The 54231-nt window shown below is 34.2% G+C and overlaps 4 protein-coding genes across 8 annotated transcripts; 2 read left to right on the plus strand and 2 right to left on the minus strand.

Moving 5' to 3' along the window:
- Nucleotides 1-8085: 8085 nt before the first annotated feature.
- LOC114717715 (uncharacterized) lies at nucleotides 8086-8601 on the plus strand. Its single transcript, XM_028902912.1, has one exon. The coding sequence runs from the start codon at nucleotides 8086-8088 to the stop codon at nucleotides 8599-8601; it is 516 nt and encodes a 171-aa protein (XP_028758745.1).
- Nucleotides 8602-25088: 16487 nt separating this feature from the next.
- Nucleotides 25089-26195, minus strand: LOC114717713 (50S ribosomal protein L10, chloroplastic). 3 transcript variants are annotated; one of them, XM_028902910.1, is made up of 2 exons: nucleotides 25429-26195; nucleotides 25089-25341 (listed from the first exon to the last, which is right to left on the minus strand). In XM_028902910.1, the coding sequence occupies exon 1, from the start codon at nucleotides 26118-26120 to the stop codon at nucleotides 25440-25442; it is 681 nt and encodes a 226-aa protein (XP_028758743.1). In that variant the 5' UTR covers nucleotides 26121-26195; the 3' UTR covers nucleotides 25089-25341; nucleotides 25429-25439. The 3 variants fall into 3 exon arrangements, with proteins under 3 accessions (XP_028758743.1, XP_028758742.1, XP_028758741.1); XM_028902909.1 differs by having other exon boundaries at nucleotides 25089-25332; nucleotides 25423-26195; XM_028902908.1 differs by having other exon boundaries at nucleotides 25089-26195.
- A 2294-nt stretch (nucleotides 26196-28489) lies between these two features.
- On the plus strand, nucleotides 28490-33048 carry LOC114717712 (50S ribosomal protein L13-like). 3 transcript variants are annotated; one of them, XM_028902907.1, is made up of 7 exons: nucleotides 28495-28621; nucleotides 29247-29380; nucleotides 29698-29765; nucleotides 30310-30381; nucleotides 31317-31483; nucleotides 31697-31808; nucleotides 32478-33048. In XM_028902907.1, exons 3-7 carry the CDS (start codon nucleotides 29724-29726, stop codon nucleotides 32697-32699), a joined length of 615 nt encoding a protein of 204 aa, XP_028758740.1. In that variant the 5' UTR covers nucleotides 28495-28621; nucleotides 29247-29380; nucleotides 29698-29723; the 3' UTR covers nucleotides 32700-33048. The 3 variants fall into 3 exon arrangements, with proteins under 3 accessions (XP_028758739.1, XP_028758740.1, XP_028758738.1); XM_028902906.1 differs by lacking the exon at nucleotides 29247-29380 and having other exon boundaries at nucleotides 28490-28584; XM_028902905.1 differs by lacking the exon at nucleotides 29247-29380.
- A 965-nt stretch (nucleotides 33049-34013) lies between these two features.
- Nucleotides 34014-37816, minus strand: LOC114717709 (chaperonin-like RbcX protein 2, chloroplastic). The gene is made up of 5 exons (XM_028902903.1): nucleotides 37278-37816; nucleotides 36288-36379; nucleotides 35958-36015; nucleotides 34921-34986; nucleotides 34014-34453 (listed from the first exon to the last, which is right to left on the minus strand). The coding sequence occupies exons 1-5, from the start codon at nucleotides 37578-37580 to the stop codon at nucleotides 34331-34333; spliced, it is 642 nt and encodes a 213-aa protein (XP_028758736.1). The 5' UTR covers nucleotides 37581-37816; the 3' UTR covers nucleotides 34014-34330.
- Between the last annotated feature and the right edge of the window lie 16415 nt (nucleotides 37817-54231).

Below are 54231 nucleotides of genomic sequence, written 5' to 3' on the forward strand. Positions count from 1 at the left end.
ACAAGAACGAGTGATAGAAGATTGAAAGAGTTGTGAAGTGGATGTAGTATGGAGGAAGAATTCTATGTTCCTCCCAATGGTAGTGGTGGGGGTTTAGCTCTCTGGTGGACCAAAGAGGTGATAGTGAATATTTGATTGCATTTAGAGAATATAATCCATACCCAAATATGTTACTTTTATCTATGGGGCGCCTACAAAAAAAAAGAAAGAAAGAAAGAAAGACGAGTGTGTGGAAACTTAGACATGTTGCAACTGGTATTGATGATGCTTGGTTATGTTGTGGTGACTTCAATGATGTTCTAGCTAGTGATGAGAAGATTGGTAAGCTGCTTGTTGATATTAGAAGGGTACTTAATTTCCAAAATGCTTTAAGTGATTGCCAACTTATGGATCTTGGCTTTCAATGTCCAAAGTTCACTTGGAGTAACAAGAGATTTGAGGAAGAGCATGTGAAAGAGAGGCTAGATAGAATGGTAGCTAATGTTGATTTCAGAGATAATTTTCATAATTTTCTAGTGAGTCACATTACGCCTACAGGATCTGATCATCACTTGGTGCTGATTGATTGTGACTTCAAATATGGGAAATTTGTGAGGGATTTCTGTTTTGAGGAAGTTTGGATTGAGCATGAAGAGTTTCTTCATATTGTAAAGAAGGGTTGATACCTGGATGATTTTGAGGAAGGTACAAGAGTTGAAGAACTAATAGCAAGGCTTAATAACTATAGAAAAAGTTTATGTGATTGGGCGAGGAAAAATTTTCCAAATGCTAGAAGATTAGTAGAAAGGCTTACTGCACAATTAGAAAAGTGCAATGAAGGCCCTGCAATAGTCGAAAAAAAGAGTAGCAGTTGATAAACTTTTAAAAGAAATTGAAGAAGCTTGGGAAAGGGAGGAGAAGTATTGGTGGCAACGCTCTAGAATGAATTGGCTTAGGTATGGGGATCAAAATACAAAGTTTTTTTTTTCACTCAAGTGCCATTCAAAGAAGGACTAGAAATAAGGTGGTGAGATTGAAAGGGGAGAATGATATTTGGTCAGAAGACAAGGAGGAAATTAATGAGGCTTTCTGCAATTTTTATAATGAATTGTTTGCTTCAACTGGAAATAGAGATATGTCGGAGGCCCTAGGCTTTGTAAAGAAGGTTATCACAATAGATGATAATTTGTTGCTAGAAAGAACCATTATCATGGAGGAAGCGAAGCAAGCTGTGTTTGAATTGAATGGGGCTAAGGCTCCTAGGCCTAATTGGTATTCGGGTATGTTTTATCATGTAGCTTGGGGGGAGGGAAGGGGGGGAGTTTTGGAGATGGAAATGGATTTTTTTTAAAGAATAATGCTGATATGAATCCTTTAAACTGTACAAATGTGGTTCTACTTCCCAAGGTTGAGCAAGCTAAAAAAGTGGGACAATTCAAACCAATAGGTTTTTGTAACTTCGCCTACAAGATTATTGCAAAAATTTTGGCAAATAGCTTGAAGATGTTGTTGAAAAGAGTAATTACTGAGAATCAGCATGCGTTTGTAGCAGAAAGATTGATTCAAGACAATATTCTCATTGCTCATGAGGCCTTTCATTACTTAAAAAATGTGAAGATTGGTAAAGATTGAGATGGCTGTGAAGATTGACATGAATAAGGCCTAAGATAGGCTAGAGTGGAATTTTATTAAAGAAGTAATGAGAAGGATGGGTTTTGGTGAACGATAGATTGCTTGGATAATGGATTGTGTAACCTCAGCAAGTCTGAATTTAATGGTTGGTGGTAAGAAGATTGTTGGTTTGAAGATGGAAAGAGCCATAAGATAGGGACATCCCCTTTCTTCTTATCTTTTTATCATAGCTGTTGATGTCTTGTCCTTAATGATTCAATGGCATGTGACAAATAAGAAGCTGAAGGGTATCAAACTAGCAAGTGTCCTATCCTTTCCCATTGTTTTTTTGCTAATGATGCGTTGTTCTTTATTAATGCAAATAAGAACAATTATCGTGTTTTAAAGAGAATTGTTGATGTGTATTGTATGGCTTCGGGTTAGGCTATGAATTATGAGAAGTCTTGTATTTTTTTCCTCAAAAAATACTAATGATGTACAGAAGAATGAGATTTGTGATATTCTGGGAATTAAAGCAAATGAGAGCTTGGGAAAATACTTAGGGTTACCTTTGCCATGGGGAAAGTCTAAGATGGAGGCTCTAAATTTTGTCAAAGGGAAATTGAGTCTAAAATTGCAGGGATGGAAACAAAAACTTTTGACCTTTGCTGGAAAAGAAATGTTGATTAATGCTGTGGCTAATGCAATACCTATCTTCCCCATGTCTTGTTTCAAGTTTCCAAGGAAAATTTGTACTGATCTAGATAGTATGGTTTCTAATTTCTAGTGGGGTCAAAGGAGAGGAAGGAAGAATAAATTGGAAGTCATGGCAAGCTTTAAGTAAGGCAAAAAGCGAAGAGGGTATGGCTTTAGAGATTTAGAGGCTTTTAACAAGGCTTTGCTTGCTAAGACAGCTCGGAGGCTAATTCAAAATCCTGATGACTTATGGTGAAGGATTTTGAAGGGTGTTTATTTCGCTAAGTCTAATTTTCTGAAGGCTAGGAAGGGAAGTAAAGCATCATGGGCTTGGACTAGTATTTTAGAAGGTAGAGAAGTGTTGAAAGAAGATTTGTGCCAGAAAATAGGCAATGGTGACAAAGTAAGGGTGTTCTGTGATAATTGGTTGATAGAGAGACCTGTATACTCTTTAAGATCAAGGGTATTGACTGATGAAATGAAGAATTTAATGGTTAGTGACCTTATCACACTACTAGAAAAAACACTTTTAACGTCGCAAAATAACGGCGGTTAAGCAGAAAAATGACGTGAAAAAAAAGGCGGTGGCATTTTTGTAAATAAGACGAAGAGGCTCTCACTTTCCACGGCGATTATTAAGAAAACCGCCGTGGAAAGTGAGTCACTTTACCTTCTCCTTCGACACTTTCCGTCTCTTTCGTTTTCATTTCTTCAGTGCGCCGTGGTCCCCCTCTGTCCCACCACCGAGAAACTGCCATTACCAGCCATTCCCGCCACTACCCCATCGTTTAAACTTCTCCATTGTGCTTGTGGTGCCTTGCCGCCGTCCGCCATGGTTCGAACGCCCCTCATTACGCATCATTCTTGCACGGCTGTGGTCCCCTCTGTCCCACCACCGAAAACTGGCCATACCCCCACTATCCCACCGATTAAACTCCTCCATTGAGGTTGTGGTGCGTGCCCGCTGTCCGCCGCCATCCGTCGCCGCCGAACGCCCTCATTTCGCGTTTGAATCTTCTCTGCTCTGTGAGTATCCTCTTCTTTCATTCTTTTCAATTTTTCTTGGTTTGTTGAATGTTTTGACCATGAAAATCTGTTATATATGAAATGGGTTTGTTAGTTTTACATTATGGTTGGCTTATATTGTTCATTTTATATTTTTTATGTGGTTGAACCGTTGATTGGTGTTGATTGGTGGGCATTGGATGTGAGAAAACCTTAATTCCTTCTTATATACTGTATTAGAAACATGTTTAAATGTTTGGAGTTAATTAATTGTGAAGTTTTTAAATTTTTTTATAATTTTTTGATATTTATTTCGAATTTTTGGTAATTTTTTTGTAATAAATATAAGAATTTAGTAATAAATAATTTGTTTGTTATTTGGTGTTTTTTTTCTTTGATATGAATTTTGATTGATAGTAAAATGTTGTTTAAATAATCTGTAGAACAATGGATCGTAATTGGATGAAAGCTAAGAGAATTAGCAAGGAATATGAGGATGGGGTTGAAAATTTTCTTGAGTTTGCTCAGAGAAATGCCCCTAGTAAAAGAGATGGATTATACTATTGTCCTTGTGTTAAATGTTTAAACAATAGTCGACGGAGTATTTCTGAGATAAAAGAGCATCTTATCTGTGATGGGATAAATTTGAGGTATACAAATTGGATATGGCATGGAGAAATTAGAAAGACTACACTGTCTGCAAATGAGAAGGTTGTGAATGAAGACTTTGGTGATAGAATTCGGATATGTTTCGTGATATAAGGTCTGAATCATCTACACAGTTCTCTTCCACCTTTGAAACTTTGTGTAGTGATGCAGAGACACCTTTATACCCGGGGTGTAATATCCTAACTTTTTTTTAAAAAAAAAATAGAGTCAACTTTCCACCAACTTTTGGTGGAAAGTTGAATGTTACGGTGGAAAAGTTTGGATGTGGAAAAATTGGGAGAGGCTTGTGGAAATTTTGGCATCAGGAAGACTTTGGGGGAGAGAAGGAAGACTTTGGAAAGGAGAGTTAATGCACGAGGAAAAATGCTAAAGGGTGGTTAGAATTTACAGCATAAAAGGGAGAGGGGACGCAGAAGTTGGGAGAGAACGCGTGAGAGAAAGAGGGGAGGAGAGAAAGAGAGCGAGAAAGAAATAGAAAGAGCGTAGCAGCAGTCCTCGTGAAGGAGAAGGCTAGGCTTTGAAGATATTTTAGGTACACAAAATTACTTCTTTTTATCAAACTTTCTTTATAAATTTCCTGTATATTTTAAGCTTCCTATTTACGTTATTACTATAGTGATTGGAGAAAATTTTGAGACTTATATATGATCTAAGTATTGAGTTTTGACAAAAGTTGACTATAGAAATTTAGAAGTAAATCAGTTGTTAATTTTAATCGGTTTAGATTTCTCTATTTGTTAGTTTTAGTATTTAAATTAATTTATTTAGTGGAAAATATGTTATGTATGAGATATACCATGTTTTTTACCGATTAAATTCAAGTTAAGTAATTTATTTGGATTGTTGATATATTATTAAGATTTTAATCGTTTAGTTTTATTTATTGGGTGACTGGAGGTTTTAAAATAATTATTGTAGCTAAAAAGTTTATTATTTGTGGAAATATATATGTGTGGTAGTTATACCATTAAAGTTTTTGATTAGATTATTTATTTATAAATACTTGAAGTATTATTGAATTTTTGATAGTTTGATTTTGAGGTTTAAACTTAAAATGAGATTTTTTTTAGAATTTAGAACATAATATTTTACATTTAGAATTGTGGAAAATCCTTTTTATTAAGGTCAATAATTTGGAGGTGGTAAATAAATAATTTGGGTTGTTAGAAATTTTAGGTTGTTTCCAAAATACTTAATAATTTTTGGGTTATGAGAGTTGCGGGAATTTAGAATAAAAATTTAATTAAATTAGAATTAATAATATAGAGAAGTTTAATTAATTAGTTTATATTAATATGTGGTTATATTAATTGTGTAGATTAATTATTGGTTGAGCAAAGGATTGACCTTGTGGTAATCCTTAGTATTGCTTTGGTGAGAGGTAACCACTTTCCACTTGTTATATGTGCTAATATGTTGTTTGTGAGCATTTTGCTATTTGGTATAATGATTTGTTATTTGAAACTCGAATAGATAAATTATATCTTTTGAGCTATGAAAATTGTCTTGTGGGATTTTTGGAATTGTGATTGAGAAGTTTGGAAAGATATATGATTTATATCTTATGGATTATACTGGGAAAAGATTGAGACATTTTTGTTATATTTTGAATGGTTGGTGGTTATTTGGATTTTGGATTGAGCGCTATCCTACCACGTGGTAAGGCCGCCATTGGTGCACATTGGTTGGCTTCTTCCTTCGTCCCTAGAGTAAGGGATAGACCCTTGTGGCTTTTTATTCGTCCCCCAAAGTGTGGGATAGGCCTATAATAAGGGATGAATCTTTGTGAATACTTAATCGTCCCCCAAGGTATGGGATAGGCCTATAGGTCGGTTTGATCCCTTATAGTGAGGGATAGACTTATGTGGCTTGTGTGTTAGCCCCCGTAATGAGGGTTTGGATGATTGAGATTATTTGAGTATACATATTTGTATTTCATTGGTATATAGATATTGAGGTTTAATAATTATCCCACTTGACACCTCACGAGCACATGTTAGTATGTATGATGGGTTGGAAAGTTGGTTACTGAGGCGTTTGTCTCACCCCGTGGTTTAACATTTTCAGGCGATAGTTCAGGTGGTGGCCCATCAGGGAAGGCTCCGGAGGCATAGTGTGCTGTTATAGCTTGTATAGCCTCCATGCTTTTGTTCTATGTGCTGACTTGTTATATATTGCCACATAGGGCCCATATACTTTAATGCTGTAAACTAATACTTTTAACTACTACTATCTGATATGGGAGGTCATTGGAAGACCAGAGATATTTAAGACTTTGCATATTACACTCAGTTGATAGTGTTGACTTTTGACTAATGGGCTCTATGATTTCTATTAAAATGTTTTATCAGTTCCTGTGTTTGAAAGTGTAAGTTTGGTTTGGGCTAACGGTTGAATGATATTTCTGGACTTTGAAAGTCCAAGGCCCAAGTGAATGATTGATGTGGCTCGTAATATAAGTTTATTTCTTTTAACCATGATAGCGATTTTAAAATTTTAAGGTCTCTTCTTTTCTATCATGGTTAATCGTTCGAATAGATTGAAAATTTTGATCTAAATGGGTTTTAAAGGAACGGTTGTCACAATTTGGTATCAGAGCTAAAGATTCTGTGAAGTGGGTTGCATTACATTGCATTTAGTGGCAATATATAATAATCTCACATAACCTTCCCTGTTACTTTGTGTCTGTGTTTGTCCTTACTTTGTGTTTCTTTTGGTGGGTTCCATCCTTAGGTGGGGAGGATGGTATGGACGCGATCCCGACAAACTGATCAGGGTGGAGATGAATCCACAAACCCACCTAATCAACCACCGAATCCTTTGCAGTTTAACCAGGAGACTTTACTGCAACAGTTAAGGGAAGTGGTAGTTACGGTGGTAGATGAGAGAGTAAGAAAGATGGAGGAAGATTTAAGAGTCAAGAAAGCTGTGGAAGAGTTTGAAGGGAATGGGCTTCCTGGACCGTTGGTGGGAAATTCTATCACCCACAGGGGTTCTATTGAAGGAACCAGAGAAGAGAGTAGTTCATAAAGGCGACCAGGAAAAGAAGAAGCGGTGAACCTTAAAAGCATATGGAAGGACATAGAGCGGCATCACCCAAAGACGTTTGATGGGGGTATGGATCCTGACAAAGTTGAGGCTTGGATAGATGACATGGAGACAATATTTAAAGCTTGTGGCTGTAATACCTACCAAAAGGTACAAGCAGCGGTAGTTTTACTGAGGGACCGAGCTAAGAGGTGGTGGAGGAGCGTAAGCGGCATAGATGACTAGGGGATTACTTGGAACGAATTCAAACAGATGTTCTTTGATCACTACTTTCCCCCAGCCATGAGACAAGAAAAAGAAACAGCTTTTTATGCTCTTCGACAGGAGAACATGCATGAGGATGAGTTTATTGCCAAGTATATTGACCTCTCCAAGCATGTTACCTATCTGCAGCAGAATGATAACCCAAAGTGGATGGCCCAACAATTAATAGAACGGGCGAGGCCAGAGTTGAAACAACAAATGGCTTTATATGAGTTTAAGAGTTTCGAGGATGCCTGCACGAAACTCAGGATGACAGCTCGCAGAACCCGAGAGGTAGAGGAGAGCCGACGTCGGGATAATCAGGGCAGATTCTCTGGTTTTATGAGGCCAACGGGAGGAGTCAATAAGAAGGGTAGCTATAGTTATGGGAGCTCAGGGAGCTTCAGCAGAGGCAAGAACCAGAATCAGAAGGATTCAGCCCGTAGAGGCTATATGCAGAGGAGACAGGCTCAGGGGAGCCGTATGGGAGGAAATCAGAGCTTTTACCGTGAGCCTACCAAATCTACACCAAGTATTGGCGGTCCTTGCTCGAGATGTGGGAAGAATCATCCAGGACAATGTTTGGAATGCTACAGATGCCATAAGTTTGGACATATAGCTCGCAATTGTCCAGAAACGCAGCAGTAAACTCCTAGTTTCAGATCCACAGTGCCCGGGAGAGTTTTTGCTTTGACTAGAGAGGAAGTTGGTACGTCTCCTAATCTGATTAGAGGTACTGTCTCTCTTCAAGGACATGTTATACCTGTGTTGTTTGATTCTGGCGCCACTCATTCTTTTATTGCTGCGGAATGTGCTCAAAAGTTTAAATTTCCAATGCATGATTTGTCTTGCATGTTGAAAGTGTCAACTCCAGCGGGAGCCACTGTGTTAACCACACAGGCGTGGTTAAGTCTTGTACTTAAATTTGAGAATCGTGAGTCTGTGATTGATTTGATTTGTCTACCCTTCAAGGGTATTGACGTGATTATTGGCATGGATTGGCTATCAGCAAATAATGCCATTCTGGATTGCAAAAGGAAGATAGTAACTCTTCCTTTGTGTACTATGATAGTTGAGGCTATTAATGGTCGTTTGTGGTTGTCTGCTACTCAAGCAACTAAGTGTATTCAGAAGGGTTGTCAGGCGTATGCTGTTTTCTTTTCTGTTAGTACGGATAAAGAAGTTGGTATAGAGCAAATCGAGGTAGTAAAGGAGTTTCCTGAGGTATTTCCTCAGGGAGTGTCCAGTTTACCTCCTGAAAGGGAAGTTGAATTCTCCATTGAGCTAGTACCAGGGACAGCTCCAATTTCTAAAGCACCGTACAGAATGTCACCTTCTGAATTGGCATAGCTGAAAAAGCAAATCGAAGAGTTACTTGAAAAAGGATTTATTAGACCAAGTGTCTCACCATGGGGATCACTAGTACTGTTTGTGAGAAAGAAGGATGGGAGCTTGAGATTGTGTATAGATTACAGGCAGTTGAATAAAGTAACTATCAAGAACAAATATCCTTTGCCTAGGATTGATGACTTGCTAGATTAATTAATGGGGTCAGCAGTGTTTTCTAAGATTGACTTAAGGTCTGGATATCATCAATTAAGAGTTAGAGCAAAGGACATCCCAAAGACGGCTTTTCGTACCAGATACGGACATTACGAGTTTCTAGTAATGCCTTTTGGTTTGACGAATGCTCCGGCGGTGTTTATGGACTATATGAATTGGATCTTTAGGCCGTATTTGGACAAGTTTATTGTGGTGTTTATAGATGATATTCTGATATACTCTAAGAATGAGGAAGAACACCGAGAGCATCTTTACATTGCATTGCGAATATTGAGGGATCATCAGTTATATACTAAGTTGAGCAAGTGCGAGTTCTGGCTTAAAGAAGTGAAGTTCTTGGGCCATGTAGTATCCGCCGAGGGAGTAGCTGTTGATCCTAGCAAGGTCGATGCCGTGTTGAAATGGGAAACACCAAAATCTGTGACGGAGGTAAGAAGTTTCATGGGCTTAGCTGGGTATTACCGAAGATTCATCAAAGGATTTTCTCAAATCGCCATGCCTCTAACTAAGTTGACCAAGAAAGACCAACCGTTTATTTGGAGTGAAAAGTGTGAGGCGGCTTTCGAAGAACTGAAAGCTAAGTTGACCACGGCTCTAGTGTTGACTATTCCAGATCCTAGTAAACCGTACACCCTTTATACTGATGCTTCACTTAAGGGTTTAGGGTGTGTCCTAATGCAGGAAGGAAAGGCGGTTGCCTATGCATCTAGGCAATTAAGGCCACATGAGGAAAATTATCCTACGCATGACTTGGAATTAGCGGTGGTGGTTTTTGCATTAAAGATCTGGAGGCACTACTTATATGGATCACAGTTTGAAGTTTTCAGCGATCACAAGAGCCTGAAGTATTTAATAGATAAGAAGGAATTGAATAATAGACAACACCGGTGGATGGAATTCATCAAGGACTATGACTTTGAGTTTAAGTATCATCCGGGTAAAGCCAATGTGGTTGTAGATGCTTTGAGTAGGAAAACGGTGCATGTGTTTCACATGAGTTTGGAGGAATACTACTGCTTAGAGAGATTGAGAGATCTCCAAGTGATGCATGAGGCTCCAGCCACTCTACAATCAATTTTGGGTGATTATGAGTTCTTTCGAGATTTGAAGGCTGCACAGATGGAGGATGACCAGTTACTGAGCATTCGAGAGGAAGTGGAGACCCGTGGTGTGCTTGATTATGAAATTGGTGAAGAAGGAATCCTGAGGTACAAGAAGAGGATTTGTGTCCCTAATAATGAGGAAATCAAAAGGACTATTCTAGAAGAGGCGCATCGAAGTAATTACACGATACACCCAGGGATAACCAAGATGTACCAAGACCTGAAAAGGAACTATTGGTGGCCAAAAATGAAGAGGGATGTCACGGACTTTGTAATGAAATGTCTGACATGTCAAAAGGTCAAGATAGAACATCAGAGACCTCCAGGACTATTAAAGAATCTTGATATTCTCCAATGGAAATGGGATAGTATTTCCATGGATTTCATTACTGGTATGCCAAGAACCCCGGCTGGCTATGATGCGATATGGGTAATTGTAGATAGATTGACTAAGTCAGCGCACTTCCTGCCTATCAAGAGCACTTACTCGTTAGAACGATTGACAAAGTTGTATATAGATGAGATTGTTAGACTTCATGGAGTGCCAGAGTCTATCATTTCAGATAGGGACCCGAGATTTACATCGAACTTCTGGCAGTCATTACATGAAGCCATAGGCACCAAGCTCAAGTTTAGTACTGCTTATCATCCTCAGACTGATGGACAGACTAAGAGGACGATTCAGACTCTCGAGGACATGTTGAGGGCTTGCGCTATAGAGCTAAAGGGTAGTTGGGACACTCACTTGTCATTAGCTGAGTTTGCCTATAACAACAGCTATCACTCTAGCATTCAGATGGCACCATATGAGGCTTTATATGGGAGGAAATGTAGATCTCCACTTTGTTGGACTGAATTAAGTGAAAGAACAATTATTGGCCCAGATTTAGTGGACATCACAACTAGAAAGATTGAGCTGATCAAGCAGAAGTTGTTGATGGCCCAAAGTCGATAGAAGAGTTATGCAGATCGTCGAAGGAGACCTTTAGAATTTGAAGTGGGTGATCATGTATTTCTGAAGGTTTCACCTGTCACTGGTGTTGGTAGATCCATCAAAGCCAAGAAGCTTACACCCCGATTTATGGGTCCTTATGAGATTTTGGAGCGGATTGGACCTGTTGCATATCGAATTGCGCTGCCGCCACATCTTTCCAGTTTACACGACGTGTTCCACGTGTCACAGTTGAAAAAGTATCATCCCGATCCATCTCATATTATTGAACCCGAAGAGGTCGAGTTGCGAGATAATTTGACCCATCCAACAGAACCAGAGTGAATTTTGGACGTTAAGGACAAGCAATTGAGGAACAAAACTATCCGTCTTGTTAAGGTCTTCTGGAAGGGCATGAGTCCCGGTGATGCTACTTGGGAGACAGAGGAACGAATGCGTTACGATTACCCTTACCTGTTTTTTTAGTAAGCACTTTGAGTTACTTTTGTTTTTAATTTCTTGTGTGTGGTTGTTTGAATTTTGGGGACAAAATTCTAATTAGGTGGAGAGAATTGTAATATCCTAACTTTTTTTTAAAAAAAAAATAGAGTCAACTTTCCACCAACTTTTGGTGGAAAGTTGAAATGTTACGGTGGAAAAGTTTGGATGTGGAAAAATTGGGAGAGGCTTGTGGAAATTTTGGCATCAGGAAGACTTTGGGGGAGAGAAGGAAGACTTTGGAAAGGAGAGTTAATGCACGAAGGAAAAATGCTAAAGGGTGGTTAGAATTTGCAGCATAAAAGGGAGAGGGGACGCAGAAGTTGGGAGAGAACGCGTGAGAGAAAGAGGGGAGGAGAGAAAGAGAGCGAGAAAGAAATAGAAAGAGCGTAGCAGCAGTCCTCGTGAAGGAGAAGGCTAGGCTTTGAAGATATTTTAGGTACACAAAATTACTTCTTTTTATCAAACTTTCTTTATAAATATTTCCTGTATATTTTAAGCTTCCTATTTACGTTATTACTATAGTGATTGGAGAAAATTTTGAGACTTATATATGATCTAAGTATTGAGTTTTGACAAAAGTTGACTATAGAAATTTAGAAGTAAATCAGTTGTTAATTTTAATCGGTTTAGATTTCTCTATTTGTTAGTTTTAGTATTTAAATTAATTTATTTAGTGGAAAATATGTTATGTATGAGATATACCATGTTTTTACCGATTAAATTCAAGTTAAGTAATTTATTTGGATTGTTTGATATATTATTAAGATTTTAATCGGTTTAGTTTTATTTATTGGGTGACTGGAGGTTTTAAAATAATTATTGTAGCTAAAAAGTTTATTATTTGTGGAAATATATATGTGTGGTAGTTATACCATTAAAGTTTTTGATTAGATTATTTATTTATAAATACTTGAAGTATTATTGAATTTTTGATAGTTTGATTTTGAGGTTTAAACTTAAAATGAGATTTTTTTTAGAATTTAGAACATAATAATTTTACATTTAGAAATTGTGGAAAATCCTTTTTATTAAGGTCAATAATTTGGAGGTGGTAAATAAATAATTTGGGTTGTTAGAAATTTTAGGTTGTTTCCAAAATACTTAATAATTTTTGGGTTATGAGAGTTGCGGGAATTTAGAATAAAAATTTAATTAAATTAGAAATTTAATAATATAGAGAAGTTTAATTAATTAGTTTATATTAATATGTGGTTATATTAATTGTGTAGATTAATTATTGGTTGAGCAAAGGATTGACCTTGTGGTAATCCTTAGTATTGCTTTGGTGAGAGGTAACCACTTTCCACTTGTTATATGTGCTAATATGTTGTTTGTGAGCATTTTGCTATTTTGGTATAATGATTTGTTATTTGAAACTCGAATAGATAAATTATATCTTTTGAGCTATGAAAATTGTCTTGTGGGATTTTTGGAATTGTGATTGAGAAGTTTGGAAAAGATATATGATTTATATCTTATGGATTATACTGGGAAAAGATTGAGACATTTTTGTTATATTTTGAATGGTTGGTGGTTATTTGGATTTTGGATTGAGCGCTATCCTACCACGTGGTAAGGCCGCCATTGGTGCACATTGGTTGGCTTCTTCCTTCGTCCCTAGAGTAAGGGATAGACCCTTGTGGCTTTTTATTCGTCCCCCAAAGTGTGGGATAGGCCTATAATAAGGGATGAATCTTTGTGAATACTTAATCGTCCCCCAAGGTATGGGATAGGCCTATAGGTCGGTTTGATCCCTTATAGTGAGGGATAGACTTATGTGGCTTGTGTGTTAGCCCCCGTAATGAGGGTTTGGATGATTGAGATTATTTGAGTATACATATTTGTATTTTCATTGGTATATAGATATTGAGGTTTAATAATTATCCCACTTGACACCTCACGAGCACATGTTAGTATGTATGATGGGTTGGAAAGTTGGTTACTGAGGCGTTTGTCTCACCCCGTGGTTTAACATTTTCAGGCGATAGTTCAGGTGGTGGCCCATCAGGGAAGGCTCCGGAGGCATAGTGTGCTGTTATAGCTTGTATAGCCTCCATGCTTTTGTTCTATGTGCTGACTTGTTATATATTGCCACATAGGGCCCATATACTTTAATGCTGTAAACTAATACTTTTAACTACTACTATCTGATATGGGAGGTCATTGGAAGACCAGAGATATTTAAGACTTTGCATATTACACTCAGTTGATAGTGTTGACTTTTGACTAATGGGCTCTATGATTTCTATTAAAATGTTTTATCAGTTCCTGTGTTTGAAAGTGTAAGTTTGGTTTGGGCTAACGGTTGAATGATATTTCTGGACTTTGAAAGTCCAAGGCCCAAGTGAATGATTGATGTGGCTCGTAATATAAGTTTATTTCTTTTAACCATGATAGCGATTTTAAAATTTTAAGGTCTATTCTTTTCTATCATGGTTAATCGTTCGAATAGATTGAAAATTTTGATCTAAATGGGTTTTAAAGGAACGGTTGTCACACGGGGTGCAAAGATGATTACACAAGGTTGACAACCGTGTTGAAACTGATGAATTTGAAGGCAAGAAATGGTTGAACCGATGCTAGTTTTACGGAATTGCTTGAATTGCTCAGTGATATTCTTCCCAAAGGGAATTCGCTTCCGAAACGAATGTATGAGGCAAAAAAGATTTTGTGTCCGATGGGTTTGGAATATAAGAAGATACATGCGTGTCCTAATGACTGCATATTATTCAGAAATGATTATGAAGGGTTGAATAAGTGCCCTAAATGTGGGACTTCAAGATACAAAATGAAGAAAGATGATGGTGATTATAATGAGATAGCCAAAGGTTCTCCTTTGAAGGTTCTGTGGTATCTTCCAATAATACCACGATTTAAGCGTCTATTTGCTAATGCCACAGATGCAAAGAACTTGAGATGGCATTTCGATGAGAAAATATGTGATGAAAAGCTTCGTCACCCGGCGGATTCTTCTTAATGGAAAACAATAGATCAAAAATTTCCTCAATTTGGTGGCGAGCCAAGAAACCTTCGGCTAGGGCTTTGTACGAATGGAATTAACCCGTATGGTAATCTTAGTAGCACACACAGTGCTTGGCCAGTGCTCCTTGTAATTTACAATTTGCCTCCTTGGTTATGTATGAAAAGAAAGTATATCATGCTATCTTTGATGATCTCGGGGCCAAAACAACCGGGAAACGATATCGATGTGTATTTGACACCTTTGATTGAGGATCTGAAGACATTATGGGAGAAAGGTGTTGATGTGTTTGATGCATATAAACAAGAGGCCTTCAATTTACGTGTCATGATCTTCACCACGATAAATGACATTCCAGCATATGGAAATTTGTCAGGATACAGTGTTAAAGGCCATAAAGCATGCCCGATATGCGAAGAAGGCACCCACTATATGCAACTTAAACATGGCAGGAAGACAGTATACCTTGGTCACAGAAAGTTTCTTAGTCGGTATCACCCTTACCGTAGATTGAAAAAGGCATTTAATGGCTCCAAGACCATTAACTGGAGAAGAAGTTTATCAGCGGGTGGAGGGAATTAATGTGGTCTTTGGTAAGAAGAAAAAGAAGACTGCCGGTGAGAGGAATATATGGAAAAAAAGATCTATCTTTTTTGATCTTTCATATCGGCAGAGTCTTGATGTGAGGCATAGTCTAGATGTGATGCATATGGAGAAGAATGTGTGTGAGAGTCTTGTTGGTACACTTTTACATATAAGTGGAAAGACTAAGGATGGAATCAATGCAAGACGTGACTTGGCCGAAATTGGAATAAGAAAACTCCTCCACCCACAAGAAAGAGAGGGTAAACGGGCTTATTTACATCCAGCTGCGGACACATTATCAAAAGCAGAGAAAACAAGTTTCTGTGGTTTTATTAATAACCTTAAGGTGCCACAAGGTTATTCTTCAAATTTGAACAAACTTGTTTCAATGCATGATTTGAAGATAACGGGGATGAAGTCTCATGATTGTCACGTGTTGATGCAACAATTACTTCCACTTGCTATTCGAGGCATTATGAAAACCGATGTGAGAAGTACTATTACAAGACTTTGTATGTTTTTTAGCGCTATTTGTAGCAAAGTCATTGATCCTGCTGAGTTAGATGAATTAGAAAATGAAGGTTATGTAATCCTCTCCCAATTGGAAATGCACTTTCCTCCCTCATTTTTTGATATTATGGTCCATTTGATAGCTCACGTTATACGAGAGATAAGACTTTGCGGCCCTGTGTGTTTAAGGTGGATGTACCCATTTGAGAGATACATGAAAATTCTAAAAGGGTACTCTAAGAATCCTTATCGGCCTGAGGCATCAATTGTTGAGAGATATATAGCTGAAGAGGCAGTTGAGTTCTGCAATGCATATCTTGATAAGGTAAAGACAGTTGGACTTCCTCAATTTCGGCATGATCAGGGGAGAAGCAAGGGAACACGGGGTGTCATAGTGAGGTCTATGTCAAGAGATGTTGTAATGCAGGCACATCTATATATTTTAAACAACACGGATGAAGTTTTGCCTTACTTGAATGCTCACAAGAATATGTTGAAGAACTTGAATCCAAGAAAGAACGATATGCAACTAGCCAACGAGCATAACAAGTCATTTGCCGAGTGGTTCAAGCAACAAGTGTTAAAGGATGGTAATCCTTCTGAAACAATACAGAGACTAGCTGCAGGGCCTCGTTTTGAGGTTGTGTGTTGGGGCGGATATGACATAAATGGTTATTTATTTTATACAAAAACCCAAGATGATAAGAGTACCATGCAGAACAGTGGGGTGATGGTAGTAGCTGAAGCAATGCATTTTGCTAGTTCAAAAGATAGAAACCCAATGTTAGCGTCAATGTCCTATTATGGAGTAATAGAAGAGATATGGGAAGTTAGCTATACCAAATTTAAAGTTCCCGTCTTCAAATGTAAGTGGGTTAATAATAGTGCCGTGCAAGTTGATGAAGAATTTGGTTTTGTTTTAGTCGATCTTGAGAGGATTGGATATGGAGATGAGCCATTTATTTTGGCAAATCAAGCAAAACAAGTGTTTTATGTTACCGATCTAGCAAAAAAGAAATTATCTATTGTGCTCCAAAGTAAGAGGTAAGGAGATGAAGGTGACTCAGAGGTCAATCTTGACGAAATCCCGCCTTTCACAGTTACTCGACCTAAAATACTGAATTAGATTTGGTAGATAATGACTATGCAGTTAGGGACGATCATTGTGATGGAATTTGGGAGGATAATCGTTGTAAGACCTAAAATTTGTGATTTTTTTTAAATATACTTGATGTTTTATATGGGACTTATTCTAATATTTATTGCTTGTTTGTTGAACAGGAAATGGATGGATCTAATCAACAGGGTTCTGGAGATGACAACTCCTTCCATAGAGCGAAAAGAGGTAGAGGGCCAACCCGTATGAAGAAGTTGGCCTTACGTGATGAGAACACACAGCCCCCGAGGATTGTAGTACACTTTGACGCTGATTTGAAACCTATAGGTCCTGAAGGGGCTAAATTTACTAGTTACGTGGGCTATCTCGCACGCAGTAAGGTTGGGATTGACATTCCTAATTGGAAGATGGTAGATAAAAACTTAAAACAAAAAATTTGGGAGGATATTTTGGTACGTTACAAATTCTTTTCTTAATTTATTAGTATTAATTATAATTGATTATTTGCTTATAACTCTATTGTATTATATTGCAGCTGACATTTGATATTCCCGCAACTGAAGAAATGAGAGACCGTTTGTATAAGCAACTCGATGACCGGTGGAGGGATTTTAAATCCATGCTTACAAGAGAGTATCTTCGTGGAAAAAGAATGGGCGAGCATCCTCAAGAACGATACTCTTTTATTAGTGACGAGGCATAGGAGAGGTTTGTGCAGCAACGTCAAGACCCTGCATTTCAGGTTTGGTTTCTTCAAACTTAGTTTTTTATCAATTTATATTATATTTAACTAAACTAACTTTGTTAAGTTTTTATTGTCATAGGCACTAAGTAGGAAGAACAAGCAAATATCTGAGCTGAATGTGTACCCACATATCATGTCTCGTGCAGGGTATGGTGGGTTGGAAAGAATCATGATAGAGGAACGGCAAAAGAGTGCAGAAATGGCTGCTACTTCAGATCCTACTGGAGTCATTCCACCTATCGACCGTCCTTCTCGCCAAGAAAAATGGAAGGCGGCGAGGATTAAAAATGGTCAATATCTCACTCCAGAGGCTGCTATTGTTGCTGAAAAAATTGTAAGTAATATTAGCATTATGCTTCATTAATTGTTTCTTTAATTATGTTAAATTGAAATTGTTATTTTAATGTTACAGGATACACTTGAGGACCAATTATCCCAAGGTACATTTGTTCCTCATAGGCGGATGGACATCTTGGCCACTGCTATTGGAAAGGCTGACCATCCTGGCAGAGTCAGAGGGGCCCCTAAAGGAATTGGCATCAAATAATTTTTTGGTCCTGGTTCTCGAAAAAGTACTGGATCATCCTCCGCTGACATGGTATCTAAAGAGGAACTCGATCGACGATTACAAGAAGAAACAGAAAGAGTTCGAGTTCAACTCAGTGAAGAACACAAGGCAGAGATGCAAAAGATGCGTGAGGAGTTTGATGCCAAGTTTACAATGATGATGGGCACGACCGGATTCCAGATGCCTCGAGTGCTTGAGCCGTCACAGGTAATAAAGGTTCATTTCGTCAATTTAAACTTATATAATGTGCCTTAAGTAATTTTTTTCTTATATTTCAGGGTTTACCTATGATGAAAAGTGGGAAGGGTAGTAATAATCAGACACAACAGCTGACATTATCTGACTCTGACCCTAGCCCTGACCCTGTCCAAGACAATGGAACACCGTGTTCTCTCTATGCCGACGTTAATGGAGATTCGACATTTCATGTTGCTAATGGCCGAGTATTCTCGGGCTCAACCATCCACGGGAAGAAAGTTCTAGTAGATCAATCGAGGGTGATGGTAGATAAAATCCGTAGCAGTCAAGGTGATACACCAGTGCCCATCCCTACTGATGAGGTTCGCCTACTGGTTTAGGCTAAAGGAAATTTCATTCTGTGGCCAAAATGACTTATTGGAAAGCCTGCACCATCGAAGAAGGCGACATCAAAGAAGGCGACAACGAAGAAGATGGCAAGTAGCGCTTCAGTACCTATCCTGCTGCCTCTTCTTGCTGATATAGGGGTTATGTATGGGAGTTTGGAGCTTCTTCATAGCATGGTAACAAATATGGAAAACTCTCTTACTTATAATATGCCGTCGGGAATTGTGGGTTCAGATGTCACATACCAGTTCACTATTGACAAGAAGGACCTCATTCAGTTCCTGAACTTTGAGGAGTTAGATATAGTCTTTATGCAGCTAGCTATTTTCTAAGTTACAATAACTAAACTAATTTTTTATATTTTACTTATGCATATTCTAATATTTCTTATTTGAACAACAGGCATTTTGTTGGAGTCTGTAGGCAAGCAGGACTTGAGGACACATATGGCTTTATGTGTCCTCAAAAGGTACAAGAAATAGCCAATACTGTGGAAGCCAGGTCGATCTATATGATGACCGCAATGACTCAGTTGAAAAAGAAAATATATTTTGTACCTTACGTGGAAAAGTAAGTATATTATTATATTTGAGATACACTTGTTATATATGTAGGATTATAATTAACATGGTTTGTATTTTGCAGTTATCATTGGACACTAATTGTTTGCTCCCCTTTTAATAACAAAGTCTACTGGTTCGATTCCCTCTGTGGAAGTCCAACAGAAGAAACCAGAGATGTCATTGACACGTTAGTTTTATGTCTATATATTTATTACATATAAAGTTTATAAAAATGTGTTCTAATGTTCTAATATTCATGTTCATAGGGCTTTTCACACTTTCAATTTTATGACCAGGCATCAAAATATGCAATCACCAACATGGTTTCTCCCACAAGTATGTTGTTTTGAGCTAAATATGTAGTTATAAATCTTTTCAATCATCAAATTAGATAATGCTTATAAATTTTTTATTTTTTCAGTATCGTTGTCAATCTGGAAAAGTTGATGCGGATATTATGTCATCCGTTATATCAATGACATTATTGAGACAGGGGTAACTGAAAAATTGCACGAGGTAATTAAATATAACTTATGTTGCATGTAATTCTGCTCATTTTTCCGCTCATTTTTCCACGTTTTTAATCAAGTTGACTAATGAATCCATTTTTGATTTACAGGCATTCAAAAATGGTATGCCATATAGCATGGATGAGATCAACTTGATAAGAGACTCTTTGTCAACCACGTTGTTAGAAAATCTTTAAAATGTCAAGTACTAAGGTCTCTTAGCTTCCTCACGTAGTGGTTCATTTTTTGATTGTTAAACTATAGTTGATGTTCATATATGGTAATATTCAAATAGTTTTGTTGAGATGATGCTTGGTGTTCGTCTGGTAATCTTCAAATGGTGCTGCATAAATGTCTACCAATTTGGGTAGGGAGGTGGTAAAATATAAATAAATGAATGAAAAAAAAAAATATAACATTTAACAGCGGTTTTATGGAAAACCGCCGTTACATATAATTTCCACGGCGGTTCTATCTAAAAACCGCCGTGGAAAATAATTTATAACGGCAGTTTACTAATAAACCGCCGTGAAAAAATTAACTTTCCACAGCGGTTTTATGTAAAACCGCCGTTGAAAGTTAATTTTCCACGGTGGTTAATAACCGCCGTGTTTTCTTATACTTTCAACGTCGACTCTTTTTACTCCACCTCCAAAACCGCCGTTAAAAGCCTCAATTAACCGCCGTTAAAAGCCATTTTTCTGGCAATGTCAAAGATGGTAGATGGAGACTGGAAAATTATGAGAATATTTTTGATGAGGAAGATATTGAAAGAATTAGATGAGTCAAACTTCTAGGGTCTAATTTAGAAGATATGATGTTGTGGTTGCGAGGTAAGGATGGTTGTTATGCAGTGAAGTTAGGCTATAAGGTGATAAAGGAGAGAGAGGTCGGTCTTAGATACAAGGATCATGGTAGCTCCTATAGAACTCCTAAATGAATTTGGGAGGGAATTTGGAATGTTAAAATGCCTCCAAAGGTCAATCATTTTCTGTGGAGGGCAATTTCTGGAGCTCTAGCTACTAGGGAGGTTTTGTTTAAAAGAAAATGTGTAGTATCTCCGGTGTGTGATCTTTGTGGAATACAGGAGGAAACCATTGAACATATACTTTTCTTCTGTTCTTGGACTGCACAGGTTTGGTTTGGCTGCGCTCTCGCTAAGGTTCGTGGGAATGGTGACTTCAAATTAGACATATGGCTAGAAGAATGGTGGAAAGAGGTGAGAGGCTTGAGTGAATTTGAAGTGGCTTTATTTGTCTATCTGCGTTGCGAAATTTGGAAAGCTTGCTGTAAATTTTTCTTTGAGCATGAAGAGCTTAATGCTTTTCATTGTGTGGCTGCTACTCTGAGAATGTTTAGGGACTTTTGGGATTCTTTAGACGAAAAGAAGAAGGGGGATGGGCATGATGTTTATACTAAAAGGAATTTACAGTGGGTTTATCCAAATGCTGGTGTTATAAAGATTAATATTGATGGTTCATTCTGCAGCAAAAGCAAGGCGGTGGCTCTGGGTTTGTTGGGAAGAGTTGAGTATGGGAGGTCTGTTAGAGGTATGGGGATGAAGGTAGATGCTGATTTTGCTTTCATGAGCGAATCTTTGGCATTGTTTGTAGCTTTGGAGTGTAAAGGGTTGGAGAATTGGAGGGGTATGGAGGTGGAGACAAATATCCAAGAGCTGCTCTGCAGAATGGAGAAAGGTGTTTTGGAAGGTTGTGAATGGGGAAGCAGTGACATTATACAAAATTGTTTAGATTTGTTGAAGTCTAAACAGAATTGGTCTCTTTCTCTCGTGGCTCGGGATGTCAATAGAGCTGCGGATTGCCTTGCAGCTAATGTAAGGAGAGGAATGGTACCGGGAGGATGGTTTTTTGAACCACCACCCTCTCTGTGTTTAGTTTTGAGGCATGATTTTGAGGTAGTTTGTGGATTCTCTTGGGATAGAACTGGGATTGGCTAATGTTTGCTGGTTTTTAGCTTCTTGTTTTTTTTTTTTTTTGAATTGATGTTTGCATTTTACTGCTTTCCTCAGGTTGTATTTTAGGTCTGTGTTTTTTTTTGTCTACTTGGCCTTCTTGGCTATTCGTGTTTGTACTTCCTGCTTTTTGATTAATAAAATTGACTCTTTTTTAGCTGGAAAAAAAAGTAAAATAAACAATTTATAATTTTTTTCCCTCTTTTATAACAAATGCATTTGCATACTTATAAAAGATCATGTGCTTAATGTATTTACGTATGATGTAAATATTTATAAAACAATAAATGATACTCCTCCGGTCCTTAATATAAGACCCAATTGGTGAGTTGGTTTTGGTCCTAAATATAAGATCCATTTCTCATATTTATCAATTTTCTCTAAATTACCCCTATGGATACTCCTTCAACCATAATCAAGTAGAAGAGGAAAATGAGGTATTAAAAAAGATGATTATGGTATTTTAGGAAAAACGTGTCACATTTCTTATAATTAACTAACTTACCTAACTTCCTTAATCTAATCAAATTAGTTAAATGGGTCTTATATTAAGGACCGAAGGAGTATTTTCATTATCCATAAAAGTATATGTATAAAGTTTCAATTTGATCTTTTAACATTTAGTTGTTTATTCCTAACATTAAAATTTAGATTTTTAGTACTAATTATTGTTATTTAAAAAAATACTTAATATTTAGTATTAAAGAATTATGTATTAATAATTAAAATTTTAATATCAATATTTTTTATTGATAAAATTAATAGCATTAAGAAATAGAGAGATATAAAGACGCTTTATAAAATTAAAGGAATAAAACAAAAATTTATATAAAACTTAAAAAACAAAAAATGCACCTATTTCTATTTTTTTGTCGTTTTTCCTAGAAGAAAATATAGAAATAAAGGGTTTGTTTGGTTTCTTATTTTAAAAACAATTTTCTTGTTTTAAAAAATAAGAAAACTTGTTTAGTAATTTTTTTGGTTGGTTGTTTTAAAAAAAATATATTCTTAAAAACTTAAAAAAAAAAACAAGTTTGACATGTTTTTTGTTTTTGATTTTGTAATTTTTATTGGGAAAACCATATTGAAGGTACCTATACTTTCTCTTTATTTTTAATTTGGTACCTATGTGTTTTTTTCCCTTTAATTAAACATTTAATTTTATCTTTTTAGCAACATTAGCTCTTATAATTTTGTTATATTGATATTTTTAGTCTCTACATAAGGATTAATAATATTAATAGAGGAAAAATAAAGATTTAGTTAAGAACAAAAAAACACATAGGTACCAAATTAAAAATTGAAAAAAAATATAGGTACCTCCAATATGGTTTTCCCTTTTTATTTTATGTTTTGGAAAATTAGAGAAACTTTCTTCTCTTCCCACTTATCACCCGTCACGTTCACCATCGGTGACGGCCATTACTCACCAAATATGATTTTTTGTTTCTTTGTTTCAAATGGGAATTTTTAATATAATTATCCAAACATTTTTTTTATTTTTTATTCTTAAAACTTATTTTAAAGATTAAAGTATAAATATGATTTTTAGTTTTATACAAGATTTTAATTTAATCCCTTAATTTAAAAAGTATATTTTTAATCTTTTAACCTTTAAGGTTTAAATAACTATTTTTTATAATAATCATAGTTGTTTAAAAATTAAACTTTATATATTAGCATTTGATAATATTTTATTAAAATTTAACATCTTAATTTTATTATTTTTTTTGACAATTTTAGGATTAAGAGACTAAAAAATATATTTTTTAAAATTAAAGAATAAAATTAAAACCGTGTATAAAGTTAAAGAACAAAATATATACAACTGTGCTTACTGCTTAACCTATTTTTAAAAAAAAATTTACAAAATTCTTCTGAGGGGAAAAAAAAAAGCCCACAGTAACGGATGCGAAAGGTTTTAAAAATAGTTTATACAATAGGACTAGAACTACATTGCTCTGAATAGTGATTTGAAGCTGTGTTCTTTAGGATGAATTTTCCATCTAAATAGATCAAGCTAATTATTCAATTCCATATAATTTGCAATGGCAAAACCTCTCATCCAATTCCCCCAAGCAATGATATTCTAAATTAAAACTGTGTACAAAGTTAAAGCAAGGGTAATCTACATGTAATTAGAATCTGTTGAGAAGCATTTTCCCCATCACCCATTTGCTTCATGCTGAAGATTCCACCATTTTTTTTTTTGTGAATGCTCAAAGACAGTATTTAAAGCAAAAATATAAATTTACATGCAATTTCTCGATGATCCCTTTTTTTTTTTTTAATTTGATGATTTGAAGCTGTTTCTCCCCATCCCCTCTAATCTTTATCTAGTATGGGTTATACAATTTGAAAAATGAGTAACATGATTTACTTATATACTACCTCTGGTCCCAATTAGAAGATCTTGTTTGTAAGTACTCGTATTTTATATTATCCTATATATTAGATAAAGTATCTTCGGCCGAAAAAAATATTAGATGTAGTCCCAGATTCTGCAGTTCCACATCTCAAAGTTCCCAATTCCCATCAGGAGGCTTTTATAACATGCTTCTTCAGGAAACAGTCCCGAGGTGATGGCACTTAACATGGAGAATTTTTTCCAAGGGGAAAGGCTTTCAAAAAGTTTCCTCAGTGAGCGAAATCTAGGGGCAAAGGACTAGCTAAAAGGCAATTCATCTTTGTCATAAAATGTAGCTATGTAGTTCCTCAAATGTTTAGGATAAAGTTCTCTGATATAAATAATTTTAGTGAAGCAATAAGCAGAAAAAAGATCACCAATTAGTTCATTTTTCTTTGAAAATCTGATGACAGAAAACATCTGAAAAACCACCCTTTTTCCCCTTTAAGTAACATCTCATAATCAGAGTGGGGGTGTAAACAGCAATCACTTTGTAGTTTGGTAACATGTGGGAGGTTGTAGGTTCAATCTTGCTCCTAACCATCAGGCCATGCCCTTATAAGTCATTTTAACCCAAAAAAAAAAAAACACAGATGGGGTGTAAACGTCTTCCACAATAGAGACCCTACTTGAAGGAGAGAATTATCTACCAAAACAGAAAAGTTCACCATAAGAAGCAGCCACCACGTGTTAGAGTATGATGGCAAACTTACCTGATTTGTTTTGTTAAGAACAGGCCATTTCATTAATCAGAAAAATAATTGTGACACTCAACTTATGCAGATTCTTTTCCCCTTTTTTGTCTTGACCATTAATGTTGACAGAATCAGAGCAATGAGACAACTTATAGAATGGCCCAGGAAACATATCATGCGAAATGTCTCATAAACTTAAACTTTGATCATTATTTACTTTAGTAAAACTATCTCAAGACAAGACTTAACAGCAGATGAACATAGTAAAGACTAATAAATGTGATGATTAAACTCTCACTTCAGTCAATTATGAAATTTTCGTATTAGAATCCGGTTCTGACAAATGGAGAGACGTTGAGATAACTTTCATTCTTTGTCACCCTACAATGCACAGCCCAAAATTCATATTTAGCCATGTGACAGAAAACAATAATCACTCAGTATTAATCTCTCAAAACCTTAAAAAATCAATTGTCCTGTCACTTAGGTGGAAACAAGTGTGATTATGAAACGACACTCAGTTATCGAGTCGGTAAAATCATTTCCAGTCAATTACAGAATGAACTTTTGTTAATAGGAAAACAAAGTTTATTATAAAGAAAATTACCAACTTGTTGAATCGCATGATTAAAATGAAAACTGACTGGCAATAAGTTTTACAGAGTCCCTCATCGAAACCTGAACTTTCAACAATTATACATTCCTCATTCCCTGGTTTCTCTCCCTCTCTTCTTGTATCCCTCAATTCTACAATTTCCGAGATAAGCAAAACACATCAATCTACATAATATAACTTGGAAACACAAATGAACAATAGGGTATCGAAATTACACTTACAATTACACGAATTTCCATTATTGCGCACCACCTTCTTCTTCCAGCTTCTTCACGTAAGCTTTCAAAACCATTACAATTTCTCTAGCCGGCGCTTGCAATGTGCCCACCAAAGCCGACGCGGGACTTTGCAAAGAACCCAACAATTTGGCATAAATCTCAGCACGCGAGGGCAAAGATTCCAATTTTTTTAACTCATCGGGAGCATAAAACTTCCCTTCGAACACAGCTCCAGTGAAATCATTATCTTCAAGCTTCTTCTCCTTCTGGAAATCCCTGTAGGGTTTAATCGCGGCAGGAACTTCCTCAGTGTGAACAAAAAGCCAAACATTCATACCCTTCATACACGGCTTCAACGATTCCCACTCGGTACCCTCAACGGCCTTGTAAACCAAAGTGTTCTTCGCCACAACCAATGTCGAAGTCTCGGGAAGGCTTCTGCGAAGCTCTTGGAATTGCTTCACTGTGAACCCTTTGTAATTGATTGCCGCGAGGAGATAGCAGTTCTCGAGCTGCTTTTTCACTGTTTCCACGGTTTCTTCTTTCTTGGTGCGAGAAATTGCGGCATTGATTGAAGGCAAATGACGGCGAGATTTGTAGGACAGTCTGGGTTTGGACGATAGAAATGGGTTGGCGGGCCGGGTCAGGATTTGAGAAGATGGGGCTTTGGAGGTTGGAAAGGTAAGGAGTGTGGCTTCCATGGCGACCAAGGAGAAAGAAGAGAACCTGTGAAGGGGCAAGAGGCTAATCTTATCGAAATGTCAAGAGCGTACGTCACGACATGAGTAATCCCAGTGACAAACTTTACTTTTATTTACTCGATATGCCAAAATCTGCACGTTTAGCAAATCACTATTTAGCCGTAAAAAACTCAGAACGTAATATAAGATTTATTTAACTAATTTAATTAGATTAAAAAAATTAGATAAATTTATTAATTATAAAAAATATGATTTTTTTTAAAAAATACTCTCTCTGTCTCTTTTAGTTGATTATAGTTGAGGGAGTATTATAGTAGTAATTTAAAAAAATTAATAAATATAATAAATAGATATTATATTTAAGACTAAAATTAATTTAATAATTAGATTTTATATTAAAAACCGGATGAGCAATTAACAATATCTGAATCATGCAATCATATTACACTATCTGTCATTTTTTCCTCCAAAGCCACCTCCTTTTCCTCCCAAAGGGACTTATGTGACCTGAACGCTCCTTTAATCGTGACTGACACTCTTGTGATGGTTTAATTGCAAAAGTTTTGTTATTACTAATTAATGGGCACTTCCTAAATTGAATTAATATATTTCTAAACCTATGTTATGATCAAATAACAAGTTTTGTTAAAAGGTATAAATTTATCGTGGAAGTGTTGTTGCGAATAACTATTGAGAACTTGTGATTTGCTAAATTGAATTTATTAATTTTTAAACATGATTAAATAATAATATAAGTTTATAGAAGAATACAATTTTATTATAAATTTTTTTTTGTCATAAATAAATATTGACTTATTCATGCAAAGTCAAACCAATGACCGTTGTCTCAAATGGCATCATCCCACCCCTCTTGTTGAGTAGGTTGGGGGATCAAATTCCCATGTGTTGGGGGAGTGTCTAGGTGTGTGAGATATCTAGACTTGAAAAAGGCTAGGATAAGGTGTATTTTTCCGTGTAAGTTGCGTTACAAACTAAATTTTATATTTAGAATCAGGTTATTATGATATTTTAGGTAGATTTAATTTCGCTGGTCAAAAAAAAAAGAGGTAGATTTAATTTCGATTTATTTATCTTAATTCATCATATGGTAGCAAATGGAATCCTTGAATTAGACTTGTGTGGCATGTAAGGTGAAAAATTCTGTAACCCAGTCATATTAAACTCTTTCTCAGTCTTTTTTAATCGTGAAATTTTCTTGTTAGGCTATTTTAATCATGAAATTGTAAGTTCAACATTTTTATAAAAAAACAATAAGTAAATAAATTTAAAAAAAATAAGTGAAGTACACAAAAGAAATAAATGGCCAAGAATAAATAGAAAAAAGAGGTCTAAAAATATCAAAAGACAATAATGTTTGGGAAAATTTAATTTAACCTAATTGTAGACAATCTAGATCAATCAATTTTTAAAAAAAATATGAAATTTCGTTGCACTCGAGGGATCAGAATTTCATGGGTAAAACGACAAAAACACTTGCTTTATTTTTTGTAAAAAATTCTTATAAATCATCAAATTTGAATTGTTAATTGTCAAATTTGAGTTGTCGGTCCTTATAAATTTTATAAGTAAATAAACAACTCAAATTCAATGATGCACAACAAAAAGTGATTTACATAAAGCATAAAAAAATTCAGAACCTGCAAATATAATAATTTTGGTGAGAACTGACAACTCAAATTTGATAATTAACAATATAACTTTGACAATTTACAATTCAAATTCAATAATTAATAACAAAACATAAAGAAATTTATAATCTCAAATAAAAAAAGGATATTTTTAGTATGTGAGAGTGCAGTGAAATTTAAGAATATTAATTGTGTAGTGGAGGTTTATTTGTAGAAAATGAATAACTTCAGGAAAAAAGAATTAATTAATAAGATTAATTATAGGGAAAATTCTAAAAAAGTGATTACTGAATTTTAAAATACCAAATCAGAAATTACTACAAAAATGGATTGTCATTTGCTCTTTAAATGTAGTTATTTTCTTTATGAGTGTAGTAACGAATACTGATTTGGAATTATAAAATCCAGCTATCATTTTTTTTTGGATTTTCCCTAATTAATTATAGGGAAAATTGCAAAAAAAGACCTTGGAATTGTAAAAACGCAGATAGGGACCCTTGACAACTTCACTTTAGGTTTTGACAAGAATAATATGCCCTGAAATTGTCAAAACCCAAAGTGAAGTTGTCAAGGGTCCCTATCTGCGTTTTTACAATTTCAAGGTCTTTTTTTGCAATTTCCCCTTAATTATAACCCCTTCTATGAAAAATAAAAAATAAAAATTAATGATAACCCCTAACAAACCCCGCTTGTGCTCGACTGCTCCGTTTTTCTTCGTCGACGAACCATCACGCCAGACTTGGTCGAAGTCGCCGCCGTACGCCGTCCACCGTTGTCAGCCTTGCGTGGTTGTTCTCTGGCAAGTATTGAAAGAGGTTCGAACTCTAGCGCTTTGCCTTCTCCCAAAATCCGGTGAGATTGTTTGTTCAATCTGGCTTTGAATCTATATTCGCGTTTGTCCCCCGCGTTATCTGTTTCCTGCGTGGTTGTCAGCCGTTTGCCGGATGCTGTCGTACCGTTTCTTTTTCTGTTTTAAATTTTTCATTCTAACTTGGCTTTGAATCTGGGCGTTTAATCGTTTGAACACTGACGCTTTTGAGTCTAGGAATATTTACAAATTGAGTTTAATTTTTATAAGCAAGACTTTTATTATTAGCCTTTGCTTGAATGGTGTGCTATTGACTATTATACTTCTGCCCTCTTTCATTTTGATTACTAGCGACTGCTTTGGGTTGTATCGCTGTGCATTGTTAGATTAGTTACGTATTGGCATTTTGTTTATTACCATCCATTTTTAAAATTCTCAAGGTATTGGTGATGCATGATCTGGTAAGTGACTTGTCTCGTTTTGTGTCGGGCAATTTAGAAGCTTGAGTTTAAATCATTTCCTGCTGCTCACTGGTCTGTGAATTTATAAGCTGTTGACAGAAACAATCAGTTGCACACCTTACTCACTCTAGGCAACACTTTCCATGATCATAAAGTGCAAGATGAAATTGGAAGATTATAAATTACGAGTGTCGTTGTCATTCTTCAGTGTCTTGCAGTGGTTACCTGAATCAGCTGGCTTACTAAGGCATCTTCGTTAAAGTATGAACAAAAACTAGAAATGTATGATATCAATATTATCAACTATGCATATTTCAGACATTCAGTGGGGAAAGATACTCCGCTAAGTGTTATATAAGTCTACTTTTGTCCATCCTCATTCATAAGTAAGAATAAGATTTTCCCATCAGTCTCCAGCCGTTCGATTCTTGTTCTGATTGAATATGGAAAATGTTGAGAATAAAAATGTTTTTTTGCCCCTACTCATCTCAAGTCCTGGGTCAACAGTCTGTCCCTTTTACAGTATCGTGTTGAGCTTTAATTTCTCTCCTGTTTTCTTATTTCTCGTAAATTTGGTGACGATTTTCAGGATCTTTTGTGCATTATAATTTTATGCCATCTCAGTCATGAATTTATTTTTTTCGTTTGTTTGCACGAAGATTGACGGAAGACATCTAGAGTCTATATGGCAACCCAAGCAGCAACAACATTCAATGGAAACATGAAGGTATTTTTCTTTTTCAGTTTTTCCCCTTCTCCATTTCTTTTTTCATATGTTTGGAAGCTCACTATGTTATATCATATTTTAGAATTATACTGCAAATTCCAAATGTTTGTAATATACTCCAGAGGGTTCATTATAAATCCTGCCTGTGGTATATTTTTTATTACCGATTTTACTTGTATCATTTCTTGTCATAGTGTAGTTTTGAAATTTATGGATTAATATATTGCAGTTTTCATAAATCGCCTAACTTCAAGCACAATTACATTGGTTGCAAAGATTTTGTAAGTGCTTACTTTGTTATAAAATATATATAAAATGCTGACGTCAACTTCATACTTTACTGGATAAAAAGGTTTTGAAATTTTTGTTGGAAAAATGCGGTTAAGTTGATGGTCTAGTCTTCCTAGTCATTAGAACATTCTCAAGATATTGGTATAAATTTCTGTTATTTCCCATTTGACTAAAATCAACGTCTCATGCTGATTTCTTCCAAATTTAGTTTCAAAATTATTTTGATCACTCGTGGCCTTTATGATATCTCCAGAAAGCACTTGCGGGACTTAGACGTATTAATCTTGAAGGGCTGCGCTGGAGGGTTTTTGATGCCAAAGGCCAGGTGAGTTTGAGGTTTTCCCTCTCTGCCTTTTGAGCTCCTGTGAAAGTACACTGGAGCTGGTCCATAATCATTGCCACACAGACAAAATAACTTATGATTCCAATTTCAAATATTCCCTTTGTGTCTAAATATAAGAAACAAATAACTAATTTCTCAATACCAAGGAAAAGTTGTTTTGTTCGTTAAATGCTTTAAATATGCCACATTATGCCCCTTTTTTTGGTTGAAAAAATGCCCTCAATAAAGTGATTAGGTGGAGAGGTACATTAATTACTAACAAATATAAGTGAAGGGCAAAATGGGAAAGGTACCTTAGTTACACTACCAACTTCCTCCAATTCTGTTATATTTTGGGACAAAATAGGAGTCCAAAATATTCTTATAAATAGGCACGGAGGGATTAACTTCTATGTTTGTTTAGCGAACCCTTGTTGTACTTAATATTCGTGCTAAATTTCAATGTGCAACTTGTGGTTTGTCAATCCATGGATTTTCCAGCATTTGCATGTGAGAAAGAGAATAAAATATGAGATATTGCATCCAGTTCTTGGACAAAAGCCAATCAATTAGCAATTTGGCATGCACATTAACTATGAGATAATTTGAAGTAAAATCTATTGAAGATTTATCTAAACAAGGATGATTTACGGAGGTGTCATTTTGTAGACGGTCAGAAAGATTGTTGATTTTTGGTTAGCATATCTAGTTTTAAGCTGACTCTGAAGAGAACAATTCTTCTGTGCAACTTATCTTGAGGTTATTACTACTCAGAGTAGATGTAGGCTTGATTTATTATTTGTGGATCCTTTTAAGATAATTTCATACGGGGCTGAAACCATTTGTTTGGCAGATATAGTTGTAATCAAGATTAGAACTGTTTAAATATTTGAAGAGATGAGATCACTTCACGTTTAACTGTGTTGTTTTTTTATAAGGTCCTTGGGAGGTTAGCATCTCAAATAGCTACTGTAGTTCAGGGCAAGGATAAGCCAACATATGCACCTAATCGTGATGATGGAGATATGTGTGTTGTGCTTAATGCAAAGGATGTTTGTGTGACTGGAAGAAAGCTTACAGATAAGTTCTATCGCTGGCATACAGGGTAAGTGCTGTTCCTTTTGATCTTGCAATGAAACTGACGAAGTTTTTAGATTTTTTGGTTACTTGGAATCAGGTGTTTTGATATGTTGCCCCAAAAAAAATAAAAAAAGGTTCCCCAAACTTACAATTGTTAGCTGTTTGTTGGGTTCCTTTATTCCATAATGTCTTGGAATTGATAATGCTTCTTATCCTGACATGAAGTAGTGGCATGCAGGTATGTGGGCCACCTCAAGGAAAGAAGTCTAAAGGACCAGTTAGCCAAAGACCCTACAGAAGTCATTCGCAAAGCTGTTCTGCGCATGCTGCCTAGAAACAAACTGCGTGATGTGAGTGTTACATAGACCAGACTCTGGTTATTTTGAACTATGTTATTTTGAACTATGAATATGGGATTTAGCTAACAGACCCCAAACTTTAAGCGTTATGTAGCACGGACCCAATAGTTTGGAGCCAAATTATAATTGACAAAAAAGGACTATGTCACAGAATGAGGATTGAGTATTCTTGGTTGCATGTGGTATTCTATGTGAGATCACAACCCTAGGTAGCAAAAGCCCAAACTTCAGGGGGGAATCATCATTTTTTACCATTCGTAGACACTAAATTGGCTGTTCGGAGCATCATGAGAAGGGAACTTGTCATCAAAGTATCATGGAGGATTCACCCTGTCGAAGTCACCTTTCTTGCATTAGTTAGCACACCTAGCACTTCAAACTAATATTGCTTCTATTTATTTATTTATCTAATGCAAATATGCTGTCTTCAGCAATTTTTTCACTTAATTCCTTGGATTCTGAAAGAGCGAGAAATGGAGAGCAGTGTCTCAGTGTTTCCTGAGCTCATTAGGTCATGCTAGTTCAGAGATGTAGGGTAAATTGGTTTCTAAATAGCTTAGGATCTTTCATGTCAAATATTTTATTTTTACATTCTTACTACAACATTTTTTCTGTCTGATTTTCTAAGTTGCATTTTTTTTTCCCGGTTCATAAATGTAGGATAGGGATCGAAAATTGAGGATATTTGCTGGTAGCGAGCATCCTTTTGGTGATAGGCCCCTTGAATCTTACATGATGCCTCCTAGGAACGTACGTGAAATGCGGCCAAGGGCAAGGCGCGCAATGATTCGTGCTCAAAAGAAGGCTGAGCAGCAGCAACAGAATACAGGTGAAACAAGGAAAGGCAAAAAGAGAGAAGCCTTAGCGGAAGTGAAAGCTTGAATAGACGTGGTCGTGGTTGAGGGAAATTTAGCTGATCCATGGAAAGCCATCTGTTTATCTATGCGAGCAAATTCTTTCATGGCTTATGAAATTGCGTCTTTTGTTTCCTTTTCCCATCCTTGAAGGCATTAAAGCTAACAGTGGAAGCATGCATCGTAGTTACAGGAATTTTGTGCAATGCCTGGATTAACGTCATAGTTGGTCCAATTAATACCCATTAGCCACTCTAAATGCTTAGATCGAAGTTAGTGTGAGTTGTTTAATTTTTCATTGATTTCCGTTTGGCTCTAATAAGTATTAGTTAGCAACCACATTATTAATGTCTATCCCCTCGAAGTTTGCTCGTTTACTTGCTCTTCTCTCAAAGTTTTGTTTCCTTTGCGTGCGGAAAAAACAAGAAAACATGGCTTGCCAAATCAAGGCTTGGCAAAAATATTAATCTGTAAGATCTTTCCCGTTATTTTCTTTGGCCTGGCTTTTCCGTTATCAAATTCCGCCCATTGTACTTTGATTCGAATGAGGTATTTGTGGAGTTTGCAGGCAGTCAGGATCCAGGCATGAAAATTATGGAATTTTAATAATAGATTTAACAATAGTGGAAATCTACTGCATACTTCATTGTGCATAAACATACAAGAGAAATCAGGTTTGCAGCAGAACCCTCGTTGCCACGCGGATCCTTCAAATTCTTCAATATACATATGCAGGTTGTTAATATTATTGGTTTTGATCAAATTTTGGTTTTACTCCTTATAGTTTGAAATTGTGGTTTTGACTCCTTATAATTTCCTAAAAACTTGCTCTGAATTTTATGCCACTAACTTTTATTCAATACTATTAAGAATAGGAACCGAGACCAAAATTCTTTAAAAATATAGCTCTGGTTTTTATGCTTCATGCTGTTAACTTAGACAAAATGCTTATAAAACTATAGGGATCAAAAACTAAAATTCAATCAAATTATAAGGACTAAATAATGGTATTAACCCTATATATATAACAGAAAACTATTTTAGAAAAAACAATGTTTTTCAAGAAAATTAAATCAAGGAAAATATCAACTCAGCTTATATTATAATAAAGTTGGTTAGTTTAACCAACAAGTTATTGGTTGAGATAGTAAATGATTTTCATTTACAAGTGATTTCATTCACAAGTTTATTTCCTGAGAAGCACATTTGTTGGGACGGCTTTAATCTTAACAATCCTATCCTGACAGATATCAATCTCAAGCCTAAAGCGGCTTGAGGATACTCTGAATTATACCACCCAAAAAAAAAAAAAAAGTTCCTTGGTTTAAAATGGTAACATTCCTGAATGTTTAACATCTTTAATATCAGCTTCTCAATGATTTGAAATTTAATTTTAGTCTACAAAGAAATTGATGTGAGTACACCTCACTCACAAATACTCTCTTCAAATTATATCTAACTATTGGCATATAGATGAGTACAAATATGTACACATTTTATACACTGAATCCAACAATTCTATTTTGCAGACAGTGCAGATTTGGAAAAGGCAACAGATTCGTATAGAAAGGGAAAAAAGTACACTCCACCTAAACTCTTTTTCCCCCCCAATTTCAGCTAGAGTTCGGAATGGAAGATGAGATATAGGTTGCAGACTTATCATCCGATTTTTTCTGTGTTTGTGTCATCCGAGGGCCATATTATAGTCTCCATCAGCCTTTCCCTCATCAACTCCAAGTTTTCATCTGAGATCTCTTGATATATCTCAGCATGATTACATTTCTGCATAGCAACAATAGAAGAAAAATTACTTTGATCCTTTGCAAAAGATTAACAGGTGTTGGAATGGATTCTAACTTAGGTGTTAAGTGGCTACGAGAGGTGTGAGTAGTGATTATAATTCGAATTCTTGATGTTTTGGTTTTTTTTCTTTTGGGGGGGGGGGGTCAACTTAAGTTAATACTTTGGTCGCTTTAAGTTCATCTGACTCATTAAATGTACTATGTGCTAAATTGATTCTTTAATTCCTCAATTTTATATCATGAAAGTCCTACACATTTTTTTTGGACATTAGGTTAATCAACATTTAAGAGGCTTTATCAACACCTTTTTAGGGGGTGAATGATTTAGGAGGTGTGGGATACTAATTAAAAAATAGAGGATCAATGAGGCACAAAACACAATTTAAAGGACCAAAAAAATAATACCAAGTTAACCTAAAAAACTAAAATACTATTAAAATTCAATACCTTGACCCATTTACTATAAAGGTGAAGCCTTGTTATCATCACTCTCTCAGCAAGATCTTGTTTCTCCTGTCAATTGGGCAGGAAAATAGAATGAAGTTATTTACAAATTCATTATGTAACTGGATTGTCATAATCATATCCTAACTCAAAATTAGATAGAGAGGATTTGGCATTTGATTGGACCATTATTTTAACTGCAAAAGAGAAATTGGAATGCAGAGTAAAAGAGAAAGATTGAGTAGGTGTCTTTGCAATCATCGTTAAACTTTGCCAATAGATAGAGCTTCTTTGAAACCATTTTTGTACTCAAGATTATAGTTTTTCCTGCGATGCTTGCAAAACATTTATTAAAGCAGTATAAATTTATTTCTTTTTAATAACAGTTCAACAGAACTTGCAATTGTTTTTTATTAATATTTGGGACGAGAGAATTGTAATGAACTACCAATGATAAATAAAATTGCAACTATGATAACGATTTTTTTTTTTTTTTTTGGCAACTAGAGGAAGCAACTTGAGCTAACCTACAAGGCTCATAATAGATATGATAGTAATAACATTAATACTCACAACTAGAGTAGTTTTTGCCAGTTCAAGAACAATAATTCCAATCAAAAGAGCAACAATAATACAATAATGGCTGTGGAATAGTCACTTGACTGTCATAGCAACTAGCAACAGCAATGCCAATAACAATGTAGACAACATTGACATTGTCAGAAGCAGTTTTTGCAACAAGTGTGAGGATTGAAGAAACTATAGGCAGTACACAAATCAGAGGCATAACATAGGCACCCTGTATGTCAGAGGATTGTGCACGGAAAACAGAGGAATAGAGTAAAAGGAATTTTCAACAGTTCATGCAGTAGTTTCAATCTCTAGATTTATGTAGCTCACCCTGTATATTTGGGACTTAGACTTCTTCCTATAATTACTAAAATCTATCTTAGTTAGCAAGGTATTCATAATGCAACAACCAAGAAATAACAATAAATATCTTCTGAAAATTCAATAGGTAATTAGAATACAAACAGTACCTTGCCAAGGGATCTGATAAAACGTTTCCCATCTCCTGGCTTGTTTGTTGCAACAAACCTATCAAATGAAAATCAGAAGTGACATGTAGCAAGGATGAGCACCTTTGGATGAAATTGTGAAAATCTTCGCAGATACAATACAATGATGCAGAAATTGCCACATCTGTCATATTGTGATTAAAAATTGTACCAAAATTGTCTCAAATAATTCAGAAATGTATATCTGTGGGACTCAATGGCGAACCACATGTTCAAGCCAAAATAATTACAAGACCGAAGATTATTTAAATTTGACAGAAACAATCTTGCTACAACAACAATAGCACTTACTCATAAAACCACCTATATTGGTTGGGGTTCATCTCATACAACTGCTGAAGAACAGTCCTTGCAGCCTTGTAAGTGAAATAGTTGAGTAGTTGCTGCATCCAAGGGCATGATTCCAGTTAAATTCATGCCAATAAAGTTCAACATATTCACATCACAAAATGAAGATTAGCGAATGACAGTGAAACATACATAAGTCTAAGTACATACTTCGATGTAATATAAGGACTCCACATTCCTTAAAATGATCCTGCTCTTATATGGCATGGCAAAGGGACCTAGTGCTTTTTTCATAAGTTGCTAATCTCTAATTTCCTTACCGCCACTTCTCAAACTATCAAAAGAAGTGCTAAATTTTACAACACATGATATCAATGCTTTTTAGAATACTTCAGGAAACAGATCTAAATCAAGAAACCATGACAGTAACATTTGCGATAATATGATTATGAATATACATGTTAGGGTAGCCAAATGCTAAGATTAATTTAAAGACAAGATCTAAAGCGCATCGATATAAAAGAGATTACATTTCATGCTCTGTGCAAATGCACAACAATTACTCTAGTTTTTACACTAAGTAGAATCGAATTGCACTAAAGAGCATATACATGTAAAGAGCCCACAAAACTCGTGCTTGAAAATTTCGGGACAAATATAATCAAAGACTACTTAGATATTTTCTCACAAAGTTCCATGAAGAAAGCTTAACAAGAAAACTATCAACGTCCAGAGGCTCCTCCGACCCTCACACTAAGCATGCTTGTAGCAAAATGAAAGTTACCGTTCACGAATAACTCACATATTTCCAAAATGGTGCACCATTAAAATGATTGAGCTACCAAATTGAATGAATTGGAACTTTGAAAGGGAAAAAATAAAACAGCCAACACTTTAGACTACCAAAAGAAAAATGACCTGAATAATATATTTCCAGATTGCATCTACTTAAAAGTTCCATTCGTAATTCTCAACTAAAGCTGATTATGTTACCATTTTAACATCACCAAACGTATCTTCATACTGCCCACCAAGCTCGTTAACAATCTTTAGCCTTCTATTACTGCGCTGCTTCCTAGTATTTCTATTAACACAGAGCCGCCACTCTCGCCCAGCATCAATGAAGGAACTATTCAATTGCATCGCTCCGCGCTTTACCGAATGGTTCTTCCACAAAACAGCGTCTCTTCCAGTTTTGATATTCATACTAGTCGTAGGCAACGCATCGAGGCACAAACATGGACCCGTGTGTGAGTCCAACGCTGATGAACCCACAATAGATAAAGCACCCACCATTCTCCTTAAAAGCCAAGCTCAATGGACTTCCCCAAATATACCCAGAAGAAATCAGTACCCTAGAACAATGAAATCGGAAAAGATTAGATACCCACTAAATAAACCGAATAAATAAGAGTGGGTATCCAAGAAAATTGGGGAATTAGGCAAGCGCAGTCAAAGACGCATCAAAGTGCTGGTCGAGCAGCCGTTGGAGAAGAGAAGGCGTGTTTGGGTAGAAGGAAAATTCAATGGGAAAATCGTGAGATTTTCAAAATGTGTGTGAACGTTGGCCATAAAAAATTTAAGGTCCAAAATTCACCATCAAAGAAAAGAGGAAGATTCACATTGGCCTTCTTTTGTTGCCAAATTCGTTCAACGTACAGCCAACTCACCTGGACGGTTTCTACACTTTCGCGAATGTTCAGCCACGTGGTTGATTCGTGCCGCTGTCGTTACTCAAGCGCATGTTACGGAACTTCATTTTCCAAGTTTGCAAAGAAGTGAACAACCGTATCAGCACGTTTTCCCGCGAAACACGAGCGGATGTTCCGTACGTATAGAAAAGGAGGATTGAAAAAAAACTTAAAAAGACATAAAATTACTAAAATGAAATCTATAGTCACCAAAAATTATAATAGCAGGTGACCGAAATATACTTTTCAGGATAAATGCCCAATTTTACTTGTAATTTTCTTTTTAGATATGTCCAATATCTCAGTCCTTTTAATAGTGTAATTTTGCTTATGATTTTTTGTACAATTTTAGTCATGATTTTTTTTTACAATTTTATCATTGATTTTATTTTTTATATACACCAAAATTAAAAGATCATAGGTAAAATTGTAAAAAAAAAAAATCATGAGTAAAATTACATATTTACCCCTTTTTTTTTTTACTAAAACTTGTCATACTCCGTTATTATGAGATATTTTGGTGATTAGTTTTTTTTTTTTTGGTAACTTATAGTATTTGCCCCAAAACAATTTACCTGAATATTAACGAGGATGGAGACTTCTGGGGAATGACAATAAAGGACTAGAAGATTGAATTGAACTTACATAACGATCAAAAGATTTGGAGATGGGAAAGGAAGAGCCGTCTTTAGTAATTTTATGAAGAATTTATTTATATACCCTTCTATTAATAATAATTAATGAATTTATTTTGAATTTAAATATAAAATTAATTCACTTTATCTTTTAAATTTATAATTTTTTTAAAATTATTTCTATTATGTATTCAAAAAGTTTAGCTATTTAAGTGATTTAAGCAATATATGAAACTCATGCCATTACACCAATATAAAAGATGAGGTGATTAGATATAAGGATAAACGTGTATGTAGCACTCAAATATTATTTTTTATGTGCATCCAACATCCCAACATTTTATGGTGCATTTAGCACCCTAATTTTAATATTTGGTACATCCAGTATCCTAATTTTGTTTTTAATGCATACAATGCTTTAATTTTTTTTTTTTTTAGTACATTCAACTCCCTAAATCCTAATCTTTAGGGTGCTGGATGTAACTAAAACATAAAATCAAGGTGCTAAAAGTATCATAAAAAAAATCAGAATACTAGGTGTACTTTTATCATAAATATAATGATACAAGTAATATGAGTCATTAAATGAGGTAAAAAAAAATCAATAAATAAAATTTAAAACCTCTAAATGTCTCTTATAAAAAAAAAGATACCATGCCAAACTCTACAGTTGTCTCTTATGAAAAAAAAAAAAAAACGGATGGAAGGAATAATTATTAAACAAAACAAATTAATGGAACATATAGGTTTAACTCGCTAGTAACTCGATCTGGACTAAAAACATATATTCATGATTGCCCGTCCACATTAAGCTGGAACTAGAAAATCAAACCAAGAACCAAAACAATTTTTGGAAAACCATACGAGTCAACGCACATGCAAAACAAGAACTAAGATTACGTGCGGACAACCTCGATCGGCTTTATAGATAATAAATATATATCGGCTTTTCTAAATTATTCTACTATTTCGGTCCTTAATACAAGACCTGTTTAACTAATTTGACTAGATTAATGTAGTTAGATAAGTTAGTTAATTATAAGAAATATAACACGTTTTTCTTAAAATATCATAATCATCTTTCTTAATACCTCATCTCCTTCTTTTACTTGATTATGGTTGAGGCAGTACCTATAAGGATAATTTAGAGAAAATTAATAAATATAAGAAATATGTATTATATTTAGAATCAAAACTAACACAACAATTAGGTCATATATTAAAAACAGGAGGAGTATGTGATATAATCATATACATTGAAATTATTCTTTAATGGAACCCCTTATAATCAATGAGAATATTTTAAAAATAAAAATAAAAATTTGAAAGACAAATGAAATTGGGGTCAAATTTAATTGAGGTAATTGTCAAGGAGAAATTCTTATGTTTTTAGAACTTTCGGAGCGACATTTAGACCATAGAAACTTATAGACACCTATAGCGAAACTTGCACCTTTTCCCTTTAAATTTTGAGATTTAAATTTTGAAAATAAAGTTTGAAATTTGAGGTTCGTGGCGGTTTTAAATCGTTATCCCAATTCCCAACTACCACTACCTCATCAGAACTTTTTTGACTGTTCTGAAAACACTATCAATGCATTTATAAATTAATAAAATATTATTCAATTAGTAAAATCACTACTAAATGCAATTGGATGGCCATGTTTTGCCTTAGTTAATACTCCCTCCGTTCCTTATTATAAGAGACAAATAACCGAAGTATGTTGATAAAAAAAACAGTTAAAATTAGTTGAGAACAATTAATATGTAAAAAGTATAATTTTTTTTCAAAAATACACTCATTAATAAGGAAAGAAAGCATGAGAGAGAACAATTAAATTATTAAAAGAAAGAAAAGTGGGAGGGAGAGAGAGTGTGAGTTGGAGATAATAAATATGGGTAAAATAGTAAATCAACACAAAAAAGTAGAGACAACTTGTAAGTGTCTCTTATATATAGGAACATGCCATAAGCATCAAATGTCTCTTATAATAAGGAACGGAGGGAGTAGTTAATAGTACCACTATTTATTCACCTTTAACTAACAAACATTAAATTAACATATTCAATTAAAATCATTGTATTTTATCATGATTCATTTGTATCAAAAAATTAAAACTAATAAAATTACCAATGACAATAATACATCAGGCAACATACTACAAAAATCCCTAAGCAAATATCTATTCAAACTAATTCATAAAAAAAATTCATAACAATAATATTTATATGCAAAAAAACATCATTAATCATCACTTAATATTAGGAGTTCAACATTGCTAAGTTTAGGTCTAGTGACCCTAATTAATTAGTGCTCACTCCTATTACCGCAGCGAGCAAACACTTCCAAAGACACCATTGATTTTCACTTAATGTCCAATCGAAATTGATTAATGCAATTGATTCCTCTTCATCAATGAATGCTCAACTGAGATAGTCAATGCAACCTCACTTCAGTTATTCCCTGATGCACCCACCTGCTTGAACTTGAAGAAAAAATGCTCAGCATGACCCAAAAAATAAAGGCTTGAATAAAAATAACCATTGAGCCAGGCTTATTGAGGGCAAGGCATGCCGTCTTACTCATTTGACTTTGCCCAAAAAAATATATATTATGTGTATTTATTACAATAGACAGTATAATATAATACTATATTTTTGTTGTTTTTTTTTTCCAGCCAAAAAGAATCTTTCCTTTTTCCATTTCCACGGTAATTGATCAATGTTTAATGGGTTGATTTTAAATTTGAATTTAGAGACATATATATATATATATATATATATTTATATGTAGTTAGATACTTATTTCTATGGTAGTTTCAAAGGTAACTAGTTATATTTTGAGCATTTATTTTTGATTACTGAAGAAGCCACAACAATAATCTGGAAGATTATTATTGTAAATTTGTAATTTCATTTTGGTTGTTGTTAGTATCATCATGGCTAATATAGAATCTATTAGTATCGTTCAATATTTTGTATGCTAATATTTTAGAAGTTAATAATAGGTTAAATTAAATGTATTTTTCAAGTATAATTAGAGTTTTTTTTCCTCCTTTAGCTAAGTACAAGTATCTTCCTATTAAAGACAATCATATTTAAAATATTGTTAAACACTAAATATGAACAAAGTTTTTTCTTTTCTTTTTAATACATGTGGCATAAGCAGGGCATCAACACTTGGGTAGGGAAACCGTCCTATATCTAACCCAAAATAGTTAAAGCTTCTTTGGGTGCAATGCTGGCTAACCGGGTGCAAAATATAACCTGCTTATCTTTCGGGCTGCGGACCATGTACACCATTACTGCTTAATAACAAGATATCCATGATGTATCAAAAAAAAAAAAAAGATATCCAGGAGATTACAATGAAACATGTATAATTACAAATTGAAGTGTGATCAGGTCGGGGAAAAAAATATATTAAAGTGCGAAGTTCTACAATAACCAATCCAAATAACCAGGTCCATATTGGCCAACCCTTCTTACCTTAATGCTCCTGTGTTGGACCCACAGTCTGATCTGTCTGGGAGGGATTCGGAGATGGGATGTTTATATATAGTAGAGGTTTCTCAAACCTTGACACATGCCTGCCCAGTGCCATATGCCTAAAGACCTCCGGAACAAGCCGACCAACGACAGCTTCCATCTCTGCTCGCAACTCCGCTACTACTTCTTTTGCCATTGCTCGCACCTCCGTTACTGATTCTTTTTGCATCTGCTCCGAGTCGATCTCTCTCGACCTTTTCGTGCCTAACACCCTCGTCAGGTCCTCTAAACCTTGAGACTCTCTTAGCTTTTGAATGCACACCTGACAAAAAATATTTGGAAAAATGACATTAAGGTCCCACAGAACCAAATATACAGCAAAAGGTTCCCTGAAATGGCATAATTTTTCTGAAGTCTCAAAAAGACTTGTATGCAATTTTCAGAATCTTCAAATGACTCTCTTGCCCTTGTTATTAGAAATAAAGAGGGTGAACTGGGTGAGGAGTTTCCTGCGCAATATGGTTGAGAGAAGACGTTGGGAAAGAAGCAAAAAGCCATTGATGATGAAGTATCTTCTCCATTACCATTAATGAACTCTTTCATGTGAATCTTCACAAATCTTCAGGTCTAGAACTTTCTTTCCTCTCCTCTCTTACCTTTCTTGACAGATTGTGCATTTGTTTTGGAATGAGAAATCAGAAAATCATTTTTGCCTTTGGTACTACAAAGCTTTTGGCTTTAGTGTAGGATTCACAAGTTAATCAATAGAAAAGCTGTATTTTTTGTTGGTGTGTGTTGGTGATTTAAATTGGTTATGTAAGATGATCATAGGTGCTCTGTTTTTGAGTTGTTTGTGGGTGGTTTTGCTTTGTTTTGACGTTAGTTTAGGGGCAAAGAAAGAAAAAGATGAAGGTTAGTCTGGGTAGAAACCTTTAGCATGAAATGAAATATTGTGTTGTCAATGTGTGTCCCAACAGTTGTCAACGTAACTCCTTGACTTGTCAATGATAGTTGGTGATTCTTGATGTAGGTTTAAATTAATGATGACGAGTACGTCTAGAAAGTATCTTTTTTTTTTGTTCACACAGGGGGAAAGTTTATAAATAATAGAGAAGATGATATAAGATATGTGGAAGGTAGTGTAAAAACAACAAATATAAAGGATGGCATAAGTTATGAAGAATTGAAAAAAAATTATATCATTAATTGCTGGAAAAGAAAGTAAATCATTTCTTTTGAAATTCTTAGTTGTGTATAGCTCAATAACACTCAGCGTAGAAATTAAAAACCTGAGTTATCCAAAATAACAAGTAATATAACAGGAATTAATGACAAGCGATATAACAATTTCATAATAAATAAATGTATGGATATTAACAATTGACATTTAAAATTTTTATAACTAAAAGTGTCATTTATTTATAATGTTAAGTAATATTTGCATTAAAATACAATTATTAAGAAGGTGTTATTCAAATTTATGTTCAATTGATAAGGGACAGTGCCTTCATTAACAAATCACAGTACTCCATTGGCAAGTCACAGTGCTACCATTGACAAGTCATAGTGCTACTCTTGACAAGTCATAGTGCTACTTTTGACAAGTCAGTGTGCCACCATTGACAACTTATAATTCGCCACGGTGTCTGACCATATCCGTCGTGGCTCCCCCCTCTGTCCAAGAACCTGTCATTCTGTATAAGGCGTTGCGGCGCCTGATCATATCCGTCGCGGCACCTAACCCTTTTAAGAGTTATTTAGCGAACAACAAGTCACAGTGTCACTATTGATAAGTTAGTGTGCCACCATTAATAAGTTATAGTACTACTATTGACAAGTTATATTGCTACCATTGACAAATCACAGTACGACCATTGACAAGTTATAGTGTCACTATTAACACTTTATTAATAATGATTATATATGACAATATAACCAAAATATGAGATGACAAAGTGATTAAAAATGTCATATGATACTAAAATAGGTTAAGTAACTTGAATTCATATTGTTAACAACTTACATTAGCAAATTAATTGACAAGTCACAGTGCTCCATTGACAAGTCATAACAGGTCTAATGACAATATAGGATGCAGGCAATAACAACTGAAATGATAGTAGAATCTAACATGCCAATTCATAGTCAATTTTTATTTACACATTCATATACATGAAACTACATCTATTTCACAATCCATCCAAAAAAAATAGGAGTTGCATATAATTACAAAACTAACTATTTGTATATATCCATTTACAAAAAATTCCCTTCACACTCATTTACAAAATATTCCCTTCACATCTATATAATATTTTTCGGAAGGCAGTGGCATTTGGAAATATTTTTCCTTCTCCAATAATCAAATCTTTCCATTTTGTGAAATTTATTTGTGGTGTAGGTGTTGGGCTCATTTTAATAGCACAAAGAATTGATGGTGACTCTCCAATCTCATTAAATAAGTTAAGTGAAGACATAGACAATTTATTGATACCTTTAAATGATTGATTAATCCTGCAGGAAATAACAAGTCAGGATGTATGCATTGACAAATTAATAGCAAGACAGTAACAACTGATATTGATAATAACAGTTTTGTTAAACTGAACTTACATATATTGCTCCTCTATTACATTATCCCTTGTTGCTTCTATATAGTTCTTATTTCCATTCTCTTCTACATACACATGATCACTTTCTTCATTAAACTTTATTAAATGTTCAACCCCATCATCATCTACCAACTCCACAAAATTTTTTTATCAAACACAACTGAGAATTTCAAAAGAAATAAGTTATTTTCTTTTCTAGCAATTGATGATATAATTTTCTTCAATTTTTCATAACTTGTGTCCTCCTTTATATTTGTTGTTCTTACACTACCTCCCATATATCTCATTTATAAACTTTCCTTCTATGTGAACAAAGCAAAATAGATGCTTTCCAGACATACTCGCCATCAGTAATTTAAACGTGCATCAAGAATCACGCAAATGTCATTAACAAGTCAAGGAGCTACATTGACAACTGTTGTGACACATATTGACAACTATTGCGGCCTAATTCACAATACAATATCCCATTTCGTGTTAAGGATTTCTATCCAAACTAATCTTTATCTTTTTCTTCCTTTACCCCTAAACTAACGTCAGAACAGAGCAAAACCACCCACAAGCAACCCAAAAACAAAACACTCATGATCATCCTACACACTCAACTTAAATCACCAACACACACCAACAAAAAACACAGTTTTTCCATTGGTTAACTTGTGAATCCTACACTAAAAACAAAAGCTTTAAGGTACCAAAGGCAAAAATGATTTTCTGATTTCCTATTCCCAAACAAATACACAATCTGTCAAGAAAGATAGGAGAGGAGAGGAAAGAAAGTTCCAGACCTAAAGATTTGTGGAGATTCACATGAAAGAATTCATTAATAGTAACGGAGAAGATACTTTATTATCAATGGCTTCTTTCTTCTTTCCCAACGTCTTCGTTCGACCATACTGCATAGGAAACTCCTCACCCAGCTCACCCTCTTTGTTTCTGATAATAAGGACAAGAAAGTCATTTGAAGATTCTGAAAATTGCACACAAGTCCTTTTGGGACATCAGAAAAATTATACCATTTCAAGGGATTTTTCTGTTGTATATTTGGTTTTGTGGGACCTTAATGTTATTTTTCCAATATATTTTACTAAATAAGTAATTAAAAATTAAGGTTAATATAATATTTACTCCCTCAAATTTGTTTTTATTTTAGTTTTAATTCATTAAGTCTCAAACCATAATGTAAAATAAACTTGAGAAACTAAAATCAAAATAAGAATAAATTTGAGAGACCAAATATTATATTAACTGTAAAAATTATATAGTCAAATATTAATACTTTCATTAACTTACCCTGACTGTCTGTGTATCTAGTGGGTTAGCCATATCCTCTTCCTCCTAAATATCAGTAATAGTAATTGGCAAATACAAAATATTACTTTCTCCGTTTTTTATTATAAGAGACGAATAATCAAATTACGTTGATAAAAAAAGTAGTTAAAATTAGTTAAGAACAATCAATGTGTAAAAAAATAATTTTTTCCAAAAATGCTCTCATTAATAAGGAGAGAAAGCATGAGGAAGAACAATTAAATTATTGAAAGAAAGAGAAGTGGAAGGGAGAGAGAGTGTGAGTTGGAGACAATAAATATGGGTAAAATAGAAAATCAACACAAAAAAATAGAGACAACTTTTAAGTGTCTCTTATATATAGAAACATGCCATAAGCATCAAATGTCTCTTATAATAAGGAACGGAGGAAGTAGTATAATTGTAACCATTATAATTTAAGACCTTTAAATTTGATTTACTTACATCCTCGTCGGGGAATGCCTGACGCACCCGAATATCATTCACAAGAAGATCATGGTCGTCATTTTGATGTGCGGGAAGGTCCTGAGCCCGATCCGAAATCACAGACTCCTTTTCAAGACGAGGAGACATGGTGTAATAACTACAAATTAAGTTACACATTTAATAGTATTATAATTTAATAATTAATTGCAAATAACAAAATAAATTATTTGCCCTATATAATTTAGTTATTGTTACAAATTGAATAAGAAACTCAATCGCTCATTAATATTTAATTACAAATTAAAGACAAATTAATTCAATAGTCTGCATTACCAACTAATAACTAATTAATTAACAAATTCATATTAGAAGTCAATTAAGAGAGGAATTTCTCCCAACTTGATATCCCCCTCTATTCATAAACCTTCAAATCTAACATTAGGACATGAAAAGGCAGTTATTTATCAATTCACAATTGTATATTCATAGAAGTTATGAAGAGAGATGAGGTATAAACATAAACTTTGCACTAAATAAACTTAATGCACCTGAAGTCTGAGCTTTTTATAGTGTCAATTGGATACAAAGCAGTTTCTATTCTACAACACCACCAGCAATGTCTCCAGCAATGCACCCGTCTGCAAATTTTACTGTCAGACTACACAGAACATTATTATATTTAAGGAAATGGATCTAAAAATGTACTAATATTTGACTAATTTCAATTGTTGCACCAGAACCCAGAACAAGGTTACCGTGATCATTGGCGAAACAAAACTTTCATTGTATGTAAATATTTAAGATGGCAATTTAGATTTTCAGAGTAGCTAGCATATGTTATTGGTGTATTTCAAGGTTGCAAAAAGAGTTGGATTATCACGGGATTAAAGAAAAAAAAAAGATTATATACACAGCAACAATAATGAAAATGGAATTGTAAATTTGAGCATTCAAAATAATCCATCCACACCTTAACTGCCCCAGGAAACGCAAGAAACAAATTTATTGGATAAGATTTCCCCACATATACACATATTCCTACTCATAGTTTTCGACATTTAACGTAAGGATACCAATATTCCAGAGAATAACACAGTTTGCAGTACTTTTATTTGCACTGCATCTCAGTTGATGCCTTAGGAAGAATAAAGACCAAACTATATATATATATATATATATAAGCCGCTGACTTCACGCGGCAACAATAATGAAGGTAAGGTTGCAAGGAAATTTCAAGGATTAATAAGGAAATTCCAAGCGCATTTATTATCTCTCCTGACCTAAGTACTATGAACAAATGAAATGTGCAAGTCATAAGGATAGCCTTGGGTGAAAGCAATCATATAAACCTAATCTAAAGGATGTTCCTCTTCCTTACTGTAAACCCTAGATCGCTTTAGCAGTTTTCAAAAGAAAGACAATGCAAAATAGAGAACGAAGAAAAAGAAGAGGAGAACATAGAAGCTACCCGCTGGCGACAATGCAGAACAGACCACCACCAGGAACAGAGAAGTAAACTAGGGAGAAGAAAAGCAAATTTCCAATCGCCTCCTTCAAATGCCCAATAACCCATATGTAACTAAAATCTTGATTAAAAAACACTACTTGAACGCACAAAATCTCAAGATAGATAGATGCATGGAGAAGTTTGGTGAAGATAAGGACTTTTGTATAACCATGGGCTTTTGGGATAACGAGCAAGCGTTGGCTAATTTCGATGGCAAATGTGATAAAATGTTCTTCCTTTTTTTCTTTTTCTTCTTGGTTACCATGAATGCACTTACTTTCTTCTTTTGGGGTGATTGCAATAACATTCTAAATATGTAATGACTATATACATATATGCATGTCTATGTGTGTATATATATCAAGGATAAATTATATGTTGATCACTTATTGTGAGTGTTTACAGTATGTCTCTATGTTATTTTTTATTTGAAAACTTGCTATGTTTAGCACGTAAAAAACATATCATAACAAAAGGTAGCAAAATTGAATTTTTGTGCGAAAATTGGAATATATCATGTGTAAAATTAAAGTTTGTATAGAAAAATGTCAGTTGATGGCCGTTTCAAAGTAAATAAAAATGAATTGAAATTTGTCTACGCAAGTTTTAATTTATATTAATAAAACCATGGTTAAAATTATAATACCACTCAAGTTTCATTTGTGATTTCTTTTGGCTCCATCCGCTCTCTTGTTGTTGTGGCAAAAACAAGACATTGTTGGAGCTCAAATATGAGGGTCATTTTAAAAAGTATTGTTTTTTATTTTAAAATATCTTTTTATTTAATAATATTATATTCTTTTATTAAGGATAATATGATAAAATTGTTCAAATTTTCAACCTATTTACATCTAATCAAACATAATATTTTCTATCAATTTATTTTTCATGCCAATGCATATCAAACAGGCTCTCAATTGGAAACTTTTCATTCCATTCCTCTCAATTTTCTCTTATTTCAATTGATTCTTGGACCAAACAAGTGCTAATAGTAACCAAATCCTATAATTGTGGTTGGACACATAGATGTCCCAAGACTGAACAACAGAAACAATGTTTTGAACCTCTCCTCCTGCTTTTAAACATAGTGTTGTTTTCTTTAGATCAACGAGGCCAAGAACCTCCCCATGAAATCTTTCCTCATAGTCTGCAATAACTCACAAACAGAGAGACATAAAGCCAGCTCCCTGCGTTACCCCGTGACGTTGATGATTATTTTTCCTTTTGCTCTGCTGCAAAATCAGCTTCTTGTACCATTCTTGATGAGACAATGACAAGGCTTCACTCATCTACAGTTGCATCATTCACATCTACAGCTCTATTCTTTTTACAGGATTCTTTCTTGCATTTTTTATTATTATTTTTTTTTAGCCCTGTAATTACTTTCGCACCTCCTTTTTCCTTCTCTCTGTCCATTCTAGTATGTATGCTACTATTCCAAAAATACAACATTAAACAAGCAACCCTTCTGTAAAGCGTCACTTGTCAAAGAAAATCAAGTTCGTCCTTTGATAAGTTTATTGTCACTTGCGAGATATTACTCACCAACTCCCTCAGAACTAAGAGAGAAATTACTACTAAATGCCAAATATATTTATGAGTGCAATAGAGATGAAACAGTGTTACATATACTGAGAGATTATAAAATTGCAAAAAAGAGATTTGGACTGGTTTTGTTAACCCCATCTGTTACCATACGTTTTTTGCATCTGATTTTCAGGATTGGCTAAGATGGAATACAACCACAATGCTGCCTAAAGAGAATTCCAATGATGGGACTGGCAGAAGTGTTTTAGCCCTAATTGTTGCAATCACTCTACACTATCAAAAAATTAAAATAAAAAAAAAGCACTTTGTCGCGATTGTGTTGTGCAAGCATACGTACAGTTCTCAAATACCAAACCTGCCACGTTTGAATCTTAAAAGGTGCTTTTAGCCTGTTTTTGCGTGTTCATCATGTTTGGAACAGCTTAAAGAAATAAGAGCTTTTATCCCAAATTGCATGATAAGGCAGAAGCTATTTTTTTATGCTTATGGCTTATGCTCATGACTTGCCCAGTCTGATCGTGTCTCGAAAAGTGTGTGGGGAAACGAAAAGGGAGCATCACCCGCTGGCTATGGTATTATGTATAATTTATCATTTATATTTTTTGCCAACATATTATTTATAATTTATAATATTTAATTATGTATTTTTAATATTTGTAATTTTTTTCAATTATAGATTTTTATTTACAATTTTTTATAAAATTTCTAATTTTTAAAAATTAATTCACTTATTAAAATTCACTTTTCATATTAATTTAATTTAAATTCATTGTATCATGTAAAATCATTTTTTTAATCATGTTTTATTATTTATTAAAACTCATACCCATTTGGTTAATTTTACAAACAAACTTATTTTTACTCAATCATAATCCAAATAACTTTTTATCAATATCACTTTTACAAACTAATTTTTTTAAACTCCAATCCAAACACAATTCACTTTACTTAATTTAACTTTTACCCAATCTTACTTTTCTAAAAGTTAGATTAAAAATAAGTTACTTTTTCATTGTCAATCCAATATATGTGTTTGGATTGGCAGTGGCAAAAATGACTTTTATTCTAACTGATTTTGCAAACTTAAATTAGAATAAAAGTCAGTTAGTATATGTTTGGATTGATGTTTATAAAAAAAATCAATTGAAAAAATTAAGACTTGTTTGGATAATTAATAAAAAAGTGGATTTAGTTATAAAATGATTAAAAATAACACGAACTTTATTAAATAGTGGTGTTTCAGCCAAAAGTTGCTTTCAATCGTGCAACTCTGAGAAGTTATTCTTGGCTGTATTTTGCTTTTCTTTTCATGATTGAATTTTTATATAACCTTTCATCAAGTAGTAGTTACCCCACCTTTACTTATTACCTTTCTTAAGATGTCTTTAGGATGAACTGATAAGATAATACATGACCTTGGTAACTTTTAATGTTATAACTCCTTACACAGCCTTTTATATAAATTTATTTCTACCTTCTCCTCTAAATATAGAAGGTAAATTAGAGGTCTCTTTGGTTCTAAATATAATACATCAATGTACTTGTCATCTCAAATTTATAATTTTTATCCAAAATATTTCTATTAATTACACTATATTAAGGGAACTCTCAATCAAATGATAGTTCCAAGACACATTATTAAATAGGATAATTTATTAGAGAAATCAAAGCATATTTGTTACAATTAGCTAATTTAACAAATTTTTTAAGTATTCATACATTAGTTTTCTAGATTTTATAATCTATAAATACACAACTTTTCAAAAAAAAAAATCTCTTCGTTTTGGAAATATTCCAACATTATGATGTTACTCTTTCGGTCTTTAGTATGGGAGTTAATTGTAGAGTTGATTTTGGTCCTAAATATAAGATCTATTTTTTTACATTTATCAATTTTTTCCAAATCATCTCTATTGATACTCCTCAACCATAATTAAGTATGAGAGGGAAGGAGGATATAATGAAGATGATTAAGGTATTTTAGAAAAAACATGTCATATTTATTATAGTTAACTAACTTACCTAACTTTCTTAATCTAATCAAATTAGTTAAATAAGTCTTATATTAAAGACATAATGAGTATTATGTTATTCAAATAACCAGCAGTTTAAACGGTTGAACTATAATAATTCTAAACTGCTGGCCTTTTCAGTCCATTTCGATTTTTAAAACACTATTAGTACTCTTTATAACTACTTTTATCTAAAATTTAAATTCCTCTGAATTTCTCTCGTCTCAACGTGAAACACAACAAACAAAAAAACTAAAATTAAATCCAGATGAGATTACTTTAGTTGGAGAATTCATGTATTAAGCATATAGTCCCTGCACTGCATTGCTTAAATACGTTTTCTATTCATTCTATATACACACTAATTAATCAATCTGTGAGCCTTTGATAATATATAAATATAATTAGTTTATGAAAAAGGACTGAATTAGAATAAGAATTTAAGTAAAAAAAATATTCGTAACCCTATTTAAAAATAATAAAAAGCTAGGTGCTATTGAATCATAATAAAAAACGTAATCAAATTTGCGTTGATAAAATTATGTTAAAATCCATTCTTTGTCACTTCCCATCAACTATCAATCAATCAATCAACTAAATTTTTGAAAACTTGTAATACCTTATTCATTTGAAAATGAATCGGATATGATGTTATTGAATATGAATATATTCAATTAATGAGATTTAAATAACATATGGATTGAAATTTGAATATATTAAATTGAATGGGTAATACCTTATTCATTTAAAAATGAGTCGAGTATGATATTATGTGATTCGAATATATTCAATTAATGAGATTTAAGTAACATATGGATTGAAATTTGAATATATTAAATTGAATGGGAAACAGTATAAATAAATAAAATTTCAATTAGAGACTCAAATTCAAAATTAATAATTAATTTTGAATTTGAATAATATCTTAATTGGGATTTTAATATATTGCATTAAATGTGGAGCATCATAATTAAATTGTATGTCAACTGTAAGCTCAAATTAAGAAATTAATAATTAATTTTGAATTTGAATAATATGTTAATTAGGATTTAAATATATTGCATTAATTGTGTAGCATTATCATTAAATAGTATGTCAATTGGACGCTTAAATGGAAAAATAAATAAATAATTTTAAATTTTTATCTATTCCTCATAAATTCCGTATATCTAATTCAAGTTCTATTTGAGAATAAAAAAATCATGTCCTTATAAAAAAAATAAATCTTTAGCTACAGTAAACAATACAATTTATTAGAATCTTAAATCTAATCAAATATGCTAATCAATGCATCACCAGGGGTGAATTCTTATTTATATGTATTTTTGAGTTAAGATATATATATGTATATGTACCCAATACTTCAAACTATTTTCAGAAGTGCATTTTAGCACTTTAAAATATTCAGTGATGCAATTCTACTCTTAATGTCAAATATAATATTTAATTAACCACTCACTTAAGAGATAACAGTTTCCCTTGTTAACATCAACTTAAGTTGGTTGCCATTTAAAACTTTTAAATTTGTTTTCATAATATAACAACAAATTAATCTAAATAATAAATTCAGAATATTCCCCATTATATTGATCCCCGTAATTACTTGTTCGGAAAGAAATTTCAGTGATTGAATTGGTATCCATTCTTAATTTTTTGGTGAACAATTCCATGTTTAATTTGACTTTAAATTACTCATTTTCTGATGAATGTATCACCGACCATTAAAGACACCACGAGAAATTAGAATGAATGTACGTTTATCAACGGCAATGCATCCGCAAGAATCACCATTAATCATCTTAATTATTTTCTTTCATTATCTTTCTATTCAAGAATTAACCATAGAACTATTTAAAGTGGCAAAGACTGCATCTTTTAGTCATGTAAAGAATTGAAGCTAGATGATAATGGCGAGTAGAGAGAATTTGCTCAGGGCTTTTCTTTTAGTTGTTTCATTGTGCATGGCCTTTTCTCCAATTGAAGCTGCCATGATTTCATCAAAGAAACTAAGCTTTAGTTTCTTGCCTAAAGGTCAACCAATTCCTCCATCTGGTCCAAGCGGTAGAACATCAGACCCTTCTCCACCACCCCCTTTACGAGTTACTCAAAACAAGATGTTGAATTTCGGTATGCTGCCTAAAGGTACTGTCCCTCCATCTGGTCCAAGTAGAGACCCTCCAACGCCTCCTTCACGAGTTACTAAAAACAAGTTGCTGAATTTCAGTATGCTACCTAAAGGTACCGTTCCCCCATCTGGTCCCAGTAGAGACCCTCCGGCACCTCCTTCACGAGCTACTCAAAACAAGATGTTAAATTTCGGTATGCTGCCTAAAGGTACCGTTCCCCCATCTGGTCCCAGTAGAGACCCTCCGCCTCCTTCACGAGTTACTCAAAACTAGATGTTGAATTTTGGTATATTGCCTTAAAAATATGTGTATCTATCTATCTAGTCCAAGTACCAGGACATTTAGCTCCCTACCATCTCTTTCACATGTTTCCTTCACCAAAATAATGTAGTGTGGTTTTATGATTCCAATCACTACACTTCTCCTCAGTAAGCTTGTAGCCAACTTTACTTCTTATTTGTTATCATCATACCTGCTATATGTTTGACGTTTAGTTATTAAAAAAAAACACACACACACACACACACACATATGCACACATAAAAATAAATATGTGTAGAATATGTAAGTATAAAGACAAATAGTTGATT

Source organism: Neltuma alba, unplaced genomic scaffold, assembly GCF_004799145.2.
Source record: "Neltuma alba isolate B1F8T4 unplaced genomic scaffold, ASM479914v2 tig00011771_pilon, whole genome shotgun sequence".
Taxonomy (NCBI): Eukaryota; Viridiplantae; Streptophyta; class Magnoliopsida; order Fabales; family Fabaceae; genus Neltuma; species Neltuma alba.

Excerpts from the sequence above, each read along its gene's own strand:
- LOC114717713 (XM_028902910.1), bottom strand. The coding sequence starts at position 26,120 with ATGGAAGCCACACTCCTTACCTTTCCAACCTCCAAAGCCCCATCTTCT.
- LOC114717715 (XM_028902912.1), top strand. The coding sequence starts at position 8,086 with ATGCATGATTTGTCTTGCATGTTGAAAGTGTCAACTCCAGCGGGAGCC.
- LOC114717712 (XM_028902906.1), top strand. The coding sequence starts at position 29,724 with ATGGCAACCCAAGCAGCAACAACATTCAATGGAAACATGAAG. Across the intron at positions 29,766-30,309 it reads CATTCAATGGAAACATGAAG|AAAGCACTTGCGGGACTTAG; the intron begins GTATTTTTCTTT and ends TGATATCTCCAG. Across the intron at positions 31,484-31,696 it reads TTCTATCGCTGGCATACAGG|GTATGTGGGCCACCTCAAGG; the intron begins GTAAGTGCTGTT and ends AGTGGCATGCAG.
- LOC114717709 (XM_028902903.1), bottom strand. The coding sequence starts at position 37,580 with ATGGTGGGTGCTTTATCTATTGTGGGTTCATCAGCGTTGGACTCACAC. Across the intron at positions 36,016-36,287 it reads CAATATAGGTGGTTTTATGA|GTTTGTTGCAACAAACAAGC; the intron begins GTAAGTGCTATT and ends TTCATTTGATAG. Across the intron at positions 34,987-35,957 it reads TTATCAGATCCCTTGGCAAG|GAGAAACAAGATCTTGCTGA; the intron begins GTACTGTTTGTA and ends CCCAATTGACAG.